Source organism: Mytilus edulis, chromosome 8 (assembly GCF_963676685.1).
Source record: "Mytilus edulis chromosome 8, xbMytEdul2.2, whole genome shotgun sequence".
Classification (NCBI taxonomy): Eukaryota; Metazoa; Mollusca; class Bivalvia; order Mytilida; family Mytilidae; genus Mytilus; species Mytilus edulis.
Window position 1 is genome coordinate 88,393,712 of NC_092351.1, and position 72,089 is coordinate 88,465,800.

General features: G+C 33.6%; 3 protein-coding genes across 7 annotated transcripts; 1 reads left to right on the top strand and 2 right to left on the bottom strand.

Moving 5' to 3' along the window:
• Window positions 1–4,253: 4,253 nt before the first annotated feature.
• Window positions 4,254–12,457, bottom strand: LOC139486555 (heat shock 70 kDa protein 12A-like). Of its 2 annotated transcripts, XM_071271476.1 has the most exons (6): window positions 12,408–12,448; window positions 11,292–11,393; window positions 7,940–8,327; window positions 6,913–7,131; window positions 6,113–6,248; window positions 4,254–5,428 (listed from the first exon to the last, which is right to left on the bottom strand). In XM_071271476.1, the coding sequence occupies exons 3-6, from the start codon at window positions 8,267–8,269 to the stop codon at window positions 4,383–4,385; spliced, it is 1,731 nt and encodes a 576-aa protein (XP_071127577.1). In that variant the 5' UTR covers window positions 8,270–8,327; window positions 11,292–11,393; window positions 12,408–12,448; the 3' UTR covers window positions 4,254–4,382. The 2 variants fall into 2 exon arrangements, with proteins under 2 accessions (XP_071127577.1, XP_071127576.1); XM_071271475.1 differs by lacking the exon at window positions 11,292–11,393 and having other exon boundaries at window positions 12,408–12,457.
• A 4,191-nt stretch (window positions 12,458–16,648) lies between these two features.
• On the bottom strand, window positions 16,649–43,681 carry LOC139486553 (uncharacterized). Of its 2 annotated transcripts, XM_071271469.1 has the most exons (22): window positions 43,615–43,681; window positions 42,518–42,606; window positions 40,418–40,447; window positions 39,194–39,328; window positions 37,045–37,173; window positions 36,149–36,202; window positions 34,202–34,330; window positions 33,317–33,397; window positions 32,927–33,055; window positions 30,679–30,729; window positions 29,378–29,506; window positions 27,771–27,833; window positions 26,935–27,069; window positions 26,018–26,074; window positions 24,396–24,524; window positions 23,505–23,570; window positions 22,669–22,794; window positions 21,894–22,379; window positions 21,345–21,482; window positions 19,434–19,610; window positions 17,913–18,057; window positions 16,649–16,760 (listed from the first exon to the last, which is right to left on the bottom strand). In XM_071271469.1, exons 2-21 carry the CDS (start codon window positions 42,591–42,593, stop codon window positions 17,927–17,929), a joined length of 2,451 nt encoding a protein of 816 aa, XP_071127570.1. In that variant the 5' UTR covers window positions 42,594–42,606; window positions 43,615–43,681; the 3' UTR covers window positions 16,649–16,760; window positions 17,913–17,926. The 2 variants fall into 2 exon arrangements, with proteins under 2 accessions (XP_071127570.1, XP_071127571.1); XM_071271470.1 differs by lacking the exons at window positions 37,045–37,173; window positions 39,194–39,328; window positions 40,418–40,447; window positions 42,518–42,606; window positions 43,615–43,681 and adding an exon at window positions 36,992–37,032.
• Window positions 43,682–48,564: 4,883 nt separating this feature from the next.
• On the top strand, window positions 48,565–66,080 carry LOC139486554 (heat shock 70 kDa protein 12B-like). 3 transcript variants are annotated; one of them, XM_071271471.1, is made up of 6 exons: window positions 48,565–48,848; window positions 56,590–56,662; window positions 57,292–57,634; window positions 59,403–59,639; window positions 60,410–60,560; window positions 63,981–66,080. In XM_071271471.1, exons 2-6 carry the CDS (start codon window positions 56,616–56,618, stop codon window positions 65,042–65,044), a joined length of 1,842 nt encoding a protein of 613 aa, XP_071127572.1. In that variant the 5' UTR covers window positions 48,565–48,848; window positions 56,590–56,615; the 3' UTR covers window positions 65,045–66,080. The 3 variants fall into 3 exon arrangements, with proteins under 3 accessions (XP_071127572.1, XP_071127573.1, XP_071127575.1); XM_071271472.1 differs by having other exon boundaries at window positions 48,566–48,685; XM_071271474.1 differs by having other exon boundaries at window positions 48,730–48,780; window positions 63,981–65,183.
• Window positions 66,081–72,089: the final 6,009 nt, after the last annotated feature.

Sequence of the window (72,089 nt, forward strand, 5' to 3'; positions counted from 1 at the left end):
ACAATCATCATTAGGGTATCTAGTTTAAAAAATGTGTCCGATGACCCGGTAAACCAACCAAGATGGTCACCATGGCTAAAAATAAAACATAGGGGTAGAATATAGATTTTGGCTTATATCTCTGAAACTAAAGCATTTAGAGCAAATATGACATGAGTAAAACTGTTCATCAGGTTGAGATGTTTCTTTCCGGAAATTTTCAGACGAATAAGCCGTTGTTGGGTTGCTGCCCCTGATTTAGAAATTCTAAGGAAATTTTAGTTTTTATTTAATATCTTGAAAATTATTACAGATCTAGATAAACTGTGAACAGCAATAATCTTAAGAAAAATAAGATATAAAAAATAAGTCAACAAGACCAAAATGGTCAATTTGACTCAATAAGGAGTTATTGCCCTTTAAAGTCAAATTTAACAATTTTTTTGAAGTTCTGACAAAACTTGTTCTCGTTTTCACAATTATCCGCCATTGATTAATCATGTGACAAAAGAGATTCAACATAGCCTTTCAATCCTTCTCAAAATATTTTCGACTCGACATTAAACAATCCACTTATGCTAAGTTGCCGATGTTGGAAAACTACAAAATGATACTGGTGGATGCAACCTCGCCAAATTTATCATTTGTTTCTAAAGGAGAGGTGGAAAATAACAAAGGAACACTCAGTCCAAAACAAACAGACAAAGCTACAAAATGTATGACAATAACAAGAAAAAAAATACCAAAAGGATAACATCAGTACACAATACAAAACCAGAGCTCCAGATAAGCTGCGTATTTGCGTGATCCCGCAATACAAATAATAGAAAACCCAATGCAATTGTCCATTGAAGGGTTCAACAACCCAATTAATTCAACGGAAAACCCAATTATATGCCAAAACCATGAGTTCTCAACCCTTTTATTGGCTACCGTTTGTGTTATTTACCCTTATCTGTTTACAGTCGTCGCTTAAACTTTTTTTTATAATATTTATAATTGGAAATTTCCTGTCGTTCTAAAAATAGATCCCTGCATCAAGTAGCTGTAATGGGTCCCTGTTTGAGTTTTCCGTTGCTTGATAGGTACACGTGTTTTTGTAAATATTTCGATCTTCTCGGTGTTTATCCAATAAGCGTGTGTCATGTAGTCATATTTTCTTTCGCATTGCTCGGGATTTTTCATAACATACATCGAATTAAAACGAAAGTGAATGTCCGGTTAAAATATTGAATAGAAGCATGTTTTCGGCTTATTTTGGAAAATTGAGGGAAAGTTATGATAACAAGACTCAGCTAGTGTCTTTAGGAACAGTCCATCGAACGCACGGGCGTGTGTGCGTACCATAACGAAAACATTGCTAATAAACACAGGGTTTCATCAAAAACGAATTCAGTTGGAAAAAGTGAAAGGCCCAATCAATTATGAAATGATAAAGCATCAGAAATCAAAAGTTCTAATAAAATACAACTAAACCCAGATTTATGTAAATTGAATAAAAGAAAATCATTCAAGTATAATTAGTTTATATACTATTTTTATACGACCGCAAATTTTGAAAAAAATTTCGTCGTATATTGCTATCACGTTGGCGTCGTCGTCGTCGTCGTCCGAATACTTTTAGTTTTCGCACTCTAACTTTAGTAAAAGTGAATAGAAATCTATGAAATTTTAACACAAGGTTTATGACCATAAAAGGAAGGTTGGTATTGATTTTGGGAGTTTGGGTCCCAACATTTTAGGAATTAGGGGCCAAAAAGGGCCCAAATAAGCATTTTCTTGGTTTTCACACTATAACTTTAGTTTAAGTTAATAGAAATCTATGAAATTTTGACACAAGGTTGATGACCACAAAAGAAAGGTTGGGATTGATTTTGGGAGTTTTGGTTTCAACAGTTAAGGAATTAGGGGCCAAAAAAGGGCCCAAATAAGCATTATTCTTGGTTTTCGCACAATAACTTTAGTTTAAGTAAATAGAAATCAATGAAATTTGAACATAATGTTTATGACCACAAAAGGAAGATTGGTATTGATTTTGGGAGTTGAGGTCCAAACAGTTTAGGAATAAGGGGCCAAAAAGGGACCCAAATAAGCATTTTTCTTGGTTTTCGCACCATAACGTTAGTATAAGTAAATAGAAATCTATGAAATTTAAACACAAGGTTAATGACCATAAAAGGAAGATTGGTATTGATTTTGGGAGTTTTGGTCCCAACAGTTTAGGAAAAAGGGGCCCAAAGGGTCCAAAATTAAACTTTGTTTGATTTCATCAAAATTGAATAATTGGGGTTCTTTGATATGCCGAATCTAACTGTGTATGTAGATTCTTAACTTTTGGTCATGTTTTCAAATTGGTCTACATTAATGATTAAGGTCCAAAGGGTCCAAAATTAAACTTAGTTTGATTTTGACAAAAAATGAATCGGTTGGGTTCTTTGATATGTTGAATCTAAAAATGTATATAGATTCTTGATTATTGGCCCAGTTTTCAAGTTGGTCCAAATCTGGGTCCAAAATTAAACTTTTTTGATTTCATCAAAAATTGAATAAATGGGGTTCTTTGATATGCCAAATCTAACTGTGTATGTAGATTCTTCATTTTTGGTCCCGTTTTCAAATTGGCCTACATTAAGGTCCAAAGGGTCCAAAATTAAACTAAGTTTGATTTTAACAAAAATTAAATTCATGGGCCTCTTTGATATGCTGAATCTAAACATGTACTTAGATTTTTGATTATGGGCCCAGTTTTCAAGTTGGTCCAAATCAGGATCTAAAATTATTATATTAAGTATTGTGCAATAGCAAGTCTTTTCAATTGCACAGTATTGTGCAATGGCAAGAAATATTCAATTTCTCAATATTGTGAAATAGCAAATTTTTTTTAAATTAGAGTTATCTTTCTTTGTCCAAAATAGTAAGCAAGAAATATCTTATTGCAAGAAATTTTTTTAATTGGAGTTATCTTTCTTTGTCCAGAATCAACTTAAATCTTTGTTATATACAATATACAATGTATATTCACTTTTTACTACCATTTTTACCATTCAGTGATAACAAGCAGTTTTTTACATCTCAATATTTTATGATGTATTTAAATGAGTAGTTATTGTTGCAAACTCCATTAGAATATTTTAATTGAGATTAGTTTTGGAATAAGGGAAAGGGGGATGTGATTAAAAAATTGGGTTCAATTTTTCTCATTTGAAATTTCATAAATAAAAAGAAAATTTCTTCAAACATTTTTTTGAGAGGATTAATATTGAACAGCATAGTGAATTGCTCTAAGAGAAAACACAAATTTTAAGTTCATTAGAACACAGTCATTCATTCTGTGTCAGAAACCTATGCTGTGTCAACTATTTAATCACAATCCAAATTTAGAGCTGAATCCAGCTTGAATGTTGTGTCCAAACTTGCCCCAACCGTTCAGGGTTCAACCTCTGCGGTCGTATAAAGCTACGCCCTGCGAAGCATCTGGTTTATTCATTTTACGGTTAATTAATGAATACACACACCATGCACACAGCCACTGATCAGGCACTGGTCTCAGAATTTATCATATAAAGTTATAAGACGAGTGCCTGTGAATACACATATCCTTTTTTTGAAAAAAAACTGTTTGAAACTGGACACAAATTTAACCTACAATTGCTTCTCAGTGAATAAACCAAATAAAACAGCTAGCAAATAACCCTAACCAAAACCCTAAACCAAATAAAAGAGCTAAACAAAGACAGAAACATATTACATGTATTAATTTAAGATGGAAAAAAATTGGGGTTGATATTGCCTAAATATTCAATATTGTGTTGATGAAAAAACCCAATACATGAAGGAGCTTGGTGGTGAAAAACCCAATTTGATATTAACCTGAGGGGTGAATTGGAATTGATAATGCAATTAAAAAACATTATCACCCAATTATATAAGAAAATGGTGGGTAAAAACCCCAATTTATGAATTCTTATCTGGAGCTCTGCAAAACATAAAAAAAAAACATAAAGACTGAGCAACACGATCCCCATTTAAAACCGTGGGTGATCTCATTTGCTCCGAAAGTGTAAGCATAATCCTTCTCCACATGTGCACGTGACACCCATGATGTTGCTTATGTAAGTATAAACTCGGTGATAAGTCTTATTTGGTAGGTCACTCACATCCGTTGATAAGAGGACGGGATTCCTCACTTGTAACATTTGGAGAGCTATAATCTCCCGTAAGCGGGATTTACTTCTGTCACATTTTTTCTTCTAAAAACTAAACTTTTATTTTAATTTCTAATGATCTTTATATATTTTAAGTCACTTCTGTATTCTTTATGCCACACAAGATATTTTTTACACATATTTATAGTAAAATAAACAGTTTGAACTGCAAAAATGTTCTAAAAACCAGAACATGAATTATTTATCACTAAGAAAGTCAAATCGTGCTCTAAAGACATCGCCGGTATTTATCTCTCTAGCTTCAATAACCAATTCCGTACCACCGAACTCGATTTTGACCTGAATATTGTTTCCGGATGTGATTTCCGAACTTATGTTGATCATCATTTCTCCAATCAATCTACAGCCATCATCAGTGACATATTTCGGATTGTTCGAGTTTGATGCGTAAACACGAACCCTGTTGTTTTGGCCTTTGGCACTGAAGGGCATAGAATGTTCATCGTCTTCTTTGATGGGTTGTCCCTTTTCCACAAACTTGTGAAATACGTCACGACACAATACAGCACTGCCAGACGTGAACTTCAGTTCATCTGGGTCACCTGTCTTAAACAATCGACTGATTGCGATGCCGTAAGTCACTTGATTGACTCTTACAGATATAAGTTTTGGACGATGACCATAAAGCACGGCTCCTTTCAAAACTGCAAGACCAGCATCTTGTGGTACGATAACCTTGTGATTTGGAAATCTCGTTTTGATAGTTTCTTGTACGATTGGTGACTCCGAAAAGCCCCCGACCAACAATAAAATATTGGTGTCAGCAGCAACAGGCTGGTTTAGAATCTCTCTGATATGCTCAACAAGGTGTTCTAATGGATCGCGAAAAAGTCCTTTTAATAAATCAGGGTCCATCTTCAACTTGTCGGCGGTTTGTGCAACACGATCAGCGTACATTGACGCTTCTATTGCTTCCTTTATAGTTCGTCCTTTCATTGTTTTATAATGCTCCATTAAGGAAGATGGTAGTTTGATTACAGCATGTTTCATCTTGTCATTAAATGTTCTCTTTTTAACTTCAAAGTCCCTACCCATGTCAAAATGGTCACAGGCATTCTTCTTCTGAAACTCAGCAAACACATCTTCTTCGACAATATCTATCAGTAGTTGTTCAAACGCTTGGTCGACTTTGATACCACCCCATGCGCCACCACTTGCACTGTGCAATTCTTTCAATGTTCCATCGTCTGCTACTTGGTGAATAGTGATATCAGCAGTGCCACCTAGGGAAGAAAATTTAAGGAATTTTAAATACATGGCCTTTCCTTTTTTTTTTAGTTACCATGCATTTCAAATGATGTCCCTTGATATTTAGAAAAAAGACATTTGTTATTTAAGATAATAATTTCTTTTCAGGAACTGAATTCTTTCCTATGAGTTGTGCGAACATTGCTTGAAAGAAGTAAAGGATGAACAATGTTTTGTTTGATATCTATGAATGCATTAACCTTTCTATTATATATTAGATGCATACTTGGCAATAGTAGCGAGAAACAAAGAGGGGTTCAACGTTGGATAAGAATGGTTGACTGACAAAAAATCATTTGCATTTCCTTCAAAGCCTAGAGAACAGTAGAAATATTCTAGAAAAATCTATCAGATAGAGTTACAAAAAATATAGTTATCTGTGTAAATCAAGTAGTTTATTTTTCACACAGCTTTAATGCATCACTATACTTGTTCTGCAGCATATTGTTATAAAACAAATGGCAGACGGTAACCGTTGCTTATCAATCTATGTTGTTCCTTTGTGCCAATTTTCATTGACGAAAAGCTATTGTTACGTATTTGGTGTCGTTTTGATTTGGATTTGATTGTGTTGAGTTGCTGTCTCATTGACGTTTATCCCATTTTCCCTTTTATTTTTCTGTCTTACAGCACAATAATAAAATACCATTCAATCATACCTCCTAAGTCAATTACCATATACTTTGACCCTGGTTTAAACAGCTCATTACCAGATGCATCAGAGGTGTATCTACACAACAATGACGCAGCTTCCGGTTCTAATGCTATTATTAACTGGTCGTTGAAAATGTCGGCCTAGAATTGAATAGATTTAAAATACTTCTTACGTCATATAAATGAAATATTATGTGGAATGTCTGCTAATGAGACTGGCAGATAAAAAAAATACTTACACATACACAAGTATTATATTTAATTCTCGCTACATTTTGCGCCTGTGCAAAGTCCGACTATCTCGACCATGTCTCGTTTGTTGTTGTTTGTTTGATTGTATTTGACCAAAAGGACCAAAAAGGAGCTTGAAATAGGCAAATTAATCTAAGGTCAACTTTGCATGAGAGAGTATTTTCTTAATAATTTATTTATGAGGAATTTACGAAAAGTTTGTTATAATATACGAAGTATTTCAAAAATGGAATTTCGCCAGAGATTGTTATTTTAAGAGTGTGATAATCTTTGTTCAATCTTTTCATTCAGACTCGGACGGGGCGATTAAGAGATTGACCATCAGATTGATGTGGAGCAGGATATGCTTACCGTTCAAGAGCCTGCACCTGATACCATCCAAGTTTTTAGTGGGGTTCTTGATGCTCAGTCTTTAGTTTTCTATGCAGTGTTTTGTGTACTTTTATTTGTCTGTTGGTCTTTTCTTTTTTTAGCCATGGCGTTGTTAGTTTATTTTCGACTTGTGCGTTTGAATGTCATTTTGAATTACTTTCGCCTCTCTTTTCGGTAATACCTTTTGTGCAGCTTCTCTCATAAACTGTTTGGCAGCGTCTGTCCATATTGCAGGAACAGTTATAACCCACTGAACTTCAGAGTCTTCAACTTCGGTACCGCAACGGCGGAAATTTTCCAAAGCATGGTTCTTTAGAAAATTTATACCATGACCAAATATGGTCTTAGCTGCAATTTCCACACCATTAGATGCCGCTAACTTGGTGTCTCGATTCAGTCCCTATTATCCAAAATAAAAAAAAATCACATCAATTAACAAACTTCAAACTATTTTTAATTGTAATTTTGCCTCGTTCTGCAAATATCTCACATATATGAAATGTATGAACTTTTCGTTAAGCATAATGAAAGAGGGACCTTCTAACATTACCAAATATACAGTATACCTTTATTGTACTTGTACGGCAGTAGGTTACTATAAGAACTGATTTTCTTTTTTTTAGTTGAGATAAAATCGTTAAAATCAGAGGCGGATTTAGGGGGGGCCAGGGGGCACGGCCCCCCCCCTTTTGGGAAAAAATTTGGTTGCTTATATAGGGAATCACTGAAGCGTGACTGGAGCGGGCCCCCCTTTACGTCAGTCAGTGGGCCCCCTCTTATGAAAATTTCTGGATCCGCCACTGAAAATATCTTGAATGTAAATCCGCATAATATCAATATAGCAAACAATAATGGATAGCACTATCAAATTTTGATTAATCGAACAAAACCTCGAAAATTTGATAAAAATAGAAATTAATATGGAAGAAAGAAAAGAAGGTCAATTTGAAAGTTATTATACTATTCGTTACTCTAATTTTTGAGGCTTTTTAATATACATTTAATAATATCCACTACTGCATGTCTCTTAACTGAAGTCATGAAAATCAAAAATGGTATGATCATTGTTTTTTAAACCTAGTTGTATGAAATCGGTATCAATCTTTATGGTATCCTAGACATCCCACAATCATCACCAAAATTTGTAAAAACCTGAACATATGATATGGACACACCATCAAATAAATACACAAATATATATTGCATACCGGATTTCGATGAAGCAACATCTTGAACCTTCTAAAAAACAAATAGTCATGATGCAGGTCATCCAACGCCAAATCACTGTACTGGGTTTCAGCGTCATAACCAAAAGCAACGAATTCTTTCTCTTTATCCAGTAGTAAACAAGTTGGTGTTTTCAGAGACATTAAAGCTGCCACTCCCGCATTCCATACTTGGTTTGTGTGAATGTTTTTTGTAGGTTCCTTCAAGAAGTCAGCCGTTAACTGAAAGGCATATCCGGAAAAGGTTGTTCCAAAGTCTATAGCACATACAAGTAATTTTCCATGTGTAACTTGTTCTCCCATCTTTTCCATTATTTTCAAGCACTATTTATCTTTATTTCAAATGATACATTGTGTATCAATTGTTAATCTTTGAAAAAAGGAAAGATACAAAAAACAAGACTTGGTTTATGGTATTGACGTTTTCATCCTTATTTTCAAAAGGTTTATACTATAACGTCTAATTTCAAATATATACGGTTTTATATAAAAGAAGTTTACTATACTAGCATCTACTTTTTCGAATATACTTTTTCACAATAATCAAAGAGTTTAATTTATATTTCAGTTTTAAGGTTTTTATTTGGTTTGTATTTTTTACATTCTGTAATACAATTTGAGGGTTTAATTAGAAGATGGAAATATAAGTAAAAATACTTTTCTATATTAAATTGTATCTGATGACTTCTAATACACGTAACGTGTAAGCACGATAGACGAAAATAAGAAAGTTAAAACGAAACCAATGAGATGATAGCTAAATACGTTAAAAAAAAGTAAGTATTTTTGTTAGTCACGTATATGCATAATTATCACTATTATCTGTATTTTTCCTTTGATGTTTTTTGTGATAATTTTCATATCACTCGTGTAGAGTGAGAATGAAAATTATCGCTTGTTTCTAATGTCCTTAGCAACAGCGTATTAATCTAATTCATGCACTGGAGTGTCGGCCAATCAGAAAAGATTAGCCAGAACTATACAAAAAACTGTTATCGGATGACTTCGCTGAAATGTCAACAATAAAAGATGATTTCTCGTTTTAATATTTTACCGTGAATTTTGCCTTTAAATAATTTATTGGAAGTTAATAAAAGTAATCAAATCCTGTTATAAACAAATAAAAAAAATCCTTTTTTTTACATAAGTCTACTTCAAATCATCGTAGGTCTGTCTGCATGTACATTTCTTCATGCATGTATATTTCTTCGTCTGCTTTGAAAATACATAATATAATATTCAACCGTTCACTTCATTTTGATACGTAGAAACACAAAATTACAGCTTATCAACAGTGAAAATGGTTTTAGCCATATTTGAACACGCCGGATGGTCCAAGGATTTATAACTATACAAATCCTTGGATGGTCAGATGAGACATCTTTTTTCAAATGAATGAACTAACTGAGCGACTACATATATATATATATCAAATAAGCCTACGCCAAAAAAAATAGTACCACAAAAGAAAATGCATTATAATCGTATAAGATACTTTTTTTTACTGAAATTTAAATTAAATGATATTCGAAAATACAAATAATAGCGATAAATAGATTATTTATGTTTTTTTTAAACTCGATGCATTTTCTCATTCTCATCTCGTTTAAAAAAACATAAATAATCTATAATTATATTGGTTGTATATCTTATTTACACCAAGATATATGGCACGCCGTTTTTATATTTATTCAAATTTGAAGATATCTTATTTATTTAACAAGATATCTTATTAAGTATTAAGATATCTTTAATTTTTATAAGATATCTTATTTAATTTGAAAGTAAATAAGATATCTCTATTAGTTTATAAGATATCTCTATAAGTTAATAAGATATCTCTATTAATTAATAAGATATCTTATAAAGTATATAAGATATCTTACTTCTAGATATAAATATATCTTTTAAATACATACTTTATAAGATATCTTATTAATTAATAGAGATATCTTATAAACTAATAGAGATATCTTATTAACTTATGGAGATATCTTATATATTAAATAAGATATCTTTATAACCAATTAAATAAGATATCTCTATAAGTTAATAAGATATCTCTAAAAGTTTATAAGATATCTCTATTAGTTTATAAGATATCTCTATAAGTTAATAAGATATCTCTATAAGTTAATAAGATATCTCTAAAAGTTTATAAGATATCTCTATTAGTTTATAAGATATCTCTATAAGTTGATAAGATATCTCTATTAATTAATAAGATATCTTATAAAGTATATAAGATATCTTACTTCTTTATAAAGATATCTTTTAAATACATACTTTATAAGATATCTTATTAATTAATAGAGATATCTTATAAATTAATAGAGATATCTTATTAATTAATAGAGATATCTTATAAACTAATAGAGATATCTTATTAACTTATGGAGATATCTTATTAAGTAAATAAGATATCTCTATTATTAACTATATAAACGATATCTTATATAGTTAATAAGATATCTTATAAATTAATAGAGATAGCTTATATTTTAAATAAGATATCTTATATATTTAATAAGATATCTTTATAAACATTTTAATAAGATATCTTATTTAATATATAAAATATGTTATTTAATAAATCAGATATCTCAATTAATATATAAGATATCTCATTTTGCTATTAAGATATCTCAATTAGTTTATAAATAAGATATCTCGAAATTGAATAAATATAATAACGGCGTGCCATAAAGATAAGGATTAATGCAAAATGAAAGATTTCAATCAGTTAGTAAGTAAAGTCTCATATGATCCTAGCAGATCTAGATATCTGTTAAAGATCTAACATCAAAATAAGCGATATACCAATCTGTTGATTTAAATCCCGACTGTATGAAATATTGGCAGCTTGACGTTTATCAAACTATATGTTAACAAGTTTTGCAAGTAATAACTCGGTATATTATGATAACAATCGCATATAACATTACAAACTTTGACAGTTGATGTAGATTTATTTATAAATTTTATCTCTAAATGTAAACAATGGTATGCATAAGAGGTTTTATACTACACTTAAACTTGTTCATATACATATATCGAGCTATTTATACAAAAATAATTGGCAAGATACAAAGGGGTTTATCAATGACAAATATGTGTACATTCAAGGACAGACAATACCACTGCCATAAAAGAAGTTAGAGAGAAAGGAAGGGTGTAAAGTTATCGGAATGCAACATTTATGTCATTTTTGTTTTGTTTTTGATATATCAAAAAGTTGCATTTTGCAGATCCTGGATTTTAAGTTAGAGGGTGCACAACAGTAAGAACTTTGCCAATTAGAGCGAAACGAAAATGATGTTGAATTGCTATTTACCAAACAAATGACAGTTTCTCTATTTTGGTAGGGAGTGCCTCCTGCTGGAATCCTCGTCTGTAATATTTTGAAACACTGTACCCATACGTTACTTAAGGTACCCTAATGACAGATTATAGATTTTTTTTAACTTTTGTACATTTAAGAACTAAACAAAAGATTCCGTTCTGTATTAATTTTGAAGATTCATCCTTACTTATTGTATAGTTCCACACATTTGAATTTGGATCCCTATATCATTGAAAATGGATTAACCGAACTTCAAATGATTTATATATACAAAAGTAAAAATCACAAAAAAATACTGAACTCCGAGAAAATCTCAAAACGGAAAGTCTCTTATCAAATTGCAAAATCAAAAGCCCTGACACATCAAACGAATGGATAATAACTGTCATATTCCTGACTTGAAAGAGGCATTTTCTTATGTAGAAAATGTTGGATTAAACCTGGCTTTATAGCTAGCCAATATTCGTGAACGAGGTATACATAAATTGCACCCTTGGTTAACCGTTATCCTTAAAAAAATGAATAAATGATGTTTTGTTTTTCTGTGCACAATTTTTGGACAATTTTGATATACATGTAATTCATGCTTGATATGTATTTTGTAGAAAACTGATGTATTTTCCATATTATGTTTATCATAATTACTCATTTTAACGGTCATTTTTTTTGTGCGACATAATATTTAGACATGTTAAAGAAGTGCATAATGATTAAATGATAGAAAACAAACAAATTGTTTAGTCTCTAAGAAGAAAACATTTACGATGTATATGATAAGAATATAGTCTAAATAATAGTAGAAAGTCGTCACATACACAATCCACCCCCTAAAATAAAATCAATTTATTAAAAATATTCATATAAACATATATCAACAACGCATCAAATTAAGTAAAGTAAGCTTAAGCAATAAGTTAGCTTTATAAACAAATCAGTAACATCGCAATTAAAAAGAGGTCCATGATACAAACCTGTCTGACAAACTCATTTAAAAAGTTTAATAAGAGTTCATAGATAAATTTTAAAATTGTGAAATTTACATATGCTTATTCACATTTTTAAATCTGAAAACTAGTTATTTAATGTAAAGTTAACCTATAGTTTTACCTCATTCAACAAGAAATTCCCGTCGTTATCGTACTGTGTTTATACTTCTTCTTTCGTTTTTGGTTTGCAAACAAGAAGGAATTTGATCTGATTAAGGTTAATATGGTTACTGATGTATTTAATATATAAACAATAAAAAGATTGAATTTTAAAATTCACTTATGATATTCAGTGTTTTGTCAAAATAGATCCTGATTACTTTCCTCCGTCGTCCTCATTGAACTTCTTTCTGGGGTCTTAAGGGGAGCAGGGTTCGATCGTAAAATAAAGACTATTTACTACTAAATGGTAGGGTTATGTCTCATAAAATACAACATCAGTTCGTTAAACTACAATTGAAACTTGAAAATTAATGCATTTATCTCTTTAAGATAGATAACTGATTGAAGTCATTCAAAATCGGTTGATTGTATAAATAGCAAATTCAATCGGAGAAAATGTTGTTAGATTTGTCTTAAATTAAAATCAACAAATCTCCGATAATAAACATATAGATTTGTCCCGACAAATATACATAGTGTTGATACTTGAAATTCCGTTTTAATGATGTGAAATCATTATACGGAAATGTATGTATTAAAAACATTTAGTTTTGTACTTCGAAAAAATGGATTGAGTAATTGCACAAACGATAAGATACAAACGATGCGATCAAAACAAAACCACGACAATGAAAATCTGGTGATAAGGGAGCTACCATTTGATTTTTATGGGGGGGGGGGGGGGGGGGGGGCTAGGAGGAAATTAAAAAAAAAAAATAGGCAGGACAGGAGTTTTGAGTAAAAAAAAAAGGCAGGATGAGACACTTGCAAAAAAAAAAAGTCAGGACGACAATTTAGGTAAAAAAAAGTCAGGATAAACTAAAAAAAAAAAAAAAAGGCAGGACCGAACAGAGTGAAAAATAAAAAGGCAGGACAGAGATTACAGCTAAAAAAAAATGCAGGACATTTTTCATCCTAGGCCCCCCCCCCCCCATAAAAATCAAATGGTAGCTCCCTAAATAAGATACAACGTTTAAAGTTTTTAAACTCATCTGGAGTATTCAAACAATCTGAAGGAATCATGTCATATCCATACAGGGGAAGGCAGGGTACGAATCCATACCCAGTAACATAAGTTATTGATTCTGAATTTCTTTTTTGTTTCTTCTTACGTTGGTAGATAACGAGACAATAAGGCAATCAACAATAGAAATCTCAGTATTTTGTACAGTGACATGAATAAGAATAACGAACTAGCGGCAACAGTAATAAACATGTTAGAATTAATTCATAATGAAAAGTAAATTAATAAAAATACCGAACTCTAAGGAAAATACAAAACAAATAGTCTTTTACCAAATTACGAAAACAAAAGCTCAAACACATTAAACAAATTGAAAACGACTGTTATAAACCTAATTTTGCAGCATTGCCTTATATAAAAAAAAATGGAATAAACATGCCTAGAACCAAAAACAATTATGAGTGTTAGTTAAAGTAACAGTGGTCTACCGATGTTATTTGTTGGTCACGTCTATGTTTGCCAAAAACGTTTTAATTAACCTTAAAATATGTATAATACACACCATTTTTTGTCTCCCTTTGTTTATAAAATTATGCAAATATCGTCAAGTTTTGTGTTGAAATTGTACATTTTTACTTCCTTTTTAAAATGCTCAAGAAATATCATTAATGGCAGGTCCGGAAGATTTGGGTTATCCAATAGAAACTCTATACAATCTCCCAATTCACTATTCGACCGCTTTACTTTTGTTCTATTTTAATTACGTCGTCTTTCTTATATCTCAATGTTTTTATGGTTATCGTTATAACAATTCAAAACAGATCATTGTTGATTAATATGGTGACTTTTTAAACCAAATCAATGGTTAAATTTAATTTCAATAAATTAGGTATATTAAAATAGGTTAGTCTGAATTAGAAATACGAAATACGAAATACGAAATATTTTATTAAAGAAAGCTCAATTATGAACATAATCATTGATAGCATAGATACAACAAAGAATAACATTTAAACAATCTTAACTAAAATGAATACACCACAAGTATCAAAGTATATGTGTTCCAAGGGGAGTAACTCTAGTGTAAAAATATAAGTAATCATTTTATATTATAAGCAGCAAACAAAATAATTCATACTTATATTCTAAGTAAAAAAACACATGTTTATATACTTAGCTATACTTTTACAAACATCCTTAGATGTCTTAGATTAATTGGGATTATTTAGCATACTGTCCTGACTGGTTTTGAATTATAGTCACTGTGATAAAAAGTAAAATCACAAAAATACTGAACTTAAGAGGAAAATCAATTCGGAAAGTCCTTAATCACATGGCAAAATCAAATAACAAAACGCATCAAAAACGAATGGACAAGAACTGTCATATTCCTGACTTGGTACAGGCATTTTCGAATGTAGAAAATGGTGGATTAAACCTGGTTTTATAGCGCTAACCCTCTGACTTTGATGACAGTCTCATCAAATTCCGTTATATTTACATTGATGCGTTAACTAAACCGACACAATAAATAAAATAATCAAAATATGGGTACATCAGTCCTAATCGTATAACAACTTTAAAAGGAACAATTTAACAGAACACAAAAACATCTATCTACAAACACATCCATTGATTTGTGTGTCTGACGTCAGAAAATTGTATACGTTAATATTGATCTGGTAGGTTGATTACTATAGTATAATTAAATCATAAAACAGCTTCAAAATGCGACACGTTGTACCAACATCATTACTTATAGAAATAAATAGATGTGGTATAATTGAATGAGACAACCTTCAATAAGAGACATAAAGGCTCAGACTGTCATACAAGTGAGAGGTTTAGCTAGCTATAAAACCAGGTTCAATCCACCATTTTCTACATAAGAAAATGCCTGTACCACGTCAGGAATATGACAGTTGTTATGCATTCTTTTGATGTGTTTGAACTTTTTTGCCATTTGATTGGGGACTTTCATTTTTGAATTTTCCTTGGAGTTTTTTTGTGATTTTACTTTTTAGAAAGTAAAAAAATACAGGTCAACACACGGCCTTGAATAATAAGTATCATCCATACCGCATACAAGAAGTAAGCTATTAAAGGTATCATAGTGTCATAACAACAGATGAATACAATTAGTTCAATATTGTAAGTGTGTTTTTATGTTTTTAAGACTTTTAGCATGAAAATCAAAAGAAACTAGTTCAGCCATAAAACAATCATATCAAAGTTTGAGACGGACCTGAAAAAAATAGCCTCACATAACAATCAATAAACTTCACGTTAGATTGTGTGCACGATCTCCAACTACAAACTGTAGTAATAATCATGTGCTCGAAAGCGTTCAGTTGTTCCTGCTCTACTTTATTAACACGTCACTGTTGTCTTACTCATAATAAAAATCGTGTGCTTACAGCTGTGAATTATTATTTGTGAGCAAATCTAATAAGTCGACAAAGATGACACACCAGGGTTAAACGTAACATTACAAAATTACTGGACTCCGAGAAAAAAATCAAAACGAAAAGTGCCTAATCAAATGGCAAATTCCAAAGCTCAAACACATCAAACGAATGGATAACAACTGACATATTTCTGACTTGGTACAGGCATTTTTTCATGTAGAATAATGTGGATAATAGCTGGTTTTATAACCGACACAAACTAAGAGAATCAAATTAACTGTGAATCTACACTTAGTGAAACTTGCAAAATTGGGAAAAGCATATAATCGTAGAAATTAAAGAACCGAGGATCTCAATATCTGTGACATCGGAAAAAATATGGCAATTCATGCTAGAGACCGTAAAACTGATGTAGTGTAAGTTATAGTCGTTCTTCATCATAACTGTGGGATAAAAAAAAAGTGAAATAACAAAACTACTAGGATTCTTTTTCTATCTGCCAGCAATTTTCTATGAGGAGCAACCCCCTGCTAATGAAATCCGTAAGATGTAAACATGAACGAGCCTAACGTATCACTTGATATATGTTAAAATCATACGATGGGACAGAAGATATTTTACAAAAGGGCCATTCATACTCATAGGTCGAAATAAACTGACAAAATCGAGACAAAAAACGAAGAAAAAAAAAGAGAAAAATATATGTACACAAAACACAACATGCACAACACGGAAAGTTAAAGACTGAGAAACACAAACATGAACTATTTTCATATGTTCCTAATTCAAAGCAAAAAGGATTGGCTTGATAGAAATACAATGTAAAACTTTGTTTACTTATTTATTTGAATAATCTGGTAACATGTGATGGATTTCTGATGATCATCGATGATATCTTGAGGTTATGATGCCATGTGGCTGAATACAGAATCTTCATTTTCTGAAAATAAAAATTATCCTATTATTCACTAATTCATATACTATTTAGAAGTACAAATGAACAAAAATTGTTAAACTGGACATTTATGTATAATAAACTCTTCATAGTTACCAAGATTAAACTTTTGACCGCAAGATGCTCATTTCGACTACATAATATTGTTAGTGCAATCAAATGAAATAAAGTTAAGATGACCAAACTAAGTACGAAGTTGAAAAGCATTGGGGAGTCAAAATTAAGAAAGGTTTTAATTTTGCCAAATACAGCTAAAATAGTAAAAAAATGGGTTATAAAAGTCTTTATATTTCGAAGTTTTGTAAAAAGTTAATATATAATTATGACCATGTCAATGGTAATTCATATTAATACAGAAGTACTGATAACTGGGCTTATAGCAGATGTGTTTCGATCCGTGTAGTTGACCCGGCTTTGTTATTGACGCTTGAATACAAAAAAAAAAAAAAAAAAAAAATGTAATTACGCCAGACGCGCGTTTCGTCTACAAAAGACTCATCAGTGACGCTCGAATCCGAAAACGTTAAAAAGGCCAAATAAAGTACGAAGTTGAAGAGCATTGAGGACCAAAATTCCTAAAAGTTTTACCAAATGCAGCTAAGGTTATCTATTCCTGAGGCAGAAAAACCATAGTATTTCGAAAATTCAAAAGTTTTGTTAACAGTTAATCTATATATATGACCATATCAATGATAATTCATGTCAGCACAGAACTACTAGGCTGGTGATACCCTCGGGGAATTAAAACTCAACCAGCAGTGGCATCGACCCTGTGGTTGTCAATAAACTCATCATAGATACCAGGATTAAATTTTGCAATTACGCTAGACACGCGTTTCGTCTACAAAAGGCTCATCAGTGAAGCTCGAATCCAAAAAGGTCAAAAAGGCAAAATAAAGTACGATGTTGAAGAGCATTGAGGATAAAAATTCCAAAAGGTTTTGCTAAATACAGCTAAGGTTATCTATAGCTATTTCTGAGGTAAAAAAAACCCTTAGTATTTCAAAAATTCAAAAGTGTTGTTAACAGTTAATTTATAAATATGACCATACCAATAATAATTCATGTCAGCACAGAAGTGTTACAGTCTTACATATATTTTATACAGCTGTACTTTTTATCATACCTTATACTTACAATTAATTGTAAGTCTATATATAACATCTACATTTGAGAGGATCAAATATCTGTTTAGAGGGGCACGTCAGTTCTATAGCTCCAAACGTTCCCAGAAATATCTTAAAATATTCTGGACCTGATGATGACGGAACCAATGGACATGCTAAAATAGATGAAAATAATGTGAACCAATGGTCATGCTAAAATAGATGAAAACATTGTGAACCAATGGGCATGCAAAAATAGATGAAACATTGTGAACCAATGGACATACTAAAATATTTGAAAACATTGTGAACCAATGGACATAAGGTCTTTGCGTCGGAACTAAACACATTTATTCTAAAAACAGTTGTTGGCATGACACGGGTTATGTTCTTCTCATATATGTTATGATGGTATGATACTAAACCCCTAACGGGAAGGATTGTGCCTAATGTTCATATGATGAAATCATAATCTTTCAGTCAGTTTAATTGAAGTCTGGAGCTGGCATGTCAGTTAACTGCTAGTAGTCTGTTGTTATTTATGTATTATTGTCATTTTGTTTATTTTCTTTGGTTACATCTTCTGACATCAGACTCGGACTTCTCTTGAACTGAATTTTAATGTGCGTATTGTTATGCGTTTACTTTTCTACATTGGTTAGAGGTATAGGGGGAGGGTTGAGATCTCACAAACATGTTTAACCCCGCCGCATTTTTGCGCCTGTCCCAAGTCAGGAGCCTCTGGCCTTTGTTAGTCTTGTATTATTTTAATTTTAGTTTCTTGTGTACAATTTGGAAATTAGTATGGCGTTCATTATCACTGAACTAGTATATATTTGTTTAGGGGCCAGCTGAAGGACGCCTCCGGGTGCGGGAATTTCTCGCTACATTGAAGACCTGTTGGTGACCTTCTGCTGTTGTTTTTTTATTTGGTCGGGTTGTTGTCTCTTTGACACATTCCCCATTTCCATTCTCAATTCTATGCTAAAATAGATGAAAACATTGTGAACCAATGGACTGCAAAAATAGATGAAAATATTGTGAACCAATGGACATGCTAAAATAGATGAAAACATTGTAGACCAAATTCAATGTACATGCTAAAATAGATCCAATAGCCATGCTAAAATAGATGAAAACAATGTGAACCAAAGGATATGCTAAACTAGATGAAAACATGGTAAACAAATGGACATACTAAAATAGATGAAAACGTTGCAATATCATGGATATTTTCGTGGTCACTTGGTATATAGTTCAATATCATAATTGAAAACAAGGATTTGTCAATATAGGTCTACCATTCAAAATTTGAATGCGTTTTTATGAAATTGCAAGCCATCTACGAAAACTGTTATTGTTATAGGAAAATACTAGAAACAAATGCATATGACATATTTTCCCCATCATATTCTAATGAGCAAATAAGAATACATGAAAAAACATGTAGTAAAAAGAATTCTTAAATGGTTCTAAATATATGAATAGTAACAAAAACATAGAACTCCATAAGGTAACTTTATAAATTATAAAGTAAATTCAATACACAAACCTGTTTCAGTTGTTGTCGGTGTTGAGATAACTGTTGTCGTGTCTGACGATTCTGTTGTAGTTGTCATTGACGTTGTTTTGGCTAGCCTTTTGGTTGTTAACGTTGTTGTGGGGAGTCTTATTGTTGTTGTTACTGATTTCGTCGTTGTAGGTAAACTTTTCGTTGTTGTCGTGATATCTATGGAAAATAAGAGATATGTTTTTAAATTTACATTTCTTTAACATTGGATAGTGATTAAAAAGTATAACAAAACTACTGAACTCTTCAACAAATTTAAGCAGGAGAAGTCCATAAAACCGTTAACACTATCAATCAACAGAACAAATTATCAATGATTATTTAAGTTGTGATACACGAAACATCCATTTGTGGCCATCTCATTACCACCTAAATCTCAAAGTAAAAGAAAGTATGAGCGGTCAGGGAAAGGTATGCAAATTAAAACGACATTAATTTTCCGATGTTCAAATCACATAAATCGCTAAAAAAAAACATATTAAGGTAACAAACATAAATTGAGAGAATCGCAAGTAGTCGAAAATAAGTATGTGGGTATGTCTATAAGTTAAACGATACCTATCCAGTTTCCGAGCCTAGCCGTGACGGGTCATACTACCAGAAAGTTTACCTTCCCCAAAAACAAGAAGTACAATGTAATAAAACATACGAACACACCCACTCACCTGATTCACTCATCCTCAAAAATATTTAAACTAGAGGCTCTAAAGAGCCTGTGTCGCTCACCTTGGTCTATGTGAATATTAAACAGAGGAAGCAGATGGATTCATGACAAAATTGTGTTTTGGTGATGGTCATTGGTGATGTGTTTGTACATCTTACTTTACTGAACATTCTTGCTGCTTATAATTATCTCTATTTATAATGAACTTGGCCAAGTAGTTTAAGTGGAAAATAATAGTAAAAATTTACAAATTTTATGAAAATTGTTAAAAATTGACTATAAAGGACAATAACTCCTTAGGGGGTCAATTGACCATTTCGGTCATTTGACTTATTTGTAAATCTTACTTTGCTGAACATTATTGATGTTTACAGTTTATCTCTAACTATAATAATATTCAAGATAATAACCAAAAACAGCAAAATTTCCTTAAAATTACCAATTCAGGTGCAGCAACCCAACAACGGGTTGTCTGATTCATCTGAAAATTTCAGGGCAGATAGATCTTGACCTGATAAACAATTTTAATCATGTCAGATTTGCTCTAAATGCTTTTGTTTTTGAGTTATAAGCCAAAAACTGCATTTTACCCCTATGTTCTATTTTTAGCCATGGCGGCCATCTTGGTTAGTTGGACGGGTCGCCGGACACATTTTTTAAACTAGATACCCCAATGATGATTGTGGCCAAGTTTGGTTTAATTTGGCCCAGTAGTTTCAGAGGAGAAGATTTTTGTAAAAGTAAACGACGACGGACAACGGACGACGACGGACGACGACAGACGACGGACGCAAAGTGATGGGAAAAGCTCACATGGCCCTGTGGGCCAGGTGAGCTAACAAATGCAAAAGTTCGGCATCCGGGGTGACCTTATCCTTTTATTTTGTATGTAATGTGTTTTAATATTTGAATTCTTTGGTTAGTTTTAATTTCGATTCTTGACAACGACTATTTTTATTTAAGTCAGAGGAGTGAAATAACCTCGTTGATGCGTTTTCATTTCACATGGAAATCAATGTAATTCATTGCAACTAAAGTAATAAATTAAATTATTTAAATACTTTGTATTCTGATTTTCGTTTTATTGACATGCTGTGTTATTGCTGAAAACTCCATCATATTGTAATTTATATAAAAAAGAAGATGTGGTATGATTGCCAATGAGACAACTGTCAACAAGAGATCAAAATGACACAGACATTAACAACTATAGGTCACCGTATTATTACCAGATTTAGATACACAGTCGCAACTGGGTGGATGAAATATCTTCCCCGTAGGGCACATAAAGGTAAGTTCTCCCCATCTAGAATCTATTGTCGTGTAATATCTCTCTCCAAGTCTCGATTTCATTTTGTCACAATTGCCTGTAAAGGAAAAAAAAACAGTTGATTTTGTTAAACAGATTGAAAAGATAATTTTAAATAATATCTCACTTTCGATTTGCTTTTTTAGGGGGAAGGGGATCTGATAAGCCCTTTGAAAATGATGAATACGTGTGTTTTTCGAATTTTATCTTGCTTATCCTTGAACTGACTTAAAGTATATTTGAAGCACTGAATATTTTAGAGTCAATAAGACAACGCAACTAGAGCTTCAGACAAAATTGTGTGTCGAATTGGTAATGCCATCATTCAACTGTTGGATAGTTGTCTCATTGGCAATCATACTACAACGTTTTGTTTTTATATCAAACATGTCTAATGTCCAAATGCTCCCTACTTAAGTTATGCATACAGTTTCTTTTATGTTTAGAGTTTACAAAACCTATCACGTACTAATGGTTTCTAGTGTCGTTGTTATAGATGGCTTTGTTGTTGTTATGCGGTTTGTTGTTGATGTGACTCTTGTTGTCGTAGGTGCAAGCGTCGGTTTTGTTGTTGTCGTTTGCACTGTTGTGGGAGATGGTTTCATCGTTGTCGTCGTTCTTTCTGTTGTTGTCAGTGGTGTAGTTGGTGATGTTGGTGATGTTGGTTTAACATAATGCGTTGTAGATGTCGCTGTTGTAGTCTTGGGAGCGGTTGCTGCCGTTGTTGTTTCGGTGGAGGTTCTTGTTGTTTCGGGGGAGGCTGTTGTAGTTGTAGTAAGTTTTCTGGGCGTAGTAGCTTTACTTGTCATTGAAGACGGAGTGCTTGTTAGTTCAGATTTAGCTGATGACGACACTATTGTAACTATTGACGTCATAGTGGAAGGCACTGATGTTGATGTCGTTGACGATTTTATTGTTGTAGTTGATGGCTTTTCTGGTATTTTGCTGATATCACCTGTAAAACACATTTGGAGATTATTTATTCACAATATTAGATAAAGGGATCATTAAATTTAAAATAACACTGTCAACTTCTTAATGAAATTTGAAAAAAAACAATATAGAATTGGCTTTTTGGAAAGTCTCCTGAAATTGCGCAATTCACCGTTAAAATTATTTTTGAATTTAAATTAAATTTAAAAAGTTAAATCTGGTCACACGAGTTGTATTTGATATCATCCATGAAACCAAATAAAAATGTATTTCGAAAAGATCATTTGGGGCATCTTCTAACTCATACTTACTTTGAGACAGACATGTACAATATTCCACAACGAATCCGTGATCAATAGGACATGCGTTATTGAGCCAAATTTTCATTTCCGGTATATATTCTAGGTATCCATCATCAGACTTCTTATAAGGACAATCTGTAATAAAAAAACACTTTTTGATGATTATGTCCTTAAAATTTGATTACAAGTTGGCTCTTTCGTAGCATCAGATATTCACACAATGAAAATATTTGCCTTGTCTGTGCTAATTTTTCTCAGTTATAGATTAAATTTCAATTCCAATTTTTGTAGGTGCAAACTCTTGTCGAAAATAAAAATAAAACGTCATGGCTAATAAAGAAGAATACCAACAAGCAAACAATAGTACACAAAACACAAGATAGAAAACTACAGATTCTTTTACAATTTGTCAGTGGTATCATATGGTATTTATGGTTTTAAACTTTATGGTCACAAATTCAATGTTATTTTCTACATTTTATATTCATAAAAATATAATATAAAATCAAAATTACTGCAATATGACCTTATGCTACTTTTCATAATCCGGTTTTCTTTCTGAAAACGTAAGTAACTACATTGCAACATTTTGTATATATCTATCTATGATGAGTTTATTGTAAATATCAAAGTAATTCATACATATATTCATTTAAGGAATGACTGTTATGGTTTTTTTTCTGAAGAAATAACATTCAAAATGTAGTGCATACTAAATAGCCCGCGTAGTGTGCACCACATTTTTTTCTTTTTTATTTGATCTATGAGATGATAGACAAAACACTGTCACAAAATCAGAAGACGTGTTACATTCAATACTGTATTATATAAGATATGAAACTTACTTGGAACTGTTGGGATGTTCAATGGAGGAACAGTTGTTATTGGAACAACAATGATATCAGCTGACCCTGTAATGAAAAGGATTAAAACTTCTAAACAGCTTATATTTGTGAGAACGGAAAAAGGACAAAACATATATATCTATTCATTTGAAACCAGTGGATGCTACAACTGTCGCCAACAAATATTGTTCCGCTTTCGATGGACACTTTGAACCATATTTTTGTTTTAATTTAATTTCATAACTTCATTTCAGTCATCTGCGTGATGTATGTTATAGAAGTGACTTTTTTTTATTCGAGCATGATTAATCTTTTGTTAACGAAACGTGTGTATGGCGTACAAAATCACAAGCCTTATATCTTTTATTAATCTTTTGTTAACGAAACGTGTGTATGGCGTACAAAATCACAAGCCTTATATCTTTTATTAATCTTTTGTTAACGAAACGTGTGTATGGCGTACAAAATCACAAGCCTTATATCTTTTATTAATCTTTTGTTAACGAAACGTGTGTATGGCGTACAAAATCACAAGCCTTATATCTTTTATTAATCTTTTGTTAACGAAACGTGTGTATGGCGTACAAAATCACAAGCCTTATATCTTTTATTAATCTTTTGGACGAACAAAGTAAAATGATTGTAGCATGTTTGCTACGTAAGCGCGTTTGTTTTTGTTGCATTTCGGTATTACTGTTGTTCCTTTGTTTTCCTCTTATTGATGGGTTTTTTCTTGGTTGTGGTTTGCAACACGGACTTTTTTTCAAATCTATTAATGACTTTTGAACACCGGTCTAATACTGTTGCCTTTATTTCTTTGACTGAGGAACTTTGACCTTAGTTTTTAATATTTGCTTCACTTTAGCATTTGGCATGTAACATAGTAATTACCCTCTGGATGACAGGAGCACATGACAACATTAAACACCATATCCGAAGGACAATCATTTGTTACCCATGCTCCGATATCAGCAACATACTCCTTGTAAGATCTCTGGTTCACAGGAACGTATGGACAATCTAAAAAATACGTAGAAAATTAATGTAAATTATTTATTTAACCTGTTAAGAAGAATATAAACAACTGGTAGGGATAAATTGACTCAAAGAAGCAGTCGAATTATCATCTTAATAATACAACTTCTTTGGATGTATTATTATTCGTTGGATACCAATGTTCGTGGATTTCGTGGTACCGAGTAATAACGCATTTCAATGTCCAATGTTCAACAGTTTTTTCAAGGAATATATGCAAAACTTTGGTAAAGCCCTGAAATCAAAAATCCATGAAAAATGGTACCCACCCACTCAAGTACGACTTATCGTGACCATCAACAGCAATGTACAAGCAATATTATTCAAATGGCAAACATCATTTACTTGAAACACAATTTTCTGTAACTTTAAGGGAGGAATATTGAAAGCCTCTGGTCTTATGAGATAAGCCACTCTGATTCAAACAAAAAATTCTCTGAGACTGACATTATCAAGATGCTTGATTTCTTGATTGACAACATATTTGTTACGTTTGGAGGACGTTTTTTTCAACAAACCATCAGCATTCCCTTGATATCGATACGACATTCCCGCGCTTGTATTTTATGTCATGATTTTCGTCATAGAGGATTGCTGTTCAAAAGAAATTATCAAACCAGAGGTTCCAAATGGTGAAGTTGAAATCATCTTTTCGTACTTCGATATTGGATATGTTGTGTCATGTGTACTATTGTTTGTCTGTTTGTCTTTTTTCATTTTTAGCCATGGCGTTGTCAGTTTATTTTAGATTTATGAGTTTGACTGTCCCTTTGGTATCTTTCGTCCCTCTTTCCCAATGTCGTAACTACAATCCAGTTCCATTGTTATACTGTTGACGGGTATGTAATAACATGAGCAACACGACGAGTGTCATATGTGGAGCAGGATCTGCTTACCATTCTGGAGCACCTGAGATCACCCCAGTTTATGGTTGGGTTCGAGTTGCTAAGTCTTTAGTTGTCAATGTTGTGTCTTATGTACTATTTTTTTTTCTGTCTATGTTTTTTTCTTTTTTAGCCATGGCGTTGTCAGTTTATTTTTTATCTATCAGTTTGAATGCCCCTCTGGTATGTTTTGCTCCCTTTAATGGTTCAACCACTTCATTTATATTTTATAGGTATATTTTTGTATTTATCTTTCAAAACATATCCTAAGAGTAAACTTTCGGATTGTTGGGAACAGTTGAAATATGTTTGTCAACAATGCCTAAGTTTTAAACCAAAACATATAATTCATAATATTAAACTGCATATCAAAGGTTATTTTCATAATCGAAAATTAAAAGATAAGTAGAGGTGCATTTAAAAAGTTACCCTTGACATGGAACATTAATTTCACTAGTTACATTTTTCTTATGTAAAAAATTGTAGATTTAGCCTCGTTTTATTATAATCCTGGTACCTTTGATAACTATTTATAGCTCACTTGTATGACAGTAGCATAGAGGGAAACATTAGATCAAGGAGAGTAGTACTTACTTGAGTTTGTGATTCCTGTGTACGATTTTGTACTAGTGACGGGTAGTCCTGTTACAACTGTTGAAAATATCAAATTATTAATACAATGAAAAAAAATGATACACATAAAGTGGCAATGAAACATTTGTCAATGGAGGATATACAACAATCCACAAAACACAGAACACAGAAAAACTAAAAATTAAGCGACTGAAACCCAAAGAGAGAATACTGGCAAACACAAATGCTTCTGATGAGTGGTAGTAAGTGTTTAGATTTCTCATGTGTATCTACGTTATAGCCGTTTTAATGTGGCGTTAGGCAAACACAAAACCGATCAATCAATTGTATGTAACCTGGACAGCATGCACATATTAAATAACAACTTAGACAATACAAATTGATCAAAAACTCAAATTCATGTATTCTGATTTTAAACACTAGATATATGGTTTTACTTTTAAGCAAATCAGTATGAGCAAGGATTTAGTTTAAAGTTAATGCTTCAACAATCTTCAACTTGTATATAATGATAGTTTTACCTGTGTCGTGACAAAAGTATTGCGTGCAAAATTATCAGCTTGATATCTCTTTTATTTTAAATTATTTCAAGCCATATTTTCAAAATATATCAGGCTACCACGAGAAAAAAACACACTTTTAAATTAAGTCAATACAATAGAGAAACAAGAGATATCGGGTATCCATTCAAGACACAAAACAGTACATGCACACCAAAAGTTTACCGATGTTGAAATCTTATAAATTGATCAAGAAAACTAATCAAGGTAGCAAGGGAATAGCAAGAACTGCAAAAGGAGCCATAATCTACTATGTATTACTTTTCCAACACTCTCTTTTTTTTCTTTTAACCTTATGAAAACGGTTCTTGTTTTAAAAAAAGTACAAAGCATCAAGATAAATTGACAATATCTTACCGACTCCATCTTTAACACAGTGACATAACATGACATTAAAAACTAAACCAACATGGCAGTCCTCTGTCACCCAGGCATCAATCGCTTTCTCATATTTTTGGTAGGTGCTTTTTCCAACCGGTCGCAAATCACAATCTAAAATTAGAAAAGATAAAAAAAAAAAAAAAGAAGCTTGATAACATTTAATTTATTTCTTTTTCGAAGTAGATTATTGGACACATTTGCTTAAATTATAATTATAACTGCTGTCTCGACTGAATTATAATTGAGCATTGAAATAAAATTTTAGCTAGTCCCAATATGTTGTCCTGCTATGTGCAACACGCCATTTATGATGCTTGGCAAATAAAGTATCTCATAGTATTCGACTGAAACATGTCTGATACCTATAAAAATTAGGAAACCGGCACGTACACCACTGTTCAAAACAAGAGAAGGTTTCAGCTGGCCATGTTCTGTATGTTTTGTCAAAGTTTTTAATTCATTGATTGTGGTAAGTTGCTATCTATTTTATTGTTAGTCATGTTGGTCTCTGGTGAATAATAGCATCATAAGCAAACTCATGGCACTCTTCATAAATTATCTATGGAACAAAATATTTTGGGTTTATCTACTCGTCTTTGAAGCGCTTACAATTCTTAATCGAATGCAAACTGAAAACCTTTAATATTAAACAAAAAATAAAAAAATAAATCCAATATCCAAAAGTAGATGTCACCTTCTTTGAATCCATTGACTGTATCTATACATTGCTATTACTTTACAAGCAACGCAATAAACACGTTCTATTGACGTTCAAAGAGTTGCTGCCAATTAATCGTATAGACAAGAATTACCTGGATTTGTGACGTATGTTGTATCAACTGCTAAAGTTGTTATTTCTGGTTTTGGCACCAAATCTACATAATTAAAATTAATATTACGATATTTCTTTATGAAACAAATAACAGTATAAGTAGAATGATGCTATCAATTATATTTGGGGAAAACTGGTATTGAGGTGGTACCCAACACTTTCACTAAAATTAATTTGGATCGTTTAATTTTCATAAAATTTTGCCAAATTATTTACTTTGACACATAAACAAAAATATAAAAATTTTAAAATTTTTGAACCAACCGTTTTGTCAGAAAAATTACACTGGTTATATAGCAATTTGACAAAAACCAATTTTGATCATTGAGAAGCTTAATATTCCTTTTACAACACAACGTAATTAAAACGTTTAGCTGACTTTACAGAGTTATCTCCCTGTAGTGTTAGGTACCACCTTAAGATGTAACATAGTTTTTCATTGCCTAAATGTTTCCTTTTACTTCATGTTTGAAGTTAGTTATCAGGCTTATGTTTAATGCTTAATGGACATTGTTATATTATTGTTCGTTTCTGTGTGTGTTACATTTTAACGTTGCGTCGTTTGTTTTCTCTTATTTTTTAGTGTAATTTCACATTGCGATAAGACGTGTCACGGTACTTGTCTATCCAAAATTCATGTATTTGGTTTAGATGTTGTATTTGTTATTCTCGTGGCATTTTGTCTGATGCTTGGTCCGTTTCTGTGTGTGTTACATTTTAGTGTTGTGTCGTTGTTCTCCTCTTATATGTAATGCGTTTCCCTCGGTTTTAGTTTGTTATCCCGATTTTGTTTTTGTCCATGGATTTATGACTTTTGAACTGCGGTATACTACTGTTGCCTTTATTTATATTTCATCATATATAAATGAAATTCAATTGTTATACTGACCGAACGGAAAATAGATTTATGAAACATTTTCATTACAAATTGACATGTCTTTTTGGTCGAGTTGAGCCATTGTGATTGATGTTTTTTAGTGATTGTTTTATGTTTTATGTTGCAATGAAACACTAATGTCTCAGACTAGTAGGGTTATGGTTGTTGTTTAAACTACTGCATTTTATACACCTGTCTCAAATCTGTTGTTATCGTGTTTCTTATGTGTTTCTTGTTTTTCGTTTTTATTTATAGACCGTTGGTTCTCCTGTTTGAATTGTTTACGTTAGTTATTTTGGGGCCGTTTATAACTTGCTGTTCGGTCTGAGCCAAGTCTCTTAGTTGTACATTGGCCTAAAATTGTTAACTTTTTATACATTGTGACTTGGATGGAGAGTTCTCTGATTGGCACTCGTACCACATTTCTAATGTATACTTAATCATGGAACGCCATAGCTGTCTTGTGTGTCATATTCTAAATATGCTGTCCTGGATATTTCTTTATATGAAGGTGGTTTTTTTTATAATAAGACGGTACTTTTTTATTATGTGATGGTGCTTTTGTATTTTAAGAAGGTGCTTTTTTATTATGTGATGGTGCTTTCTTACTATAAGAAGGTGTTTTTCTAATATGTGGGGTTGCTTTTTTATTATAAGACACCTATGGCGTTCCATACTTAATGATTGTGAGAAGACATTGTTTTATTTACTTTCATTTACACAGGCACAGTGTGGTTTACTAAATACTTTTCCTACAGGACAATCATTGGTTACCCAGGCACCCAATGAAGGCACATATTCATTGTATGACGTCAGACCGGAAGGTTGTAGCAAACAATCTGAAATCAAATTATAGTTTACATCGCATCATGAACATCCTTCTGCTTTCTGGCTAACATCTTTAATATGATAAAGAACAGAAAGTTTTTGATTTTAACAAATTTTTACTGGTAAATTTTATTTTAAATAGACCATACAATCATATTATTTCTACATATATTTTCGACTTTAATCATTCATTCATACAGGTATTTCGTTGCAACCATTAAACTAATTCCCAAGATTTTTGTTCTCTCAATAGATTTAAGATTTTTCATCATTGGACTACTACTGTTGCCTTTAGATTCCAAAATTTCAAATTGAATGAAAAGTCTGTTATAAATTGTATTACTGGTATATTTAAAAAATCAAAGAAATGAGTTTTCAATGACTTTTTCACGATTGTTCCGCGTGAAAACTATTCGCAGATACCTTGGATAACAATTTAGTAAACCCGACGTGCGATTCAAGTGTAAAGGCCAAATACAAATTGACTAAGGTGAGTTATTTACAACCAAAACTTTGAAAGGCAATATATGCCTGTGTTTAAAAAAAGAAATTAAGTGTTTTAAACGATAATCTTTTAAACTTTTTTATGTATTGATTAAAATGATCTGTTCAAGACCGTCTACCGCAAATAATGAACACATTAAATAAGTTAACACTGTCTATATGAAGCCAAAGTCGCATACCGAAACCCGATGTAAGAACGACTCGATATACTTTAACACATATTGAGGAAATATAGATTTCATCACTTCAATAAGTGTGTTACGATACAGATAAATTTTGGTATTTTGATAATTAAAATTTAACTGTTTGGAGAAGAGAAAGATACACGAGTTATAGTGGTGAAATCTGTATCTCTAATGACTTTTATCGTTACTTTTCATAATCGGCAATCCTCGGATGACTCCGCTCCTATCCGTCTATGAAGATACGGAATAGGCCGCATTGGGACGAAAGTTGTGCTCTTTATAGGTGACGTAATCAGGCATGGTCGCCTTTTGTCGTGACATCACAATAAGAAATTCAGAAGAAACTAAGAAAATGATTAATCTGACGTCAAAATTAAATTTCGACCAATCATTTGCCGAGGACACAAATTTCACTAGTGAGAAACATAAGGAGAAATATTTTCTCACACCGATCAAGAAATGTGACAATATCACAAAAAATAGAGGAAACTTACTTGCTACAAGGGGTGGTGTCGTCATGTAACCGGAGTAATCAGGTGTTTGACCTAGAAAATAATTAAAGGTCATTGTACCATGCTTCAAATTAAACATTCATTACTTCTTGTACTTTCGTTTATTAATTATGTTTTTCAAACGAGCATAAATAATAGATGATGAATATGTATTTGTAAGTATCTATTGATTTTACTTTTCCATTAAAACTAAGTAGGTCATTCAATTCCAGTTAAAATATACATCTGGGATGATAATTCAAGGTTTTTGTAAAAAAACAGACGACAGGTGATAATAAACAATAGAGTGCATTAATATTTAAAAAAAAATTATAATTAAACTTGATTGTTAGATATGAGACAGATTTTTGAAAACTGATATCTGTATTCATATTCAAAGTTTAATTCATTGATTAACGCATTCTGTAATTCAATTCGGAATTACAATAGAAGAGTAAAAAAAAGGGGGGCAAATCAAGCACAGGAATGATTCATTGACATTTAGATAACTCATTAAAAAGTAAATTAATAAAAACACCGATCTCCGACGAAAATGACAAAAACACACAACGAACGAATGGAAAACAACTCATATTCCTGACATGGATAGATATAGGAAGATGTGGTGTGAGTGCCAATGAGACAACTCTCCATCCAAATAACAATTTATAAAAGTAAATCATTATAGTTCATATCGATTGATTCAGCTTTCAATCGTCTAGAGTCTATACAAATAGTGAATACATTAGATAGTCACGATCTGCACTTTAAACCCACATAAAGTTCTAGAAATAACACACCACATTTAGATGAGCATTAAGATATAACAAGGTTAAATCATATTTTTTGTTTTGTTTTATCAGTCCTTTAGATGTTTCAGTTTGAATTCAAGAAGAGTTTTGCATTGAGGATTGTTGATGAGACGTTTAAATGCTGATCTGATGCAGTAATATTAGTACCGTCATTGTTTTACTTTATAATATTGAATTCAAACCTCAGCCATGTTTGTTCAATGTATAGTAGACCAATGGTTGAATGGTTTAAGAAAAGAAAGGATGTGTCCAACTGTATGGTGTGTACAGGGATATTTTAGAGATTTAGCCCACTGTCATCGTGGACGGGGTTTATATGACAAAATCCTAGTTGTCTACTACTGAGTGTCTACATGGGAATCTTAATTTCTGTATTATTTCATATGTATGCCATGTTTCAATATTCTTTAATTGGATTTTTATATTTTTTTTATATTTCAGTACCCCCATTATTTTGTACTCTTTATATATTTAGTTTAAACATATTTATTCACAGTGGATTGGGAAACAAGTTTTGCAACTTATATTGATCCCTTTCCTCTTTGCGGGTTTCGAGTACTGCATTGTAGTGGCATTAGCCTGCTCTTCCTGCTCTTTTCGAAATCTACAAGGGTGTCTTTAACTTTATATGTTTGTCTATTTTCTCTGTTCTTATTTTTTTCAGTTTCATTCTCTTTGTTTTGCTTATTATTCTATTTTCTTTAACCTCATCAAGACCTAGTCAATTTTCTATTCTTAATATTTTAGCTTCCCATTATTCAACATTCTCAAATTAATTTCTTGTTGTTATGTTTATATATGTGTTGGCGTTTGTTTTTGTAGCAGTTCAGTGTTTCTGCTGTTCCATTGTTTTCCTCTTATAGTTAAGGATGTACTTAGGTGAGGTTTTGGAATTTGTGTCAAATGTTCGGACTCCTTGGTGATTTTCCTTACAATACAATGTAAAATATTTTGCCCATAACACCTATTTATTTTTTCATATAAGACTTAATAGCTCATGAAAGGTCATTTACCAAAATTTTAGAAGATTCTTAATTTTCTTTCTTTTGTTTTGAGAACTAATAATACCAATGCAAATATAAGATAAAAGTCCGAGTCAGTATTTTCCCGCCATATTTTAAATCTCAAATATGTCGAAAAGGAGGTCCATAACCTGTCAATATCTTTAGCTTATTTTTATCCTTAATTGATGCTCTACCAGTTTATAGTATTAATTTGAACTTCTTAATTTATTAATTTTCACCTAACTTCACCTAAGTACATCCTTAATGCATTTATACCCCGCGGTCTTTGTTTGTGACCCGGATTTGTATCAGTTATATTGAATTATAATTATCAAATAGCAGTATACTACTTTTGCATTTATTTTCTATTCCTTTTCGCACTAATTTTTTTCCGAGAAACCCATTCCGGCCCTCATACATCGACAGATATCTTACCTTCTATAAGACAAGTACACCAGAGAGGACTATATACCTTCCCAGAAGAGCAGTCATAAGTCAGCCAATTCCCAAGACTGTCTATGTATTCCTTATATGATGAAGGTCCATCCTGTGTGTATGGACAGCCTGTATAAAGAGAAAGGAGATAAGTTATATTGGATATGTATTACACTTGATCTTTGTAATATGTTTTTGTTTTAATAACTCCGTTGGTAAGCAATTTCGTTTTTGAATTTTGTATTACTATTTTTGTTTACTATTTAGGTATTTTAAGAAATCTATAACATATAATGTCTTTAACGGACGATAAAAACATCAAGATATATCTATACAGGCCTACTGATAAAAAACTTAATAATAAAATCACCCAATAATACATATACTTACTTGCAGGAGGTTGAAAAGTGTAAACAATCGGTGACGTTTTTTCTGTAGGGTTTTTATTTGACTGTGAATGTGTCGATGCATCTGTTGGGGAAAAAGTCACAAACTAAATTAAGTCTCTCAAGCTAAAGTATTGATTTCAATGGTGTTAAGTAAAAAGCAGCATTTTTATGTTTATATATTTTGTTATAAATTTACCATCCATTTGAATTATAGGGTTTCGCTGGAACAAATATAATAATAGTGGTAGAATCATTTTCATAACAGCATGGATAACCGCAATTCTTATGTTGGAGTTTACGCTCACTTAGTCTGTCAGTGGCCCTCCAGTGAGAATTTAAGAATAAAAAGGTAAAGTACATGCAGGTGCACGAAAAGAAAAAAGTTTTTGTATTCAACATTTAAATTAACATGCATGCAATGTTTAGTCCTCTGCTAGTTATTCGTATTATTTGATTTAGGTGTTTAGAACCTTTAGCGACCCTACAGTTTAAACACTTAAAACACGTACGATTTGAAAAGTGGGCGTTACAGACGAACGGTCACCTAATCTGACTCAGGCAATACCTGAGTGCGCTAAGAAATGGTCTTGTCCACGCTGTTATGAAAATGATTATTTATAAAAATAAAAAAGACATTGGATTTGTTTTTTTTTATCAATTTATCAAACTTGTGAATTTCGAACAGCGGCATGCTACTGTTACCTTTATTGATATAATCTGCCCTGCGTTAGCTTAAGAGAAGTGGTAAACACATATTTATTTATTTTTTTGTAAACCAATATTATTTTTTGTTAACACTGGAATAACTCTGTTTAATTATTTACTGATAATATTCATGCTTAATACTTAATTACCGCCTCCTAATACCATTAACAACATATTATACCTTGTGAAATACATTTACAGTACATAGCACTATATATTGTTCCATGTGGGCAGTAATTTGTGACCCAATCATCAACGGACGGGAAATACTCCTCGTATGACGACGGGCCTTTTTGTCTATAGGGGCAATCTAAAATATATAAATCGTAATAGTAATTATTGCTCGTATGACGACGGACCTTTCTGTCTATAGGGGCAATCTGAAATTAATAAATCGTAATAGTAATGATAGCTCGTATGACGACGAACCTTTCTGTCTTTAGGGACAATCTGAAATATATAAATCGAAATATTTATAGCTATTTCATTCAAGAAATATGTGGTCCATAATCACAACAATTTGACGTATTGCAAGATTTTTTAATTGCTGGTTTAGAATTCGATATTCACCTCTGTATACCATTTTAAGTTTTACTAGTTTTATGGTTTTAGAGGTTTCATTAGTGTCTTTTATTAAGATATTGTAAGTCTTTGTTACAATGTATGTTCTAACTTTTCGTCAAAAAAGTAAATATCCGTCGTCCGGGTTTTTTTTCAACATTGGATTGTTCTTTTTTATATGTTGTGATTTGTGTACTATTGTTAGTCTGTTTGTCTTTTTCTTTTTAAGCTATGGTGTTGTTAATATAAGAAAGAAGATGTGGTATGGTTGCCAATGAGACAACTATCCACATGAGACCAAAAGACACAGACATTAACAACTATAGGTTACCGTACGGTCTTCAACAATGAGCAAAGCCCATACCGCATAGTCAGCTATAAAAGGCCCCGATATGACAATGTAAAACAATTCAAACGAGAAAACTAACGGCCATATTTGTATAAAAAAAATGAACGAAAAAACGATCCCAACCCTCCCCTAACCTTGGACAGTGGTATAACAGTACAACATAAGAACGAACTATAAAAATCAAAAAGGCTTAACTCGTCAGATTGACAAAAATACAAGTGGACGTGGCCGGGTACTTGTACATCCCGACAACAAAAAGACACTATAGAAACAGATCTGAGAGTATTCGCAGTTATCTGAAAGCTAGTTCAAAGCTACTAACAACTAATAAAAAAAACATGCATCTAAGACTATTTTCTATAGTTTATTTTCGGCTTATAATTTTAAATGTCCCCCTGGTATTTTTCGGCTCTCTTTTATTTTTGTTCTATACTTTGGAACGTACAGTCCTCTTGTTTACCTCGAAAGGTATTTCCAGAAGCATTGTTCATAATCAATCACAATAGACAGGCTGGAATTCGTCTATAATGACATCAACGCAACACAACATTAGGGAGCTACCATTTGATTTTTAGGGGGGGGGGGGGCTAGGATGAAAAATTTTGTCCTGCATTTTTTTTTAGCTGTAATCTCTGTCCTGCCTTTTTATTTTTCACTCTGTTCGGTCCTGCCTTTTTTTTATAGTTTATCCTGACTTTTTTTTACCTAAATTGTCGTCCTGACTTTTTTTTGTAAGTGTCTCATCCTGCCTTTTTTTTACTCAAAACTCCTGTCCTGCCTATTTTTTCAAATTTCGTCCTAGCCCCCCAATAAAATTAAATGGTAGCTCCCTTAGTAGCAAGCAAAGCAAAGTGTCACAGAATAGTGGGTAGATATCTCATTTGCAAGAATATCACATCTTAATTATTTGTTAAAGTACGAAATGAAAAGCAAAATTTTAATTCAGGATACATCATTAAAACACTTTTGAATACACTAACTTAAGAACTTACATCACCCCTTACGGCCATGTTCGTATTGAGTGCAATATAACGACTGAGTTTTTGATGAATTTTTCGGGTTATTGAGTACCCCTGAAAGATAAGCCTGTTGTTAATGTAAAATCACGTGACTTACCTTCTGGCTGAACAATAACCACCACGTGACTTACCTTCTGGTTGAACAGTAACCATCACGTGACTTACCTTCTGGCTGAACAGTAACCATCACGTGACTTACCTTCTGGCTGAACAGTAACCAGTAATGTTGGTGGACCTGGGGTAATGTAATCCTCTACAAAAAAAAATAATCAATGATGAGCCTTGTTCTATATTGGCAATGAATCAATTGAATAGAAACATTTGAATTTTGAACCGGTTCTGCTATTGTTTCGTTATTTGTATTAATATCTTTATTCTATGTCGCATGTGGAGCAGGATCTGCCAAGCATTCCGGAACACATGAGATTACCCCCGGTGTTTTTGAAAGATTCGTGCTGCTCAGTATTTAGTTTTCTATGTTGCGTTACTTGCGTTTTGGTTGGGTGTTTTTTTTTTTTGTTTTTTTTTTATTTGTCTCCTCGTTTTTCGTGGTTTTGCCATGACATTGTCAGTTTGTTTTCGACTTATAAGGTGGTATCTTTCACCTCTCTTGCGCTTTTATATAATTATATATTATCTCTACAAATAGCTAGCTGTTTTTATATTCTTGGGTATTTCCTATGGCGGTTGATTCATGCTCAGCCTGTACTGTTCACCCCATCCATCAATTTGGTCTAAGTTTGTTTATTTTACATGTATTATTGTAATTGCGTATGAATATCAAAATTCAGCATTGAACTACTTGTTCAATATACTCCAGTTGAGGCTCAAAACGTATTGCTTTCATGAGACAGTAGGTACGTGTACAATAGAGGATTGTCCAGTTCATACGTATCTGGTTTCTTCATTGAGAGTTATATGGTTAAGGATCCAATGTTTCTTAATCAACAAATGGCCACGAGATATAAATACCTGCATTTACATGATTATATAGATGGATGTACTAATGCCTTCAACTCATGAAGTACAATATTGAACTTACTTGGTAGTGTACACATACAATAATCCGTTCTATATACCATATTTTGTACTTACTTGGTAGTGTACACATACAATAATCCGTTCTATATACCATATTTTGAGGACATTGACCCGTCACCCAGTCCTTAATGCTGTCAATGTACTCCGAGTAAGATGTGGGATCATTTACCATCACTGTACAATCTATAAATAATAGAATAAATTATAGAATATGAGCTTATTTCTTATGCTTGTATAATGAGATTTTGGTTAGCTTGCTTGCTTTTTTGTATAAATGTTTGCTTAAGCATTGTAAGTGTAACTCCGCTTATCTTTATTGTTTTTAGATGTTAATCTTAATTAAAATGCTTGAGCAAACATTTCTTCAAACAAAGAAAGCAAGCCAACCAAAGTCTTTCTATACTAGCATTTGGAAATTAGCTCTGAAATATGTTCTTTATGTAATTTAGTTGTGCGTTCTATAGTGGATCATCATAGTTGGTTACAGCTAGGTTTTGCATGAGTATTGTTTCTTCTTAAGATTGTTACGTTTCTTAAAATTAAATCATTTCATATATGTACTTTATGCTAGCGAGAGAGAAAAAAGTAGTTGTATGTGGTTATATGATGCTTCGTGAAAATAATGATGAGTCGAACGATTTCCAACAGATTCTTACAGTTTGTTCAAATGTTTTTTTCTTCTACACCACTGTACAATGTTAGCGAGGATTGGGTGGTATTCCTCCGGTGGATAGTTGTCTCATTGCCAATACCACATCTTCTTGTTTTATATTGTTTACTCCTATCACTCATTCTTAATGTGCCTGTCTTGAGTCAATAACTCAGAGAATGTTGTTGGTTTCTATTTTTAATATTGGTTGTTGTGACAACGCTGATAACTTCTTCGTACCCATTCTGATGCCACTCGTAAGTTCTACTAATGACTCAAAACCGTGATACGAGAATTACACAGTAACTGAGCATCGAAAAGTGTATACATTTTATACATAACTGCGTACTATACGGCCAATTACGGTATTATAAAATAAAGGGCTGTGCTTTAGCGCATGATACGCCCGTTGCTCTTTTAACTTGTCTTTTATGCTTTAAATGAATTTATATGATCAACTAGAAATATATATACAAATCAAAAGGGATGTTACATTAATATATTTACCAAAGTTTCATAAAATCCCCCTTTTTTAAGTATAAAAATTCATTACTTAAGAAAACGTAAAATCTAAAATTTATAAAATGGAAATGGAGCTTATGTCAATAGATATAAACAATTTATCAAAGTTGCATAAAATTTTGTGAAAGTGTTAGTTATTGTCCCAAAATTGGAAAATCCCCCCTTTTTTAAGCATAAAAATTCATAACACGGAAATGTAAAATCTGAAATTTATAAAAATTGAAAGGGAGCTTACATCAATAGATATAAACAATTCACCAATGTTTCATGGACATTGGTGAAAGCCTTTTTGAGTTATTGTCCGAAGTGTTGAAAATCCCCCTTTTTTTATGAATAAAGCCCCACAAATCCAAAACTTAAAATCTGAAATTTATAAAAATTGGAAGGGAGCTTACATCAATAGATATAAACAATTCACTAAAGTTTCATGGACATTGGTGAAAGCCTTTTTGAGTTATTGTCCGAAGTGTTGAAAATCCCCCTTTTTTTTATGAATAAAGCCCCATAAATCCAAAACTTAAAATCTGAAATTTATAAAAATTGAAAGGGAGCTTACATCAATAGATATAAACAATTCACCAAAGTTTCATGGACATTGGTGAAAGCCTTTTTGAGTTATTGTCCGAAGTGTTGAAAATCCCCCCTTTTTTATGAATAAAGCCCCATAAATCCAAAACTTAAAATCTGAAATTAAAAAAAAACGAAAGGGAGCTTACGTTAATAGATATAAACAATTCACTTAAGTTTCATGGAAATTGGTGAAAGTGTTTTTGAGTTATTGTCCGAAGTGTGGACGACGGACGGACGGACGGACAGACGGCCGGACGGACGGACAGACGGCGGCCGGCCGGACGGACGGACGGACAACGGTATACCATAATACGTCCCGTCTAAAAGACGACGGGCGTATACAAAATGTAGACACAAAAAAAGGTTAATCCGGGGAAATGTTTGAAATTTACACTTTTAATTTGATTTAATGTGTTTCTCAAACTTGCCTAGCATTCATTGAGAGGGGAGGAACAAACTTACTTTTCTTTTCACAACTACATTCTCCCAGTTTAAATAATGTCCCTGTTGGACATGGCAAGTCAAACTCCACTCCCCAAGGTGTAGTTTTTCGGAAATACGTGTCCCCCAATGGGGATCTCTGTAAATCACAAGTTGCTACAAAAAGAAATCGGCAATCAACTTTTAATTGTAGATACTGATAGTTATTTCAGTAATTACGTAATATCTATACATATATATGGTGTAAGCCACAGCTCCATGTTTAAGACCATTCTTTGACCTATACAATGGTTTACTTTTACAAATTATGACTTCGATTGAGAGTTGTCTATTTGGCACTCATACCACCTCTTCTTATATCTATATAAAAAAAAAAGTAAAATCACAAAAATACTGAACTTAGAGGAAGATCAATTGGGAAAGTCCATAATCACATGGCAAAATCAAATAACAAAACGCATCAAAAACGAATGGACAAAAATTGTCATATTCCTGACTTGGTACAGTACAAATTATGATAATTGTTTTCAGTTAATTTATTCGGCTATCTCTAACCCTTTTTTGAAAATTATAGTAAAAACTTGAGCCTGTACCAATGTATAATAGTTCATTAGAGTTACTAAATTTTGAAACGGTGAGAAGGGGGGAACGAGCAAAACCATCAATACAGTACCTTCAGGGGCGGATGCAGGAATTTTCGAAAGGGGGGTGCTAACCCAGGGCACCCAGGGCAAAGGGGGGGTGCAAAACATATGTCCCGATACAAATGCATTGATCGGCAAAAATAAAGGGGGGGGGTGCGCACCCCCGGAACCCCCCCCCCCCCCCCCCTGGATCCGCCACTGACCTTAATATGTAAGTCTTGAGATGGCTTAAGCTTAAAATGCAAATAATTTTCTATATTCGTATTGTGCGCGTTGATGTGTGTAAAAAGCAGGCATCAATATATGCAAATCTACGATGTACTCTTCTAAATAAGTCAATATCGTGATGTTTTCCCCGTGGTAATTGTCATAAAAACAACAAAACATGAATAAATCTTAATTTGTTCACGCCTTGCACTTTTTATTGTGTGATAAGTGTAGCATGTTTTGATAATATAAAAATCATAGAAACTGTCCAACTTATTATTTTCTAATCCAATGAAAATGACCGACACGAAATAGCACAAAAGTTGCTGAAAATGACGTTAAACACCAATAAATCAATCAATCAAACAATTCATTCTTAACTTATACCAATTACCGTCTCTTTTATCTATCTTCTTGGATATCTCTGAAAAATAGATTTTAATATGTCCTTTTTACTTTAACTTCTAACATATTCACTCATTAATAGCCATGTCATGTTCCAGTTCGTGCGTTTGTAAAGAAGGTTATTCCAGAAAGCAGCTCTGACGCATGAAATGTATAACTATGTGTTTATTTCATTATAAACAATATATTCAATGCATTAATGTGAATTTATTTTTCAATGGGCTCATTTGTCAATGCGCTCGAATGTGAAGCAAATTATATTGAATCAACTAAGAATAATTATATTTAAGGAGTACAGATGTATCGAAGATAAGTAACAAAAGAAAAGAAAATGAAACCAAGAAAAAAATAAATGTAAAACTTAGAAATCAAAAGCAGAGAGAGTCCAGTTAATGTTTGATAAATATACCACACAATATATTTTATTTTAATTTATTTTTTTAATATCGAGAAGAATCATCTCGATCGATGTTAACATGATGTTTACATGGTATTTTATCTTATCTTGCCCTTGAGGTCATAGATAACTCCTCCGCTAAGCAGTAAGAGCAAAAAATATTGTTTTGGAATTTCCTGTTTAGAAGAAATACGAGTACAATACATATCGTCGCTCGGCTTCTAAAATGTCGTATATGACTTTTTGGCTAAAAATACTTTTTGACACCAATGGTCTGGTCGGGAGGAAATCTTTGGTATTACAAAATAGTATACAGATAGACCAATCAAAATGTGTGAAATAAGACATATTACAAAGTTGCCAATGTCAGTTGTTTGTAAAGTTTGCTTCCAAAATGTTGTATGAAAACTTGAAAATCGTTGTAGAATGGCTTTTGGGGAAAAATAATTGTACATTTCTTTATTTCAGTGAAAATAATTTAAGTTCTTGGATAATCCAGAAATGTCAAAGTTTTTATTTCACTGCTATTCACAAAAAAGTTCAAGTTCACATACGACATTTTGGAAGCATGCATTTTGCCAAAATTTTCAAAGTTTGTTTGTGGGATATTTTTTTCTTGAAAAATTTGTAATTTACAACATTTTCGAAGCCCAGCGACGATATGGAATACGACAAAGAGCTCAAAAAACAACGACACACAAATAAAGACACACCAGCTCAACAGTACAATTTGACAAAAATACTTGCAAATTGTTACAAATAAATTTGTGCATGACTTGAGACCGGCACATTTACTCATACAACATATTTATACGGGGGTTCTTTTCTATGATACTTTTGTTTTTAGATTCTCTCCAAGTACAATCTCGATCAGTCATATAATATAAAAGAAAGTCAAATAGATATGGAACATCAAACATATCTACTATTCTATGTATATATAAGTATAAGTACAGCAAAAGAATTATTTGTTTAGGCAGCAACCATTTGATTTTCGGGGGGGGGGGGGGGGAGCTATGTTGTTTTTTTTTTCTGGACAAATTTATAGTGGCAGCTGAGGGTGAAACAAACAATTTTTTTTCTCAGAATCAAAAACAAATTATTTTTTTCTCCAAAAACTGGAAACAAACTTTTTTTCCAAAAAAAACCATAGCCTCCCCCCCCCCCCCCCCCCCCCAGAAAATCAAATGGTTGCTGCCTTAATGGCAATCTAATTAAATGTAGTATAGCGAAATCAGAGATCTATATTTTAATTAGATTTGTTCAGAGATTGATCATTGTTTGTATTACGGCCAGTGGCAAATATTTCATGCATGTTCATGACGATTTGTTTTTAAATGCAGTATGAATTATTTTAATGAGTCAGTTAATATATATCTGACAGACGAAGCATACTTTTTTTTACTAAATTTTCAATTTTGATAATTATGTCGTTTTTACTGATAAATTAATATTCAAAATCAGCAAAACTTGATAAAAACTGTAGTTTTAAGCAAAACATAAGTTACAATTTGATATTTACTAAAATTTCCATGGACAGATGTAAAAAGGAAGGAGGTGAAAATGACACGGGCTCTGTGTCAATATTTTTCAATTGTTACTAAGGAAAATGTATACTATTTGGAAAATGCGTATGAAAATATTAAATTCAATTTAACAATGTATAAAACAGTAGAAAAGACATAGACCTACCATTTCTTGTATCTACTTGGAATGGTGCTGTCGAGATACATTCGAGAAGGTAAGTCAGTATCAGTAAAATGTACATTTATTATCCTTTCCTGAAAAAAATATGGTGATGCTGATTTTAAAATGAATATTGTAAAACTTTAAAATGAATGAACATTCAAACTAATAAATAAGTAAATTGTGACAGAAATATGTGTGAAAATAGAACAATAGAAATACAGCGATTGGTATTAATAAGAAAAAGTTTCAAATAAACATACCACGCCACATACTGTATGTATATATGTGCCTGTCCCAAGTTTGGAGCCTGTAATTCAGTGATTGTCGTTTGTTTATGTGTTACATATTTGTTTTTCGTTCATTTTTGTACATAAATTAGGCCGTTAGTTTTCTTGTTTGAATTGTTTTACATTTGTCATTTCAGCACCTTTTATAAATGACTATGCGGTATGGGCTTTGCTCATTGTTGAAGACCGTACGGTGACCTATAATGGTTAATATCTGTGTCAGTTTGTCTCTAGTGGAGAGTTGTCTCATTGACAAACATACCACATCTTCTTTTTATAGACATTCACAGATCTACGCAGTCTACTTGATATTCTGACAGATAAACATTACGAAATTCTGGTTTCTCTCAGACTAACGAAATAACAAAACAATTTATTTGATATGTGGGTCTAGATATAAGGTCCTTCGATACTGTTTTATTTTCTTGGAAGTTTGTCTATACTATTTATATTTTTTGTCAATTATTCTCTATTTTGTGCACCCCATAATTTTCTATTCTTTATTATATGTGTACATCCCTATTATAATATATAGTCTTAACTGTTAGCCCATGTTTCTGTACTATTGACCCATTATTCTATTTTCTTTATATTTGTGCACCCCATTATTATTAATATTCTATATATATTTTTGTACTCTTGGTTCAATAATCTCTATTCCGAAAACTCCATCCGCACCTTCTTTTATCATCTCAACGTTAAGTACATTCGCTAATTCATAATTTGAATACAGAATAATTCCAAAAAGAATTAAAAATTTTAAAATAAAAAAAAATAAGTTAAACAATAAATCGAAGAAACGGATTGTTTTACCTTTGTCTAGTTTAATCCAATTATTACAAATACGTGTGTACATAAAAACACCGAAATCGAAATGAACAAGATGGGCCGGGGGTTAGATATTACTAAATAGTTGGAATACAATAAAATTTATACGATGATACCATCAGAAACATAACAGTTTTTGGTAGTAGATCCATATCACTAACCCCGCAGTCAAATATTTTGGTTAAATTTTAGAATTTAAATAAAATTCGTCATACACAAATTATCTTATTTTCAAAAAGTGTGGGGAACGATTTCATTCTTTAAAGTTATACTGAGTCATTAATCATAATTGAAACGGTTAATTATTCTGAAATTCTGACCCTATAGAAAATTATTTGCTCGTATTTCAAAATACATGATAATAAATAAGTACTTTAAGCTAATTAATATTGATTAATGAAAATCAATTAGGTCTATAAGAACTCCAATTATCAAATTCTTTTACAATTAGGTCTATAAGCACTTTAAGAATAAAATTCTTATATAAAAGTCAGACTTAATTCTGAAGTTCAAAAGTACTTCAGATTGACAGCAGAACTAGAGTAGGTAAATTAATAGTTATACTTTTTGAACTATATCAATTTTAATATATCCACTGTTGTTTTGTATTGGTTGTATATTTAAGTGAATGAATGTAATACAAATGTAGTTATACTCAAATTGATAACACAAATGTGATTTGAAATTATATATATATATTATATACAACTCGTCTAAACATTAACCCAAAAATGTTAGATCTGTAAATTTGCTTTCTCAAATTTTTTGTTCTTCCCTCGCCAGGATTCGAACTCATGCTACTGAGATATCTTGACACCAAATCGCCTGCACTGTATCCGACGCGCTAGACCACTAGACCCCCTTGAATTACTAAAAAATAAAGCTGTTACCTTAAGCTTTCCTCGTCAGTTTTAATCTAGCGTCGTAATACAGTACATGATATGTAAGGCATGAATGTGTTATTGTTTCAGATCAGCTGAGTTATCTATTGTAAAGGATTTATTTATTTATTTATAAGTACGTCTGAACCAGTGACAACTCTACAACAGAGTATATATATAAGGCATACATTTTTTTTTATAAATACTTAAACAATACTTCGATTGCAATTATTGAGAAAATTTTAGATCACAAAATTTACCATTAGTGGTTGACTAATAAAGCGTCTTTTGTGAAAATGAGAGTCATGACAAGATGTCTGTCGCAAAAGGTTTCACTTGAACAGTTTGTTTTGTGATATTGTTTTTTTCTAATTTGGTTTCGTATATAGATATAGGAAGATGTGGTATGAGTGCCAATGAGACAACTATCCATCATAGTCACAATATATAAAAGGTAAAGCATTATAAGTCAACGTACGGCCTTCACCGAACAGCAAGCTATAAAGGGCCCCAAAATTATTGTTTTTGCTTGGCTTGACGCATATGGAAGAATTTCGAAAATTGAATTATAATTGTCTATTCCGTTATTTTTGTTTTTGCCCTGATCAAAAGTTGATTTGTGTGGAGTGGGAGGATCGAATGAAGTCCGACCTCCCACACACCCGTATTGGTGTAACTGTGATTGAGGTTAATTCTTCAAATTTTTACCCATCCCCATTTAAATATTCGATGAGTCTCTCCCTTCGAAAATCATGGATCTACCACTTGAGGTAACTTTATTCAAGGGTTGTTTGCAATAAATTAGGTATCGTACTTTTTGTGGCCCTTTATAGCTTGCTGTTGGGTGTGATCCAACTTGAAGGCTCCGTGTTGAATATAAAAAAAGATGTGGTATGATTGCCAATGAGACAACTCTCCACAAGAGACAAAATGACACAGATATTAACAAATATAGGTCACTGTACGACCTTCAACAATGAGCAAAGCCCATACCGCATAGTCAGCTATGAAAGGCCCCGAAATGACAAAAATAAAACCATTTCAAACGAGGAAACTAACAGCGTAATTCATGTACAAAAATTGAACGAAACACAAATATGTAACACATTAACAAACGGCAACTGCTGAATAACAGGCTCCTGACTTTGGACAGGCAAATACATACAGAAAGCGGCGGGTTTAAACATGTTAGCGGTATCCCCCTTACCTGGGACAGTGGTGTAACAGTACACTATACGAACCAACTATATAGAAATCAGTTGAAAAAGGCTTAACTAATCATATTAATACAAATGGAAATACATCTAACAGAAACACAGAGTGGACGTGGCCATGCAGGTACTTGCATATGTATCCCAACAACAAAAAGACACCAAGTCCGTTCGTTGGTCTTTAATGGTTTACTTTTACAAATTGTGACTTGGATGGAGAGTGGTATCATTGGTACTCATACCACATCTTCTTATATTTATATCTAATAGATAGAAAAACTGTTAGCGACAGTAATTGTTTTAAACACTAACTACAGATTGACTCTATTTTTCATGTATCTATAAATCGGTTTGAGAAATCATTTTTCACTATACAAATAATATATGAATGAATACCACGCATCACTGACATGCTAAAAATATATATTTCTCAATCTGCTTTTGAATCTGGAAACACGAATTTAGTATGTGATCAATAAGCGATACGTGTTTTGTGTAACGATGCACGGCACCTACACTGTAGATTTATGCGACGATATATTGATGACATTGAAATTTAAGTTTAAGAGATGGATCTAGCAACAAATGATAAAAAAAAACTATCGGGTAAACTGTATAAGTTACATTGGTACATGCATGAACATGAAGGTTATAATTTCAAGTGGTTTAACTTTGTGAAATCTGTCTTTAATGACTGTGGCTTTTGTGAACTATATAATATTCCGGAGCAAGTTGATTTTGATTATATTTTAAAAGATTAATGTAAGGCAGCGTCTCCAGGACCAGTTTATTCAAAAATGGTTCTGGGATAAAAACAACTCTTCAAAAAGGGGGGTATTTACACATTAAAGAAGAGTTTTGCTTAGAATCATATCTGTTAAAATTAAGGCGGGATCAAAGAGTATATTTATGTTAAATTAAGGGTATGTATTACAAACTTTCCCATCGAAACAGGCAGATGGAGAAATGTACCACGAAATGAGAGAATTTGTCTACTTTGTAAAGCTGGTCTTGGGGATATACCACTATATATGTAAATTTACCAATATTAAAGTTAAAGATTTAAGGGGGAAGTTCATACCTCATGCATATTAATTAAAATATCCAAATGAAAAAAAAAATACTTGGCATGCTTAAAATATTGTAATAGTAATGTGCTGTCTAAGCTGTCAATTTTTATTCAAAAGGTAGAAAAGATGTAGAAAATGGTGGATTAAACCTGGTTTTATAGCGCTAACCCTCTCACTTTGATGACAGTCTCATCAAATTCCGTTATATTTATATTGTTGCGTTAACTAAACAGACAAATCTGACTTTGGACAGGCAAATAAATACAGTCATTAAAGACAGATTTCACAAAGTAAACCATTAAAGACCAACGAACGGACTTCAACTTGGTGTCTTTTTGTTGTTGGGATACATATGCAAGTACCTGCATGGCCACGTCCACTCTGTGTTTCTGTTAGATGTATTTCCAATTGTATTAATATGATTAGTTAAGCCTTTTTCAACTGATTTCTATATAGTTGGTGCGTATAGTGTATTGTTACACCACTGTCCCAGGTAAGGGGGATACCGCTAACATGTGTAACCCGCCACGTTCTGTATGTATTTGCCTGTCCAAAGTCAGATGTGTCTGTTTAGTTATCGCATCAATGTAAATATAACGGAATTTGATGAGACTGTCATCAAAGTGAGAGGGTTAGCGCTATAAAACCAGGTTTAATCCACCATTTTCTCCATTTGAAAATGCCTGTACCAAGTCAGGAATATGACAGTTCTTGTCCATTCGTTTTTGATGCGTTTTGTTATTTGATTTTGCCATGTGATTATGGACTTTCCGAATTGATTTTCCTCCAAGTTCAGTATTTTTGTGATTTTACTTTTTGCTTATATAAATTTTAAACTGTAATAAACACAGACTTATTTCTGAAGATGTATAATTTAAAAATGCATACGGTTTGTATTATGAACTATGTTGTAAATAGTATTGTGTATAATATGCTTTTTTTACGCAGTCTTCTGCGGCTGAGTTTTCTTTAATAAACTATGAAACTATGAATAGTTTTAAATCGGCGCTAATACGCGGTTTGTGAAGCGTTGCATGGCACCAACACTATAGATTTATGCGACGATAAGTTGATGACATTGATTTAAGAGATGAAATAGATTTGTTGAAAAAAATATATTTCTGGTATACCGGAAATGCGAAGTTTTTAGGTGGCGGATACGCGCTTTATGAAGTGTTGCGCGGTACCTAAACTGTAGATTTATGCGACGATATGTTGAGGACATTGATTTAAGAGATGAAATAGATTTCTGAATGTTTATAGCATCATCCTCTATTGTTAGTTTCCAGTGCAGTTTTTATAGGTGGTGGATACGCGGTTTGTGTATCGTTGCACGGTACCTATACTGTAGATTTATGCGACGATATGTTGATGACATTGATTTATGAGATGAAATAGATCTGTTGAAAAAATTAATTTCTGGTATTGAATCCGGAAACGCGAAGTTTTTAGGTGTCAGATTCGCGGTTCAACTGTGTAGCGTTGCACGACACCTATACTGTAGATTTATGCGACGATATGTTGATGACATTGATTTAAGAGATGAAATAGATTTGTTAATGTTCATAGCATGATCTCCTATGGTATGTTTCTACGTGAAGATTTTAGGTGGCCGATGCGCGGTTCTCAAAGCGTTGCACGGACATACACTGTAGATTTATGCGACGATATGTTGATGACATTGATTTAAGAGATGAAATAGATTTGTTAATGTTTATAGCATCATCTCCTATTGTTTGTTTCCAGGTAACCCCGTGTCAATACCACGTGGACAGCCACATGTATATTACACTATCGATTTTTGTTGCTGGGACTTTTCATAATAATTACAGATGGAATATTAGTATTGAACATTTAATGATTTAATTTTTAGAATTTACTGGAAATAATTAAGGTAATTTGTGAAATGGTACACCACACATGGTGCTAGTTAATTGCTGATAGGCTTAGTAGCTTTTATCCGGATATTGGAGACAGTTTAGTCACAAGGTTCTAATCCTATTCCAGTACGGAACAAGGGTTTATACATATAAGGAGTAATTATCAACGGAATTAAGGTCAGATATTACATATTGAAATAATTTGTCAATTTCTTTTTATTTTAATTTGACCCAATTATTGAAATTTTGTAGACTAAGGTTGAAGGTTTTCTTTACTGAAATATACGTTATACGATTTTCTTGCTAACCACTTATATTGATATTTTAGCTGTCACGAATTTCTTGCTTTGCGGCTTAATTTACGTGCATTCTATACATTTATAAACCTATTTTAAACAATTATAATTGATTACTTATCTGGAATTGATTACTTATCTGGAATTGATTACTTATCTGGAATTAAGAATGTTTTAGATTGCGATAAAATATAAAGATATAGAAAAATGATATGTGAATGATATTTTGTGGGATAGTATTTGAGAAACTATCAATTGGCAACACAAACTAATGGACAAACTAGTGAAGAACTAAACAGTTCACGTCACAGCTTTTGACACTAAGCAAATCCCATACCATACCACAAGCTACACATATAGAAGTTACACGTGTTACAAAATGTGAAACAATTGCAATACGAGGAAGTTTATAGTCGGAATTAAGCGAAAACCTTAAACGAAAACCTGATCGCATCGCGGTAGTTTCGCTGTAGGTCGTGGTTGTTACGCCAGCCGGTTTAAAACCAAGATTTCAGAGCTGGTATTATTTTAATGATTCTTATAGTTAATTCCTTCGTTGTGCTGTTACACCACTGTGCCAGATTATAGGGAGGGGGGTTGGGGTTGCGCTGACAAACATGTGTTATATTCCTATTTTGGGTCTTCTTGTTATCGGGACTGCCTCACACAATTTATACTATTATGTCAGAAAACGTGAAACATCTTTTAGCTATTATGATTACGTTGAGTTGTCGTCTGCCAGTGCAGTCGCATGGAGATGTAATAAAATTGATTTGAACAACGTACAGTTTATTCTTCTCTCGTTACTTGCGCTTACCATAGTCCCCCAGCCAAGTACACGATACATGTTTAACCTCGCCACATTATAATTAGTCCGAGATTACTCTGACGTACAACGGCTGTTTTACCAGACAAGCTGGGGCCGTGGGACGTCAGAGCTCGTCCCATATCAAAAAGTGGATATTTGCCCACCCAAAATAGATGCGCTGCTTCGTCGCTTGTCTGGTAAAACAGCCGTTGGACGTCAGAGTAATCTCGGACTACATTATAATGTGCCTGTCCAAAGTCATGAGCCTGTAGTTTAGTGGTTGTCGTTGGTTCAAGTCTGTGATAATTGTTTTTCATTAATTGTTTGAATATAAATTAGGCTATTAATGTTCTCAATTAAATTGATTAATATCTTTTTTTTCGTGGCCTTTTATATCCGATTATACGGTATATGTTTTTTTTCATTGCTGAAGGCCGTATGATTCCTTATAATTGTTTTAATACCTCCACTTTATTAATCTGTGATTGATTGTTGTCTCATTGTCAATAATACCACATCAAATCTTACTATTTTTATATATGTGGTAATGATGTTCCGACTCGATTTCAATCTCTTTCAATGCAAAAAAGGGGGGCTGGTATTAAATATCACATTAAATTGAGAATAGAAATGGGGAATGTGTCAAAGAGACAAAAATTCGAACCCGATCAACGAGCAGAAAACAGCCTAATGCCACCAATAGGTCTTCAACACACAGAGATATCCCGCACCCGGATATGCATTTATTTTGCCGCTGAATGTTGTTGAATGGCCTACAGTTTGGTAGAGGAAAGTTAAACATGTACATCAACTTGTTTTCGCTATTTATTTATCGAAACTTTCGAGAGTAGAAAATTAAAGTGATAAAAATTGTCGCGAATATTACAACAAGAGTGCACACGCTGAAATGTCTCGCCTTCTATACTAATCATTGATATTATGTTGATAGTCCTAAGTATAAAGCTAAGCTTTATAACAACTGTCACATAAACTTAACATTAACCAAGATAACTAAACAAAGACCAATGAACCTTGAAAATGAGGTCAAGGTCAGATGAACCATGCCAGGCAGACATGTACAGCTAACAATGCTTCTATACAACATATATAGTTGACCTATTACTTATAGTTTAAGAAAAATAGACCAAAACACAAAAACTTACCACTGTGCAATGAACCGTGAAAATGAGGTCACGGTCAAATAAAACCTGCGCGACTGACATAAAGATCATAAAATAATTCCATACACCAAATATAGTTGACCTATGGCATATAGTATTAGATAAAAAGACAAAAACTCAAAAACTTAACTTTGACCACTGAACCATGGAAATGAGGTCAAGTTCACATGACATCTGCCCGCTAGACATGTACACCTTACAATCATTCCATACAACAAATATAGTAGACCTATTGCATATAGTATGAGAACAACAGACCAAAACACAAAAATTTAACTATAACCACTGAACCATGAAAATGAGGTCAAGGTCAGATGACACCTGCCAGTTGGACATGTACACCTTACAGTCCTTCCATACACCGAATATACTAGCCCTATTGCTTATAGTATCTGAGATATGGACTTGACCACCAAAACTTAACCTTGTTCACTGATCCATGAAATGAGGTCGAGGTCAAGTGAAAACTGTCTGACAGACATGAGGACCTTGCAAGGTACGCACATATCAAATATAGTTATCCTATTACTTATAATAAGAGAGAATTCAACATTACAAAAAATTTGAACTTTTTTTTCAAGTGGTCACTGAACCATGAAAATGAGGCCAAGGACATTGGACATGTGACTGACGGAAACTTCGTAACATGAGGCATCTATATACAAAGTATGAAGCATCCAGGTCTTCCACCTTCTAAAATATAAAGCTTTTAAGCAGTTAGCTAACGCCGCCGCCTCCGGATCACTATCCCTATGTCGAGCTTTCTGCAACAAAAGTTGCAGGCTCGACAAAAAATTACTTGCAAATGGATTCACTCATCTGATCGGCACTAAGCCAATTATAGCAAAATAGCAGGGCCTTGATATATGAACAAACTGTATGCATAATTTAAAAAGTTTTAGATTATTTATAAACCATTGACTTTATTTGTAATTTATAATTTATAGTAGGGATATCAAGTGAGTTTCAACTAAATATATGTGCAAACAAAATGAAGGTTTTGTTTGTGTAATTTTTTATGTCTTCGCGACAGTAAATGTAGGCATTATTTTATCCTTGTCAATTTATCCTTCTTACAGTTCCAAATTTGGCTCATAGTTTGTCTGGATGACTTATAAATCTATAATGTTTACAATTCGTGTGGTTTTGGGAATATTATCATTAATATGATATATCATATATCAGCATGTGCTTATTATCATGATTTTTATTACTTTCAAAATCCACAAAATTCTGTTTCTTTTCGAAAAGGGAGAATAATTGATTGCTTATTATTTAACGTCCAGTGGCAAATATAGAAATAAAAAGATGTGGCGCGATTACCAATTATACCACTATCAACTGTGAAAAGGGAACATTATTTCGTCAATTAATACTTTGCTATCAAACTTTTTTATTTTAAAGACAATCCGGCACATATTTAAATATTTCTATGTAAACCTCATGTTTCACCATTGTTGTGACAGAGGGTAACTTTGTTTCTTTTATTTTCTGTATACCATTGTATTCACATAGGTTATCGGAATAAGCTTACTTACTTACAACTAAACTTACAACTTACAAATGACTGGTAATTGGTGAGTCAGATTGTGGTAAAATAAGTCTGTATAGAGTATATGGTGTATCCGGCTGACTCTTCCTTTACAGTCATTCGGCAATCCTCTGTAGAATCCGCTACTCTCCTTTTATATCCTTAGATGAGGGTACGGAATCGGCCGAGTTGAGACGAATGAGAGAATCAACATTCGGCAATCCTCGGTAGAATCCGCTACTCTCCTTTTATATCCTTAGATGAGGGTACGGAATCGGCCGAGTTGAGACGAATGAGAGAATCAACATTCGGCAATCCTCGGTAGAATCCGCTACTCTCCTTCTATCCTTAGATGAGGGTACGGAATCGGCCGAGTTGAGACGAATGCCTTTACATTCATTCGGCAATCCTCGGTAGAATCCGCTACTCTCCTTTTAGATCCTTAGATGAGGGTACGGAATCGGCCGAGTTGAGACGAATGCCTTTACAGTATTGAAGTTTGAACTTTTATGTTATACAGAGTTGTCTTTTTCGAATATCATGTATACAGAGTCGCTTGTTACTTTTCAAGCGGTGCTTTTACTTTTTTTTATATATAAAATTCAATTGAATTGTTAATTAGTTCCAGTCCTAAATACATGAAAGGCACTTTCATTTAAAATTGAGAATGGAAATGGGGAATGTGTCAAAGCGACAACAACCCGGCCATAGAGCAGACAACAGCCGAAGGCCACCAATGGGTCTTCAATGTAGCAATTCCTTTGAATTGATTTCACATCATGTCATTTTGAAATTAAGAATGGAAATGGGATGTGTGTCAAAGAGACAACAACATGGACAAAGAGCTGAAAACAGTCCAATGACACTAATGGGTCTTCAACACAGCAAGAAAATCGTGCCTGACCCGGAGGACTTTATAGTTCTCTATACGGTATAGGTTTGGCTCATTTTTGAAGGCTGTATTGTGGCTTGTACTTGCATCTTCTACATCATGTGGTCTCTGGTTGATAGTGGTCTATTTAGCAGTCGTGCCACATCTTCTTATTTCTATTCTTGCCACTGGACGTTGAATAATAAACAATCAGTTAGTCTCCCTTTTCGAAAAAAGACAGGATCGGAAATAATGTATTTTTCTTTCAATTTGTTTGAACTCTAAATTCAAATATCTTCAAGTAAGCTGATGCAATATTTTAGACAAATATAACAGACTTATGATTTGGTGTCGCGAGCAGTGGCCTCTGTCGATCAAAGCTGTACGAGACTGTTTTTTTTTAGACAAAACCGCATTGAAATCACTAACTTATAGACATGTTGAGATCAACAGCAGTTTCCAAATGTGGACAGGATCTGCTCACTCTTCCGGGTCCTTTGATCAGTCCTTCGTTTTCTATTTTGTGTTTTGTAAAATGTTGGGTTTTTTATTTCGTTTGACAGATTTTTTGCCATGACAATCAGCTCGTGTTAGAACTATTCATTTAGTATTCTTCAACTCTCTTATTCTACAATAGAGGGATATCTATATAATAATCAAGCTTTAAATTATTGAAAGTCTATAAAAGTTGTGAATCAATCAAATTTTGAAAAACTTTATTACAGACTTCCAAAGTCCTCGCACCAACACCAAACAAAACTGTTAATGGAAGATCTTCTTGGATTTTTTCAAGTTCTGCCTAACCCATTAACATTTTTTGTTTTAACTAAGGGCGATTAAGAGGATGACATGAGTTGAAAAGATACATGAACATTGTGGAAAACATTTTTCTCTTCAGATATTTTTTATTTGCGTCGTTGGGTTCACACACACTAAGAATGCCAACTTCCAGTACGGCGGATACAATAGGATAGGTGGTCTCGATTTCGTCAAGTTTTAGGACTTCCCTCGTTTTTAATTTACCATGGATCCGGAGCTAGGTAGTCTGATTAGCAGAACTATATACATTTGACATACAAATGGGGGGTTTGGCTAGCTCTAAAACCAGGTTTCACTCGCCATTTAGGGAGCTACCATTTGATTTTTTTTTTTTTGGGGGGGGGGGGGGGGGGGGGCTAGGATGTAATTTGAAAAAAAATAGGCAGGACAGGAGTTTTGAGTAAAAAAAGGCAGGATGAGACACTTTGCAAAAAAAAAGGCAGGATGACAATTTAGGTAAAAAAAGTCAGGATAAACTAATAAAAAAAAAAGGCAGGACCGAATAGAGTGAAAAAATAAAAAGGCAGGACAGAGATTATAACTAAAAAAAAATGCAGGACAAAATTTTTCATTCGGTTACGAGTTCGGTAAAAAAAAACAACATATGATCTACTTATATTCATATCACTTACTTTTGACCTTTCAATACACCTTCTTTTATAAATGAAAAAAATACCAATCTCTCAGACTGGAAGTTAGATATGATTGCATGGATACACGGTGACATAATGCATTGTATAAATGTATAAAAGTTTCAGTAATGACATTGTATTATATGAAAAGCTATTTATTCCGGTTTCCAAGGGCGCTTTTAATGCAATATAAACATAATCAACCACACCTGTCAATAACACTTATTTATTCACTTCGTGACTGTTTTACCGGATTCCATTTTCAATTATCAATTGGGGAATTTAACAATATTTCTTTTCAAACTCCAATAGAATCGTTAATTCATTACTGGCAGCTACGTGTTGTGTTTTCTTTTTGTCAAAAACTAATGTAGTATATCTAATTGCAAATTTATTGTTTTATTGTTTAGTTGAATTATTTTTATTCCATGGGGACATGTAAGGGCGAATAAGAAATGTGACACTATAATAAATTATTCTGATTAAGTTGACGTTTTTAATTGATTTTAGCTATTAAATTATTAACATGATTTTTTTGTAATATGACTTATTAAGGTCCAGTGGCTAATATAACATACATATTCTGGACAATAACATGGTAATTATTGTTTACAATATTCTTACATACTTTGAGACAACTCTTCACAAGGGATCAACTGACAAAGAAATAAATAACTATATGTCATCGTACGAGCTTCAACAATGAATAAAACCCATACCGCATAATCAACTATAAAAGGCGTTGAAATGACAAATGTAAACAATTCAAACGAGAAAACTAACGGCTTGATTTATGTACAAACTAATGAACGAAAAACAAATGGGACATCAAACGACAGCAACTGAAGTAAAGATGAATCAGGGACTTTCTATATAAAAAGTCCCTGAATCAATGCAGATACATCATTTTGTGCAGTGGCGGATCCAGGGGGGGGGGGGGGGGGGGGGGGGGGGGGGTTCGGGGGGTCGTCTTTTTTTTGCCGATCAATAATTTGAATGGGAGCATATAGTTGGAACCGCCCTCCCTTTACTCTGGGTTAGGGACCCCCCCCCCCTTTTTTTTTAAATGGCTCGATCCGCGCCTGTTGTGTATTCAATGGGAACAATATTTCAGTATTTTTGCTTGTGATTTTTTACACACAATAAGATATGCATTCCTTACGCAATCGATTTTCTTGGATTAAGCTTTATAAAGACTCTTTACAGTTATTGTTCATTCTATCCGTTGTTCGATATAGTCGAGCATTTCATTCTGATTTTCTCAAGGTTTATAGTCATTTCCTAGTTTGAAATTTTGGTCAATACTTCTTTTATCATTTTGTCGATAGCTCACTCTCAGCTATATGGTTGAATTCCCAACAAACTCTTGACTAAAATTAATTTGACTCGTTTAATTTTCAAATAATTTGAAAAATTATTTACTTTGACCCTTTGACCAAAAAACTTAGCAGTTTGACGAACACTAATTTCGATCATTGAGAAGCTTAATATAACCTTAATAATTGATTGGATTAAAACGTTCATCTGATTTTTACAGAGTTATCTCCCTGTAGTGTTATGTACCACCATAAACGTCTGTATTAGCTTTAATAGCTGACCTAGAAGACAGACAATAGAACGACCCAGTTCTCAGTTCCTGAAATTGATTATGGAATTAACATTGAGATGTGCATTCTCACCTAACCATGCACATTATCTGCTAACTTAGACGCATCAGCTGGAATTACATAATCAATACAGCATCAAATTATCAATACGTGCATTTTAATTGTTGTTTCAGATAATGTATGACAAAATATATTCGAAATGAGACAAGAACGCTTCTCAAGGACATCTCTTCGGGATTCTATGAGGTAAGTTTTTAAAAGGTTTCTATATTTTAGGTTTGGTACGGTAGTATATTTAACCGTTATTATTTTAAAGTCAGATCATAGGTGGGTATAACATCTATGGTTAAGAATTGAATGCTTCTTTTTGTAAATTTATTGGGGTGTAAAAGCGTTGACCGAAGTACATTTTGTATGAAGCGCGGAAGCGCTTTCTAAAAATGTACGCACGGTCAACTCTTTTACAACCCTATAAAGTTACAAAAAGAAGCATTCAATACTTATAATTACATTTTTTAGCTATGATCATGAAAACACGAATTTTATATATTTTATTGTTTAATTCACCTGTGCACTTTATTGTTGGAGCACGTGTTATCATGAGTGAAAAGTTGTTATAACATCTATGGTCAGATATATATATAAGAACAAGAACACATTATACATAACTGAAAATAGATAGTCAAGGAATATGTACTGAAAACAAATAGATATAAAAAGATGTGGTGTAAGTGCCAATGATACAACTCTCCATCCAAATAACAACTTGTTGACTTGTGAGAGCACATCCAAATCCAAATATGATGCGGTTTAACTTGTCTTTTGATGTATTAATTTTACTCCAATTTCAAGAATACATTTTAATATTTTTGTAGATCCAGATCAAAACAATCCCCGCCATCGGACCCTGATAATGTTGGCACTCCCGACATCATCGCGTCTGTAGATATTGGTTCCACGTATTCTGGTTATGCGTTTGCCATTACAAAGGATCTGGACGAGGATCGTCACAGTATTCATGTTAATAAGGAATGGATATCCGGAAACGCAAAATTAATCACATACAAGGCACCAAGTTGTGTTTTATTTACTCCCGAAAAAAGACTGCATTCTTTTGGATACGAAGCTGAGTATAAATATGGACAGCTAGCTTTGGATAAAGTGCATACGTCTTGGTATTATTTTCGGAGATTCAAGATTCCAGTTTTAGAGGATGAGGTAAATATTCGTTTTTAACATTTTTTGTTATTATGTAATCTAATTTTTTTACTATAACCATCAGCAACACGACGGATGCCAAATGTGTCAAATGTGGAAAAGGAAATAGCTTATCATGCCGTCATGGCGCACCAGCCTTTTTCTATATCAAGTGTTTTGTAGTCTGCTGTTGGTCTTTTTGGTTCCCTCTTTTCTACTTACTAGTTTTCATTCTCCATTTCTCCATTTCTCTCGCGATATCGATCGGGATTTGTTTTACAACCTCAACCAACCACAACTTCGGTGGTGATTCTTTGTAACCGGCAACTCAACAATATATATGCAGAAATAAAACTGGAAATTTCCACTTTTAAGTGCATTTTAAAAATGGATTTATTCTAATTACCAAACTTTTGTCCCATATTACTGAAATGCGTCAGACATGGTTTGCTCATGTTTCTTGAACTGAAATTCCAACTTTGGCATTACAGACTTTACATCGGTCGTCTGGCAGTTCTGACAAGACCTTATAGACATTTGTTTGAGAGTAAACAATTTGTGATTGTGAAATGGAAAAAAAAAATCTTTTGCAATATAATCACGCACAAATATCCCAATTTAGATCCAGAATCATCCCTCTCCTGTTTTTATTCTGAGTCGTGATTTAATCTAATTTTATTGTTTTAAGATAAGAATAAATTAATAGATAAGGCATTTAAGATAATTATACTGAATATCAACCTAGTTTCACGATGGGCCAGAAAAAAGAAAAACGTGTAATTATAAAATTTTACTATAGTACTGGTAGGTTTAGTGTATGAATGATTTCATTTCATATTATATTATATATTTATATTATATATTAACTTATAAAACTGAGAAATTCAAATTGATATACTCTCAAAATTACAAGCTCAATGTTTAGAGATATTAATAAATTTTCATCAATTTGCTATTTCTTCCAAAATAGGGATGCAATAAATTATAATTGTCGTTAGACGTCAAACAATCAACATCTTATAACACTTCCTCAAATGATCATCTTGTTAGAATGGTAGTAGTTTTTTTCTATGCACTGGAAGATCTCATTTATTTAATAAAACTAAAATGTAATCTTTTAGATGAGGGATTCTTTCGATTTGAAACATCGATTCATAGCATGAGCAAAATAAAATAAAAAAGGAGTTGCCGTGATATTTTTATTTGCTTGCGCCTGTCTAGGGGAACGACTATTAAACTCTTAAAAAAAAGGGGGGGGGGTCTGGTGTTTTTTTTTTTTCCTTCAAAAAATATTCTAATCCCCAATTTGATGAAAAAAATATTGTTGTCAGACAGATGCATGAAAAAAAAATTCTGAATCCCGATTTTCCCCATACCTTATAGGATTAAATTTTGAAAAAATAATTTGATTACATGCCAAGAAATTGCCTCCGTTGAAATTCTGCAAATACCCATGGAGCAAATTACATGGATGATTAACAATGACCATTTGGTATATTGCCGTATTCTAAACGACACGTACATGAAGGTCATAAATTTATTTGTTGAATGAAATCAAATCTTTAACTACTAATGGGTGCCGTAGGAAGAAGACCGGAATTTTTAGCGAGAATTTCTTGGCATGAATTGCGTCGAAAAACACAACAAAAAAGCGCTTTCGGGCGAAAATTGTTTTCCTAACTCGAACAAAACACCATACCCCCTCACCTTGAAGTTAAATGGTTGCTCCCCGAAGGATCTTTTAGCTTCACAGATCTATAATAGTTTGTTTAATTTTTGTCTTTTCCAGACTCTAAGCACTGCCACCAATATAAAAGATGATTCAGGTAAACCACTCCGAGCCGCTGCAGTATTTTGTGGTATTCTAAAGTACTTACGGTCACACTTGATCGACGCTTTAGCCGGAATCCTAAAAGTATCTAACTCTGATTGGATAGTTGAAAAATTCCATATACGATGGGTCTTGACACATCCAGCTACATGGACAGATAATGGACAACACTTTCTTAAAGTCGCTGCTAAGCAGGTAAGTCCAACCAATACTTGTGCCCTGTCCATCTCCTTCTCTTCCAATACATATTCTTGCATGGTAGGATCAAGTTGTTTCCCCTTTTAAATAAAAAGTAAAATCACAAAAATACTGAACTCCGAGGGAAAAAAAGTCCCTAATAACATCGCAAAATCAAATGACAAAACACATCAAACGATTGGAGAACAACTGTCATATTCCTGACTTGGTACAGGCATTTTCAAATGCAGAAAATGGTGGAGTGAACCTGTTTTTATAGCGCTAAACCTCTCACTAGTACGATAGTCTCATCAAATTCCGTTATATTTACAACGATGCGTGAACAAAACAGACATAATAAATAAAACAGTCAAAATATAGGTACAGCAGCCATCACTATAATACAATCCAGTGACAAACACTTTGAAAAAATGAATTGTTGCTATAATTTTAATTTTAAAGCCTTCTGTGATTTCTAACAATGTCAACAATGTTTTATTCCATTATGCCCTTCTACAAAATAAATACTTGATTTCCCGTTTTAACTTTAGTTCGCACTTCGATAAGCCGTAGTAAAGATGTTTATTTCACGTTAGTGTATTCATGCGCGATACACATAAATGGATTGCTGGGGTTTCGACAAAGTTAAAATTCGGCCAATAAACTCATAAAAATCGAAGGACATAACAATTCTTATACCAGTATTCAATTTGTGTCTTAATATTTTTTTGCACATCAATAACCCCTTAAAAATACTTCTATAATAAAACATCTGTTTATAATTACAGGCGGGAATTGCGGACGTTATACTAGTACCGGAACCAGTTGCAGCCTCGTTTTATTGTCAGATCATGCCCCTTCACAGAATTAACACGAGAAATGGCGAGATTATATGTTTACAAAGGACAGGGATGCAGTATTTACTGTTGGATTTGGGAGGCAAGTTTATTATTTTTGTTGTGTGTATGTGTGATTTGTCTTTTAACACTGAAGTAATTAGTCGTGTGTATGTGTGATTTGTCCTTTAACACTGAATTAAGTAGTCAGACTATGACAAAATTGGCTTAAAAAACAATTCAACAGAAACAACAATGAAGTAATCATTAAAACACTGTACATTTGTTATTATTTGATATACATTTTACCCATACTGTCTTTGATTTCAAACAATCATTTCGGATCATTTCGAACTAAATAACTGACGAACGGATTTATTACTCTTATATTCTTGTTTTGGAATTTGTTCATTATTATTTTTTATTGAATTTCTTTTACATTTACTTTTTTTCGATTCTTACGTGACAAATAGGAATCAAATAGGTTTGTCTAGGCTGTCTACTTGCTTTATATCCCATTTTCTAAAGTCTGTTGTGAATTGTAATATTGTAGTGGTTCTTACGGTAGTATCTATCAATTGTCTTTGCCAGTCAAATATATCTGCATTCATTTTATTTTTTTAAATTACTACTAGCTGTGTTCTTCAATGCATCTATGTAGCATGTTTGACAACCATCAAAGCATTAAACTCGAATCTCTTAAACAGGAAGTGAGGTTTGCGTGAATCCCTATGTTGAAATCCTAATATGCATTTTTTTAAAGGCAATTGAAGCGCTGTTCCTTTGCTCATTTCCCATTTGAAACAAGAATATTCAACATGAGGAAGTATGGGTATTTAATGAAATCATCCCTTTTTTGTATTTTTAATTCTTTACTATTGGATTGGTTGTTTTGTTTTACTTTCACGATGAGTCAAAGTCATCGAATGACTAAATGTTTGTTGACCTTGAAAATTTAATGTAATAAAGAAATAGCGAAACGGAATCGATGCTTAAGGAGAAAAGTCAATAACGTACCACTTCTTTCTTTAAAATATTCCGTGTTATGAATGATTTTACATGTTTTGTTAATTATTGATATATGTAATTAGAAATGTCATGATACACTTGGCTTTGGAATCACATGGTGTCAAGCTTGGTAAATAAAATATTTGTGCAAAACGTCAGTGCAGTGACAACCAATCAAAACAAACATAACAAACAAACAAAAAAAAACATGTCGGCAAACGACCAGAACTTGGCTACGCAGAATTAAACAAATATAAATAACAACCTATCTTTACAATTTGTTTTTATTTGTTTTTATTTAATGATCATAAATTAAACTATAATTGGTCATTTCTACGATGTTTGGTCTCTGGCAATCATACTGGAAATTACAATTATATAGACAATAACTGTTTAGTGTCTTTAAATATCAGCTGTATTTGTACGAGGCTAGGAAACAAGGTGTATGCGAGCTTTTAGCGAGCTACTACACCTGTTTCGAGCCGAGTACAAATACAGCTGATATTTAAAGACACTAAACAGTTATTGTCTTTATCCTGCAATTAATTCTGTATATTGTTTGTGTTTTGAAAGACACAAAAACTAACTTATTTAGCATTTATTTTCGATTTGTAATCCCTTGAGGCCCGCGTAGTAATATCAAAATCACACATTACGCTGAAGACGGGTTCGCAAAAAAAAGAATCTCGAATAATCAACAATAATACATCGCTCAAGGTGAATAATTATCTATTTTAACATAACAACTAATTTCAACAGTAAAAACAAATAACAAAACATTGTCAAATTTGAAACAGAAGTGTACGAGTTGTCCTACGCTTCAGACTTGACATTCACTATAAACATGCATGCTGAAATTGACATGGTTGATTTTGTAACACAATCATACACATTCAAGTTTTGAAATCGACAATTGTCATCGTCATTGGAATGCAACTGGAATACACATTCTGAGGTCACACAGGTTCAAACAATACTCAGTCCGGCAGTGGGCGGAGCTTTTAAGCGATATCTGTATAGTATACAGATACAGCATAGCGATATCTGTAGGGCTGTATCTGTATAGTAGGACAGCCAATTGCAGGATAAATAAATGTTACTGTATGTCATTACAGAACCAATGCGATACCCCCGTGGACAAACTGTCTATCGACAGCTCTTTAGATATAATAAGCAAAATCTAGAATATATGGAATCGAACAATTTAAGTAGATTTCTCGTATGTAAAACTCCACACAGTTTGTTCATTGAAATTTATTTCTTTTTTGATTTATTCTCAGAAGAAAATAGGAGATTTGTTAAAAAGTTTAAGATCTCGCTTCTTGAAAACATTTCAGATTGAGAAAAGGTCGTTGAACCGAACCTTTTTACCTTTTGAACAAAGTAAACATTAAACAGGCGTAGCCGTAAAGCTTTGATGACATTATTGTCATTTGAAAAAGGATTAGAGCGACGCGTTATAGTCATATACTTCAATATGCTCAGCTTTATGGAACTAAAATCTAATGTGTACTAGGTAATCATCATCGGTTGATTATTTATTAATTATTACCTACTAGCAAATTTTAGTTTGTTTTATAAAATTATTGATGAGTATTGATTTTAAATGTATCTTAAATTTAATGCTGTTTTTATGCCCCACGTACGTTCATTAAGTTTTTCGGTGTGTGTGTGTCCGACCGTCCGACCGTTCGTCTGTCTCGCTTCCGGTTAAAGTAGTTTTTGATGAAGTTGAAGTCCAACATGTGCAATAAACACATGCATGTTCCCTGTAATATGATCTTTCTAATTGTAATGCCAAATGTAAATTTTTACCCCCCCCCCCCCCCAATTTCACGACCCACTGAATATAAAAAAGGATTGTACATAGAAGACATAAACCAGGGGCTTTTTTTAGGATATTTGGAAGAGAGGGCGTAGAATAAAAAAAGATTCTAAAAAAAAACAACATGAAATAATTGTTAAATTCACAAATGTAACGGTTCCTGATTTGGAGCATGTGTATTTTAGATATATTATTATTTTTTTAGAAAGGGGGCGTACCCCCATTACGCCCTCACCTGGACCCGCCATGTAAACCTACTCATGATACTGTTTTCCTATAACGTAAGGCGAGGGTTCCTTTTTCCTTTACTTTATAATCACCTATTGTAAAGGTGGAGCACAAATTGGCTATTGTCATCGCTTATCGTCCATCGTCCGTGAAGGTTTAATAAAAGGCCACGACACGGTTGTTGCAGCCATCTTGAATTAGGGGCAGATCTTTTGGATAGAGAAGGGAATAGTATGCACATATGGAAAATCCTATGAATGTTTCCAAGCAAATGTTTTGTTTGAATGATGTTTTCATGGATTTTTTTTTATCCTTTTTTTTAACTCCATTCTGAAAATCTGCCCCCATATTTAACTTGGTTCCAATAACCCTGAAGGGCCTACTAGTAATTTGTTGTTGCGGTCTGTAATGTTGTTGAGATAACTGCATACCCTTTAATAGAGGACCTTTTAACTTTTTCAGGGGGAACAGTCGATTCTACTGTAATGGAACTTGATGAAAACAACGAATTAAAACAGAAACAAAGAAGTTGTGGAGCGGTTTTTGGTGGAATTCGAGTTGATGGCGCTTTTGTCGAATTTTTAATGAAATTGATAGGTTTTGATATCATGGACAAGTTCTTCCTAACTTGCAAACAGGAACTCTTAAATCTCCAGAAAGATTTTGAGATTAAGAAAAGAACTTTTAATCCTGCAAATGGACAAAACATTGTTATCAAATTACCGCCTATGGTACGGAAAATTTATGAAGTAAACTATAAACAACAACTGCAATTAAAAGTAGAAAATTCAGAGTACGGCGAGTTGGTTAAGCTTGTAGGAGATAACTTGCACATTGATGTTGAGATTGTTGAAAGTTTCTACACAATTGTGGCCGAGCAGATAACTTCACATTTGGTAAAAATCTTATACGCCGGTACAACAAAAGATATCAAAACACTTGTTCTAGCTGGAGGTTTTGCAAATTCCGTAATTGTCCAGAACGCCATCCGGAAGAAGTTTCCGGATATTACAGTCCTAATGCCGACCGATCCAGAACTTTCTGTCATGCAAGGTGGAGTATTATACGGTTATGAATCGAGCCCTATTCTTTATATGAAGGCAAAGTATTCTTACGGTATTGCTATTGCAATGCCTTACAATGTGCATGAACACAATGACGACAAGAAATTCTCGGCAGATGGCGTTCCGTTATGTGCAGACCTCTTTCATAGGTATATCGAAGTAGGAGAAGAAATTAGAATTGGAGAATTTGTAAGAAGTGGGGCAATATTTATCAATCGCAAAGACCAGCGTTATCTAAGTGTGCCGATTTACTTATCCACAGTTGCTTCCCCTTTATACACTTCCGACAATACATGTCATTATCTCGGACGAATTCGGATTACGCTAGTGTCAAACCGAAAAGAAAATTCTCAAATTACAATCAAGATGGCATTGACATACACGGAATTAATAGTCGAGGTAACGGATGAAGGAAGTGGGAGAACCGTAAGGGATGTATTTTTAGACTCTCCTGTTGATTGAGGACGTCGGTGAATTGATGAAGATCGTCTTCTATTGATCAAAAGCGTTGCAATCGTTATCATTTTTAGGAAAATAACCAACTAAATAAATGATGTTCGGTTGTTTTTCTCATTTGCTTCAGGCAATCAGAAACGAGGTGTTGCCTTTAAAGTAATGAAACAACAAGCGAAAGACCGATGCTAACTGGTGCAACAATGTAAATATGTGGTACAAGACAAATTCCAGAAATGGTTTTCGTCTAAACAAATTCTATCGGACAATTGAACTTGGATCTTGTATATTTTTTTAACCTATGTCGTGAATGGGTTACAGTTTTTGTTTCACCACCAACTCGCACACGTATAAAATATATCCCACACTAATATAAATTGATTTGACGCTATATGATTCAAGAACATTGTGAACAGTTTACCCTTTCTTATCCGCATTTTTTTTTATTGAAGGACCGTTGACTGTTTGGTTCGAATTTGACGAACTTATTTTATATACATTTTATATTGTGATAGACAGAAGAAAACGAGTACACCTATGATTTATTCAAAGTCTTTTTCAAGTACTTTTGCAGGTAACGTTGAGAGATATCATGATTCGTAATTGCAGACAGTATGTGTGTTTACTCTTTACGAAATGGTGATTGGCCAATGAAAATGAGATACGCAAAGTATTAAGTTGTGATTGGCCAATAAAAATGAGATAAGCAAAGTATTAAATTGTGATTGGCCAATGATAAAGAGACGCACAAAATATAAATTGTGATTGGCCAATGAAAAAGAGACACACAAAATATAAATTGTGATAGGCCAATGAAAAAGAGACACGCAAGATATAAATTGTGATAGACCAATGCAATAGAATACGCAAAATAATGAATTGTTATTTGCTAATTTTTTTGTAAATTATTTATGTGTATAACTTTTTTGTATTTTATACAGCTTGTACAATGTTCCAGTGTTGTTAACTTTGCGTCGAGCTTTCAATTTACTGTATATCGCCTCCCTTTGTTATGTTTTAATTCAAATTAAATCTATTTTCCTTACTCGCTTGGTTTTGTTTATTACAACAAAACATTATTTTAAACGATCATTGATTCTGATTACAACATCAAGTCTGAAAAGTCTGAACCTAAAACCGTTATACATAAAATGAACTGAACATAATGATCTTGATTGACCGCACGCGATTTGTGTAAACAGCACTGATTTATCAGCGAGAGTCTGTAAGGGGTTTACAAAACAGAAATTCAAAGGCCAAATCTACAGAAAATTGGTCGGAAAAAAAGAATAGACAAAAAGAATAATAGGATGGTAAAAATTCAAAAAATGAGCAAAACATATGAAGAAAAGAGAAAAACGACTTTAAAAATTAAGGAAGAAAAAACGAAGGCCCCAATCCACCCATCCAGATCTTCAATTACTGCAGAGGACACGATTAAAAATTGACAAAATATAGTCTATTGTTCAGGCTTTAATACCTGCTCAAATCAAAATAAAATTGAGAATGGAAATTGGGAATGTGTCAAAGAGACAACAACCCGACCGTCCTTACAGCAGACAACAGCAGAAGGTCACCAATAGGTCTTCAATGCAGCGAGAAATTCCTGCACCCGGAGGCGTCCTTCAGCTGGTCCCTAGACAAATATATATACTAGTTCAGTGATAATGAACGCCGAACTAAACTCCAAATTGTATTTCAATTCAAAACATACATAGTTTACAAGTATTAACTCAATAATACCTTGCACAATTGACTTGATAGTTCAAAGTCTGTCAATCAGTCGGAATTAGTCAAACAAAAATCTCCAACTGTCATCGATTTTATAAGCATGACATCAAAGCTCTATTGTTTAAATAAAAGCTTTATTTACAACTAGCTTAGACAAGCAAACATTAGAATAATAGTGTTTTTAGGATTTAACACTTTATTTGCCCACTTGGAGTTTGATAGTTCATGTTGGAGTGTTGTTACAACAAAGGTGTGAACATGGTTATAGGACAAATCTTTGATATTCGTGGATTTGTTTGAAACGTTTGTTTATACGTCCGTATGGATTGATTGATTATGCTGTGGTTATACGTCCAATTGTTTGACTAATTAATTGATTGAGCCGGTCGTGACTTGTAAACGTCAGGGGGGTTATTTTGTAATTCATTGATTGTAGTTTGCTTTTAAAATTAACAACACATATTTCATGACGAGAACAGTTTAGTTAGTAAAGAGGGTAGGTAGGTTCTGCAATATGCATTGTAGGCAGACCCGGTATCCTGCAAGACCGGGAATTCTGCAAGATTTATTATAGGTCGACCGGGTGTTCTAAAAGATACATTGTAGGTTGACCAGATGTTCTTGTAAGATACATTTTAGGCAAACCGGGTGTTCGAAAGATATGTTTTACATGTAGGCATGCCGGGTGTTCTGTAAGATACATTGTAGACAGACTTGGTGTTCTGCAAGATACATTATAGACAGGCTGGGTGTTATATAAGATACATTGTAAGCAGACCGGGTGTTATATAAGATACATTATAGGCAGGCCGGGTGTTCTGTAAGATACATTGTAGACAGACTGGGTGTTCTGTAAGATACATTGTAGACAGACCGGGTGTTATGTAAGATACATTGTAGACAGACCGGGTGTTCTGTAAAATACGTTGTAGACAGACTGGGTGTTCTGTAAGATACATTGTAGGCAGGTCGGGTGTTCTATAAGATACTTTGTAGGCAGATCGGGTGTTCTGTGAGATACATTGTAGGCAGACCGGGTGTTCTGTACGATACATTGTAGGCAGACCGGGTGTTCTGTAAGATACATTGTAGGCAGACTGAGTGTTCTGTTAGATACATTGTAGGCAGACTGGGTGTTCTGTAAGATACATTGTAGGCAGACTGAGTGTTGTGTAAGATACATTGTAAGCAGACTGAGTGTTCTGTAAGATACATTGTAGGCAGACTGAGTGTTATGTAAAATACATTGTAAGCAGACTGAGTGTTCTGTAAGATACATTGTAGGCAGACCGGGTGTTCTGTAAGATATATTGTAGGCAAACTGAGTGTTATATAAAATACATTGTAAGCAGACTGAGTGTTCTGTAAGATACATTGTAGGCAGACCGGGTGTTCTGTAAGATACATTGTAGGCAAACTGACTGTTCTGTAAGAAACATTGTAGGCAGACTGAATGCTACAGAACACCCGGCCTGTCTTCAATGTATCTTACAGAACACCCGGCCTGCCTATAAGGTATCTTACAGAACACCCTGTCTGTCTACATTGTATCTTACAGAACAATCAGTCTGCCTAAAAGTATCTTACACAACACTCAGTCTGCCTACAATGTGTCTTACAGAACACTCTGCCTACAATGTATTTTACAGAACACCCGGCCTGCCTATAAGGTATTTTACAGAACACCCGGTCTGTCTACAATGTATCTTACAGAACACCCGGCCTGCCTACAATGTATCTTACAGAACACCCGGCCTGCCTATAAGGTATTTTACAGAACACCCGGTCTGTCTACAATGTATCTTTCAGAACACCCAGTCTGCCTACCATGTATCTTATAGAACACCCGGACTGCCTATAAGGTATCTTATAGAGCACCCGCCCTGCCTATGATGTATCTTACAGAACACCCGCCCTGCCTATAATGTATCTTACAGAACATCCGGCCTGCCTACAATGTATCTTACAGAACATCCGGCCTGCCTACAATGTATCTTACAGAACACCCAGTCTGCCTTCAATGTATCTTACAGAACACCCGGTCTGCTTACAATGTACCTTATAGAACACCCGGTCTGCCTACAATGTATCTTACAGAACACTCGATCTGCCTACAAAGTACTTTATAGAACACCCGATCTGCCTATAATGTATCTTATAGAACACCCGGCCTGTCTTCAATGTATCTTACAGAACACCCGGCCTGCCTATAAGGTATTTTACAGAACACCCGGTCTGTCTACAATGTGTCTTACAGAACACCCGGCCTGCCTACAATGTATCTTACAGAACACCCGGCCTGCCTATAAGGTATTTTACAGAACACCCGGTCTGTCTACAATGTATCTTTCAGAACACCCAGTCTGCCTACCATGTATCTTATAGAACACCCGGACTGCCTATAAGGTATCTTATAGAGCACCCGCCCTGCCTATGATGTATCTTACAGAACACCCGCCCTGCCTATAATGTATCTTACAGAACACCCGGTCTGCCTACAATGTATCTTACAGAACACCAGATCTGCCTACAAAGTACTTTATAGAACCCCCGGCCTGCCTATAATGTATCTTACAGAACACCCGGTCTGTCCTCAATGTATCTTACAGAACACCCGGCCTGCCTATAAGGTATCTTACAGAACACCCTGTCTATCTACATTGTATCTTACAGAACAATAAATCTGCCTACAATGTATCTTACAGAACACCCGGTCTGCCTACAATGTATCTTACAGAACACTCAGTCTGCCTACAATGTATCTTACACAACACTCAGTCTGCCTACAATGTATCTTACAGAACACCCGGTCTGCCTACAATTATCTTACAGAACACCCAGTCTTCCTACAATGTATTTTACAGAACACCCGGCCTGCCTATAAGGTATTTTACAGAACACCCGGTCTGTCTACAATGTATCTTACAGAACACCCGGCCTGCCTACAATGTATCTTACAGAACACCCGGCCTGCCTATAAGGTATTTTACAGAACACCCGGTCTGTCTACAATGTATTTTACAGAACACCCGGCCTGCCTATAAGGTATCTTACAGAACATCCGGTCTGCCTATAAGGTATCTTAAAGAACACCCAGACTGCCTTCAATGTATCTTACAGAACACCCAGTCTGCCTACAATGTATCTTACAGAACACTCAGTCTGTCTACAATGTATCTTACAGAACACCCAGTCTGTCTACAATGTATCTTACAGAACACTCAGTCTACCTACAAAATATCTTACAGAACACTCAGTCTGCCTACAATGTATCTTACAGAACACTCAGTCTACCTACAAAGTATCTTACAGAACACTCAGTTTGCCTACAAAGTATCTTACAGAACACTCAGTCTGTCTACAATGTATCTTACAGAACACCCAGTCTGCCTACAAAGTATCTTACAGAACACCCGGCCTGCCTACAAAGTATCTTACAGAACACCCGGCCTGCCTACAATGTATCTTACACAACACCCAGTCTGCCTACAATGTATCGTACAGAACACTCGCCCTGCCTACAATGTATCTTACAGAACACCCGGTCTGCCTACAATGTATCTTACTGAACACTCAGTGTGCCTACAATGTATCTTACAGAACACTCGCCCTGCCTACAATGTATCATACAGAACACTCGCCCTGCCTACAATGTATCTTTCAGAACACTCAGTCTGCCTACAATGTATCTTACAGAACACTCGCCCTGCCTCAATGTATCTTACAGAACACTCGCCTTGCCTACAATGTATCTTACAGAACACCCGGTCTGCCTACAATGTATCTTACAGAACACTCAGTCTGCCTACAATGTATCTTACTGAACACTCGCCCTGCCTACAATGTATCTTACAGAACACTCAGTCTGCCTACAATGTATCTTACAGAACACTCAGTCTGCTTACAATGTATCTTACAGAACACCCGGTCTGCCTACAATGTATCTTACAGAACACTCAGTCTGTCTACAATGTATCTTACAGAACACCCAGTCTGTCTACAATGTATCTTACAGAACACTCAGTCTACCTACAAAGTATCTTACAGAACACTCAGTCTGCCTACAATGTATCTTACAGAACACTCAGTCTACCTACAATGTATCTTACAGAACACTCAGTTTGCCTACAATGTATCTTACAGAACACTCGCCCTGCCTACAATGTATCTTACAGAACACCCAGTCTGCCTACAATGTATCTTACAGAACACCCGGTCTGCCTACAATGTATCTTACAGAACACTCAGTCTACCTACAATGTATCTTACAGAACACTCAGTCTGCCTACAATGTATCTTACAGAACACTCAGTCTGTCTACAATGTATCTTACAGAACACTCAGTCTGCCTACAATGTATCTTACAGAACACTCAGTCTGCCTACAATGTATCTTACACAACACCCAGTCTGCCTACAATGTATCTTACTGAACACTCGCCCTGCCTACAATGAATCTTACAGAACACTCAGTCTGTCTACAATGTATCTTACAGAACACTCGCCCTGCCTACAATGTATCTTACAGAACACTCAGTCTGCCTACAATGTATCTTACAGAACACCCGGTCTGCCTACAATGTATCTTACAGAACACTCAGTCTGCCTACAATGTATCTTACAGAACACCCGGTCTGCCTATAAGGTATCTTACAGAACACCCGGCCTGCCTACAATGTATCTTACAGAACACTCAGTCTGCCTACAATGTATCTTACATAACACCCGGTCTGTCTACAATGTATCTTACAGAACACTCAGTCTGCCTACAATGTATCTTACAGAACACCCAGTTTGCCTACAATGTATCTTACAGAACACTCGCCCTGTCTACAATGAATCTTACAGAACAATCAGTCTGCCTACAATGTATCTTATACAACACCCAGTCTGCCTACAATGTATCTTACACAACACCCAGTCTGCCTGCAATGAATCTTACAGAACACTCGCCCTGCCTACAATGTATCTTACAGAACACCCAGTCTGCCTACAATGTATCTTACACAACACCCAGTCTGCCTACAATGTATCTTACAGAACACTCGCCTTGCCTACAATGTATCTTACAGAACACTCAGTCTGCCTACAATGTATCATACAGAACACTCGCCCTGCCTACAATGTATCTTACAGAACACTCAGTCTGCCTACAATGTATCTTACAGAACACTCAGTCTGCCTACAATGTATCTTACAGAACACTCAGTCTGTCTACAATGTATTTTACATAACACCCAGTCTGCCTACAATGAATCTTACAGAACACTCGCCCTGTCTACAATGTATCTTACAGAACACTCAGTCTGCCTACAATGTATCTT

What these genes read in the sequence shown, in the direction of transcription:
- LOC139486555 (XM_071271475.1), bottom strand. Translation starts at nt 8,269, where the DNA reads ATGGAAAAGATGGGAGAACAAGTTACACATGGAAAATTACTTGTATGT. An exon ending in TGTTGCTTCATCGAAATCCG is followed by an intron (nt 7,132 to 7,939) that starts GTATGCAATATA and finishes TTTGGATAATAG; the next exon opens with GGACTGAATCGAGACACCAA. An exon ending in TGAGAGAAGCTGCACAAAAG is followed by an intron (nt 6,249 to 6,912) that starts GTATTACCGAAA and finishes ATTCAATTCTAG; the next exon opens with GCCGACATTTTCAACGACCA.
- LOC139486553 (XM_071271469.1), bottom strand. Translation starts at nt 42,593, where the DNA reads ATGTACATTTTACTGATACTGACTTACCTTCTCGAATGTATCTCGACA. An exon ending in TTGTACATGTCTGTCTCAAA is followed by an intron (nt 22,380 to 22,668) that starts GTAAGTATGAGT and finishes TGTGTTTTACAG; the next exon opens with GTGATATCAGCAAAATACCA. An exon ending in AACGACACTAGAAACCATTA is followed by an intron (nt 21,483 to 21,893) that starts GTACGTGATAGG and finishes TTTCCTTTACAG; the next exon opens with GCAATTGTGACAAAATGAAA.
- LOC139486554 (XM_071271471.1), top strand. Translation starts at nt 56,616, where the DNA reads ATGAGACAAGAACGCTTCTCAAGGACATCTCTTCGGGATTCTATGAG. An exon ending in TCTCTTCGGGATTCTATGAG is followed by an intron (nt 56,663 to 57,291) that starts GTAAGTTTTTAA and finishes ATATTTTTGTAG; the next exon opens with ATCCAGATCAAAACAATCCC. An exon ending in TTCCAGTTTTAGAGGATGAG is followed by an intron (nt 57,635 to 59,402) that starts GTAAATATTCGT and finishes TGTCTTTTCCAG; the next exon opens with ACTCTAAGCACTGCCACCAA.